Source organism: Xiphophorus maculatus, chromosome 13 (assembly GCF_002775205.1).
Source record: "Xiphophorus maculatus strain JP 163 A chromosome 13, X_maculatus-5.0-male, whole genome shotgun sequence".
Lineage (NCBI taxonomy): Eukaryota > Metazoa > Chordata > Actinopteri > Cyprinodontiformes > Poeciliidae > Xiphophorus > Xiphophorus maculatus.
In genome coordinates, this window is record NC_036455.1 from 27,518,650 (window position 1) to 27,582,440 (window position 63,791).

General features: G+C 41.8%; 1 protein-coding gene across 2 annotated transcripts; it reads right to left on the bottom strand.

The window, feature by feature from the left end:
• Positions 1-28,583: 28,583 nt before the first annotated feature.
• Positions 28,584-60,538, bottom strand: LOC102232329 (putative nucleotidyltransferase FAM46A). 2 transcript variants are annotated; one of them, XR_002753645.1, is made up of 3 exons: positions 60,170-60,538; positions 32,266-33,345; positions 28,584-29,285 (listed from the first exon to the last, which is right to left on the bottom strand). XR_002753645.1 is itself a non-coding variant. In XM_023344493.1 (2 exons), exons 1-2 carry the CDS (start codon positions 60,323-60,325, stop codon positions 32,323-32,325), a joined length of 1,179 nt encoding a protein of 392 aa, XP_023200261.1. In that variant the 5' UTR covers positions 60,326-60,538; the 3' UTR covers positions 31,412-32,322. The 2 variants fall into 2 exon arrangements, 1 of the variants encoding a protein (XP_023200261.1); XM_023344493.1 differs by lacking the exon at positions 28,584-29,285 and having other exon boundaries at positions 31,412-33,345.
• Between the last annotated feature and the right edge of the window lie 3,253 nt (positions 60,539-63,791).

Below are 63,791 nucleotides of genomic sequence, written 5' to 3' on the forward strand. Positions count from 1 at the left end.
CTCTGCTTGAACTATGTGGTTCTCATGTCATTTATCATTCTAAATATTTGTTCTTGGGTTATGCACTGGCAGAATAGTGGACAGAAATGTAGGTGAAAACAGAGAAATGTTGAAGGAAAAACGGTTAGGCTCATCAGGGCCTCATCACTCTTCACTATAATGCCTGACATCTGAGCTGTTAAAACTCTGTTTTCTTTGAAAGGAAAGTGTTTTCCAAATGCAGCTGCTGTAGAGGTGCACCCCCACCACCGCTGGACCAGCAGGGCCAGAGTGACTTCACACAGCTCCCAGAGATCTGCCATGACTGACAAGCCAACTCTCCATTCAAGTCCTAATAAATTATAAATTCAGTCTACCGTGGAAACGCTAGTCGGCTGCCAAAAGTCAGGTTCCCTGACACATCAGAGACATTTGTATTCCATCAACAAAATTAGCATCGAATTTAAGGTATCTATAGACAGTTGTTGTTGAAAGGGGAAGTAATGTGTATTTTCCAGGCATATAGTGGCATTTTATAGCACAATAAAGTAACTGTGTCATCTTCAATTGTTATAAAAGAGCTGTATATGTCAAATATGACTTAAGAGATATTTGCCTTGAAATTGGGCCTCTGTCTTTTTAAAAAGTCCTGTTCTTTCTGAAGCTCCGCCTCCAGGAAGTCATCCCAACATGGCTCCTCTATTAAACTTTTAATGTTTTTAGCAGGGTTGCACTGAGATGTAGATCATATAATGAGCCGTATTTGCTATGTGGTTGATATTGACTAAGGAAAATAATGCTAACTTAATTTATCCATTTATTCATTAATTACAAAAAAGGGAAAAATTAGCTGGACTTATAAACAAGTCACTGAATGCCATGCCTTCAGTGCTTCAAAACATCAAACCAAATTCAAGGTTAATCAAAGGCAACACACGTAAACACGAGATGCAGTTTTTAAATGAAGGTGGGTTTTTTTGTTTGATTTTTTTTTTATTAAAGGTGAAAACAATTCAAACCCACTTGGCCCCATGTGAAAAAAGTGATTATTTCCTAAACTGTCAAGAACAACATTGCCTATCCAGTTGTTGCTGGTTGGGCCAATTTTTGAAGCAACGACCTCAATCAGGTGTTTGCAATAAATTGCAATGAGTTTTTTTTTCCAGCTGAAAGGAATTTAGGCCACTCATCTCTGGAGAAATGTTCTAATTCAGCCACATTGTTGAGTTTTCCAACATGAAGAACCTTTTAAAAATCTTCCCACGATATCTCAGTAGGATTCAGACAGCCGCCATAGAGCAGTCTGACAGGACTTGGTGTGTTTTGGATCATTTTCCTGCAGCAGAACCCAAGTTGGTTTCTTCTTGAGGTCACCAAATGACAGCCGGACGTTCTCCTTCAGGGTGCTTTGGTCGGCCGCACAATTCCTGGTTCCATTTATCACCGCAAGTGTTTTAGGTTTCTGATGCAGCAAAGCAGGCCCACAACGTCACATTTCCACCACCATGTTTTACTCTTGGTGCAATGTTTTGTTTTGTTTTCTGAAATGCAGTGTTTCGTCCGATGTAAAGAGACAAACACCTTACAAAGAGTTCAGCTTTTGTTTCTTCAGTCCACAGAATGTTTTTCATTAATTATGTCTTCCAGTAAAAGGTTCCTGAAGTGGTAACGTAGAAATACGGTAAGGAAGCTGACGCGGGATTCTATTGCCTTTTTGTAGGGCAGGATTTAGAGATTTGATTTTAATCAGCAGTTTGGTCTTTGTAAGTAAAATTTAAAAAATGACAAAACAACAATAGAATAAGCTCTGGTGTTAGGTCAAGAAGCTAAAGAAAGCAAAAGTTACTTTTCAGTGAAAACCTGAAAAATAGACAGACCCCAACAATCCTGAATGGTCTGAAGCTCTTTGTTCGTGCTGGGAAAGCAAGCGCACAGGTCCCAGCATGGAGTTTACCGAAGGGCCCGTCTTAATGAGTAAAACTGTTGCTATTCCACGACTGGCTTTCTCAGTCTTGTTGCAGATTGTAGATTTAATCAGATGTTGTGGCTCAAAAGGCAGATTGTTAGTCTCCAACAAACAAAACTCTCAGAGGGCTCGGATAAAGTTTATGAAAGGTGTAAACATGGTTGCTGTTTCATTTTCAGTGAGTTGGCCAAAATCCCAGAATGCACATCACAACCAGCCGGTCGTAGTAATGGGACACTTCTTCAATTCAGCGTTGGATAAAGTGATTGCTAAACACCCTTACCTGAAGGCATTGGCTGATTGCCACTTTCACTTCCCACTCAGGACAGCTACAGCCTGTCTTCCTCAGGGCCCCTCGCTCTGTAAATACTTTAAAGAGGGAAAAATGAAGACATTCCGTACAGCCGGATCCACAGCTGTCTGTCTCTTCCAAGTGGTGTCCTGCTGCAGTCCTCGGCTTCCCTTGGACCCTTTGAACCCGTCGTCTCCGTCCTCAGTAGTGGCTTTTCTGCGCTGTTGCCAGGGCCTTGTTAAAAAAGCCTCAGACCTGAAGGGGAAAGAGGTATTGCATGTAAAGTTCTTAAATGTGGTAATTATAATATTGCTACCCTGGCGAACGCTGGGAACTTAGGGGAGGCTGCAAGAAAGTGCATACTGACAAAATTCTCTCTTGAATGGTCCTTAACGTTTTGCTCAAACAGGAAGTCGTATCCCACAGTTTACATGAACAGAAGGTTGGATCGAGGTTTTATGAAGCGCCCCCCCCCTTGAACACAGATACCCCTTGCTGCGCATTTCTTGCGCATGTTTCTAACACCTTGTAAAAGTAATCACACCATTTGTTACAGCCACAAACTTCAATGTACCTTATTGTGATAGATCAAAACAAAGAATTGATTGGCTGAGAGCCAGAAGGGAAATCATACAAGGTTTTCAAGGTTTTGTGTATGATTAAAAATCAAACAGTTAAAAAGCTTGGTGTGCTCCGATGACGTCTAGCGCAGAAGTTAGCTTGTAGAGTTCACCTTGATGTCAGGAGGAACTAGCTGTCCTGCGAAGGCCTCAGGGAGGATTGTCAGAGAGCGTTATGTCTTGTCTCCACTGAGTTGAGCCTTATTTTATGGTCCAGCGTATTTAGTCCACCAGTTGGACTTTCACTGGGCAAACGGAGTTAAACCCAAACGTCTGGCGTTGCATCATACAAAACGACACAATAAGACACCACGCCAAATGTTGACGCACTGGTATGTCTCATTTTAGAATTGACATTTTTCTGTCCCCCAATCAGTGGACTGTACTGTTGTCCCATGGACCTACTACTGAAGGGGGCTCGGGTTTGGTACAGTCAGTGGCGGGCCGTGCATTTCACACCCAGGTCTTCAGTACTGCTCCGTCTGAATCAATCCAACCCTCAATAACTATTTTATGGCTATAAAACTTCTACTGCAGGTACAGCTGCGACACACATAAAAAAAGCATCAAAAATAACCTGATAAATTTACAATATTATTTAGGAATATAGCAACATTTTACTCACCAAAAATCTTGATTATTTGTACACAAAATCCATCCTCCTTTCTTTCCTCAAGAAGATTTCAATTACTTTGTTGTGCAGATTATCTGTGAGTTTCAGTTCCATGAAGAAGTCCTTTTCTATCGCCGTTGAAGCTAATGCTGAAAGTCCAGCCTGCCCTGTCCTATTTCTGGCATAAGTTTTAGTTAGTGGACTGAAAGTGGTGGACAAATCCTTTTCCCGGTTGTGACAGGCTCGCTAGCTCCGGAGTTGCCCGACCTTGCTTACCAATGTCCAGCTTTTCTTGAAGAGTCCGTCTTGAAAATGGCTTTGACAGTAAATCTCCAACCAAATCCATTTCTTCTCCTCCTTCACCATTGTGGGTTGACAAACCAGCTATTAAATCAACACAACAATATCTTTGCTTGTGCAGCTCGCTACAGATGCAGTTTGCTAGCTCTGGCTAGTACACTCTTTGACTATCCAATCAGAGCGTGAATACGCTGACGTTTCCGTACGCCTGCTAGAGGGCCTCGGTGTCGCCAACTCAAAATCTGACTGGTTGAAGTAACAGTTTGATCAACATTTATTTTATGCTGCAGAGCTAATTGTGAAGGCCTAAAGGCAGATTACTTTGCCCCTGGCAACAAATAGTGGCTGAAATGTGATTGGTTAAATGCTTAAATATGAAAATACACGTCTGGAAGCATCGCAACCAGGGGGCTAACAATGACAGGAAGCAGACAGACCATTTGGAATTATTTAATACGTATTCATGGACAAAATATAATTAACATCAGTCTGTGATTCAGATATTTTTAGGCCAGCAGAGAAGGCCTTGCAGGCCCTGACGGCCCACCACTGGGTACAGTATAGGTTGGCTGTACCGTGCGCTTTTGCAATGGAAAAAGACAAAATAGGGTAAATCTGTAATTCCATAGTGTTCCGGAAAAAAGAGGAAAGCCACGTTGATATGCATATGAAAAGCACTTCATATCACCAATTTGATAGAACCAACTTGACCAGTGCCAGTGGAAACTAGGTTTTTGTTAACTACTGGCATCATGAACGCCAAGTAACATAGCAGACAGGTCAGGGAGGAAGTTGTGGAAAAGTTGTACAGCAAATCCCAGACTTTCATATCCTAAGTGCTATTCCACATCATTTGAAAATGGAAAGAATGTGCCACAACTGCAAGTGTACCAATACATACCTGTCCAGTTAAAGTGACAAGCCAGAGAAGAAGAACAGCCACTAGGAAACAGTAACTCACAGTAACTCTGAAGGAGCAGCAGGAGCCTACAGCTCAGGTTGGAGAATCTGTCGGCATGACAATGATTTGTGTTTTTGTTCTACTATCCACTAAGTTCCACAACGTAGGGGAACAAATTTGAAATTTTTGGCTTTCATACAAAATGCCCCCACATCACCATAAAAACGCCACCCACGCTGCGAATATTGCAACTTCAACCTCTTCTCCACTCTCACGTCCAGTGTTAGTTCACATGTGTGCTCATAACGCAAATTAAAAAAAAGAGAATAAAAGAGGAGTACAGGAAGAAAAGCTACAAAGGTCTCAATTGTTTATGCAGACTAATTATCTGGTCAAGAAATGCCGTGGTGAAACCCAGAGACGCACGGCTCACCTGTTCTTTCCATCAGAGCCGTCCTCTTGGATCTCCCTCCGCACCGCAGCTGAGTGGGAGTTGGACTTGGGATCGGGAGATGCAGAATGGTTTTCATACTGCTCCATTTAAACTCTTGAATGTTGTCTTTGTAAAAACAAAAAGTAAAACTCTCAAAATGTTCCTCTGACTCCTGTGAATGTTTAAGATGGTGAAGCTCCGTGTCTGATTTAGATTTTACATCTGCCGTTCTACTGCAGAGCTCTGGAAACACGGCTGCTGCCATGGATACCACCAATTTGATAGAAATATGGCTGATTGATTATTCACCTCTGTAAATAAACTTCTTTGTAGAGTTCTTTTTATAAAGCTCAACATAGACCAGGTGAACCTGGTATGAAGGTAAACCAAGGTTTTCAATACTTCTGGTTTGAATAGTAGTTAACAACATTCCAATTGTTCAGTTCTTGAAATGCCAGGTAAAGTGTCAGAATGTTCTAGACTATGAAGCACAGGCTTTGTGCACAGCTGTCACTGACATTCATTCTGAATTCTGTGATCATGTAGAGCTAAATACAGGGAGGAACAATTTTCTTTAGATCACCTTCAGAGTTGTCCTCGGATAATTGTGTTTGCATTAGTCGCCATTCAAAACTGGTATCAACATGGTCTTACCTGGACATACTTAGACCATCAGAGGCGTTTTCCTCAGACGAGTCAAGGATAACACCTGGCATTAAAATTGATCCTCAGTGATCAGATGTTGCCCATTTTGCATGCAACTATACACATAGCCACATAAACTCAACAGATGTTGCTGTGAAAGCAGACATGTTGAATCAGGCCTAAAACAGCTAAGCAAACAGAAACAGTGTGATAGTAGTGATAATGTGCTGAAGCATGTAAGGGATGGACCCTAACCCTCGGCCAATCATCTCCTACTGATAGGGGAAGCACAGGTCTTCCTCCTGTTCCTAATCCCTTTTTCCTCACTTTCTTAAAATGTTACTTGCAGCTGGTAAGTAATAGTGCATTACTGCCTCCAACTGGTATGTCAGTTTACCCTTTAAACTACCACCCTCCTAATGGTTTTCAGTGTTCGGTTTGCTTGGGTTGCTTTGACAAATAATGTGGTCTGCGGATCTGGATCCATTTGCCAAGTGTGATTCAGTCAATAAACAAAAACCTGCTTGAACCAGAAACCTAAAACAGGGCTGGTGTGAAAAGCTTTAATCGAACTTCAGTTAATTTGCTTTAAAAGTCCAGTTCACTTGGAAAAGGTGTGAATGCGCAATCGGACTCTGACGTGGACCAAAAAGCAAACTTTGGTCCACCCAAAAACCAAGGTCTCAGTTCAGGTGAAGTGATCTCTGGTGTGGTTCGAATCTATATATGAATGCCAAGCACTCCAAAAGCAGGAAGTAGACTACAGCACGGAGCATTCTGGGTAAATACAACAAAAACAAATGCACAAGTCTAGTGCTAGAGGGAGAACTGGCTTGTGGTCTTTTGCAAAAGACAAAAGACTATCTTTAATCATACCGAGTCTACCAGAATATCAGGCGTGAAAACACCCTTAGTGTGTGTCTGAGTCATTCCCGAACCCGTAAAGTGAGAAGGTTGTGTGGCAGGAGCCAAACTATGATTCCTGATTCCTAATTTACTGAAACCACAAACTACAGTATATCTGCTCCTTTTGCTCTGCAGCTTTTCCGTTCAGGTCATTAACCATCCTGCCTTCACCTACCTGTTCACTCAACACGCAGTCTTGGACTGGCTCAGGAATCTTGCCATCGGTCTTCACAGAAACAAAATTAACCAATCACCAACACCCTGTTCCACAGCCAATCGCAAATTTTCCCCGGAAATTATAGAAAAAATGAATCTTTCTTCATAAACCTCTCCATCGACGCCTTCTGGAAGAGAAACGGGCCATGATGACCAGACTTGCAGGCTCATAATACCCACTAAATCTTCTCTCTTGTTTTTTGTCATTTCTGCATTTTGACCAAGAACAAAAGCAGAATAACCATTGGAATGTTATTTGCTTGTGGTCATTTTTTAGATATGTACTCATTGGAACTACATTGTTCGCTTACGTGACATGAGTGAAGTGGGCATCTGCCATTCTGTCCGGTGGGTCTGAGGAGAGCATGCAGGATGTTTCCTGGCTTATGTGCCGCGTTCAAAAGTGCGCCACTTTACCAAGTCTTCCATCATCAACCACCTTGGAGAGAGGAAAAGATTTGACATGTAAACCAAGTTTATTTTTCGTCACATTATATATAAAAACAGCTAATGGTAAAGAATGGTAGGGAAGAAATCATTGAAATAGGTGGAACGTCTGATAAACTCTGACATTGATTTCTTTCTGAAGGCATGTTTTCTTGTATGATGGCTACTGTTTTTGTCCCTAATACGTAAAAAATCTTCATAAAAACTTAACTCCCACTCCCACACTCATCTGTGGCTTGCTTAAAAGATTTAATGTTGAAACTTTTTTTAAAGGCTTCCAGAAGGTCCTCCACAGTATAACAGGAGCAGCTGAGACACTGTTGGCTCCTTTTGCTTTATGTGTAGATCAGTGGTGTCAAACCCAATTTCATTTTGGGCCAAATCAAGATTGTGAATGTTCTTAAAGGGCCAGTTGTGCCAGAATCTATTGCTAAAACCGGTTAACAAACTGTTGAAATATAAATAAATTATTAATATTAAAGGATATTGAGCATCTTTTCAGTCCCTGCAGCATTTCGCAACTGTTATTAGGATTTTTTGCAATAAAAATCATGGTGTTTGTGCAACTAATTTTGAAATATTTGCACTTATGTATGATGGGAAAGGTGACTTTTTATTACTTGCCCTATCATTATGGATTATAAATCACATAAGACTGAGGCAGACGGTTTTTAGAAGTAAGAACTACATCCACCTGCAGGTGGGAGTAAACAGTCACTTGGATCCGATAGTTTTCACCATTTTTGCCAAAAATCTGCAACAAACTCACAATTATGTATTGCTGGGAAAAATGCAGGGATTTCTTGATTTTGCGTGAATTTCCACAATGATTTGAAGAGAAGTGAAGGGACTGATTGGTGTAATTTGGCAGTAGATGGATAAAAACTGTTTTGATTGACAAAATAATGTTTAAGCACATACGGTGCTATTCTTTAGAGTCTAGAGGGCCACATAAAAAGCTACAGTGGGCCAGATTTGGCCCCCGGACCTTGAGTTTGCCACATGTGGTGTTAGATGCTTGACTTCACAATAGCTGTGCATCCTTTGAAGTTTCCTGCTGTAGTGCTAGGTGCTAAATACTTTGACACTTCAAACTGGCTTTCTGCTATATTTACAACTTGCCCTCTATGAACTGCCATGGAATGTGCCAGTATCAACCACAACAACAAAAATGCAGCTCAGTAGCCTTTTCACAAGCAAATCCAGCCTTGGCCCTAAATTAAGAGCGCCCTCGTTGGCACAGAGCAGCCGGATGGGTCTCTTGTTATTTTCTAAGCTGGCCTTTTGTAACCGTATCTTTAGACTCACAGTGCCGTACGGGAGTCGCTTTCCCGGTCGTGCTCACTGCTGAGACGTACAACAGAGACGCCTGGGAACCGAAACACAGAAGCCAACCTCTCCTGGAAACCCTAGAGCTGCGATCTGCTACCAAGACACTCCCTTGTTTTTGTCACTACAGTGCCCTATGCTATAGGAGACAGTTTGCTTGAACTGTGCCCATTAAGGTTGAAAGCAGGACAGAACTCTTACGCTCTGCTTCTAGATTTTTTTTTTTTTTGCACAAACATGAAGGATCACTGTAATGATTGACACAACGCAGGTCAAGAAGAAGCTAGCCAAAATGTAGTTCATCTTTTTAATTCTTGTGCCAAAAGCAGAGTGAGTTATAGATGATAGCATCAGCGCTGGAAGTCGTTTAGTCGGTTGCCAGCGTGAAGACTTCTCAGCTAGAGACAACTTCTCGCCATGTGTTTTCATTTACACACAGAATCATGTTCTCTGCTCTGATTCCATCAGCCCAGTAGGTGAACGTATGTAACAACCAGTGATCTAATGTGGGCAATAACGTAATAACTGCCAATACTAATAATAGAATTATTTTGGGTTATTTTAAATGTAACAACATTTCCTGCCAATGACATAAAATGTTTTATTTGCTTCTATAGCATTATTACATTCTTTTAAAAAAATGCAACAACTGCAGCTGGTAATGTGATATTTGTCCTGGATGGTAAAGTCACCAAGGAAACCCAGTCTGCAGAACTTCCTGTAAGAATTATCCATTCAGAATCTTTGTTTAGAATATTGTTTACTTTCTCAGAGATTCCAAATCATAGTTTCATGTATGGAGGAATATCTTTTATTTATGTAGGTTAAAGTGTGTTGGAGAAATGTGTCCCAATTTAGGAAGAGAATCGTGGTCATGAGACACACATGTGTTCTTATTACATGACCAAAATGTTTTTAGTGATACACTAATAATATAATAACCAGCCTATAGCAAAGACAAAATATTATAACACAGAGGTGTGACCAAGTCACTGTGTTGCAAGTCTCAAGTAAGTCTCAAGTCTTTGTCCTCAAGTCCGAGTCAAGTCTCAAGTAAAGACAGGCAAAAGTCGAGTCAAGTCTCAAGTCAGGAACCTTTAATTTCAAGTCATTTCGAGTCGTTTTTATTTGATATTTTTTTAATAATTTGCAATTATACATAAAATTCAAATAATAGACCATTTGTTCGTTTTAAAATATGTATTTATCTCAAATGATAGAACATGTGTAGCTGAACACAAAGTATAAAAAACATTTTTAAATTGGACCACTTTATTGCCCAGTTCTGTTAAACTTGATATTCAATAAAAAAGACGAAAATGCTGACATTTCCACAGCACAATACAAAGAACCATAACAGCAGTTTTTTCCTCTTTTCTCTGACCTGTCAAAACAATATATTGTCAATATAATTTCCCAACGTAGATGTCTTCAAATACACCAACCATCCTTAGATGATACTAGACCCGGCTCATCATCATGATGGGACAGAGAGACTCTGTTCCCTGTGTTCAGGTCCAGAATCTGCTTTCTGTTCCGGAGCCCCGCTCACTATCCACCGGCTTCCTGAGCTAACACGGTGCACATTATTTGTGGAGGCATTTGAAGGACCGGATTTATGGTAAATAATCACCAATTTAACCCGGAGTACACATGCTAACACGAAGTTAGCTAAAGTCAGCTATCTTACAGCAAAAGAAAAGTGCCACCTACCGATCTTTGTGAAGCTTCAAATGCCGGACAAAGTTGGACGTCGTGGCATCTCCATCCGATATTCTCTTCTTGCATGTTTTACAAGTTGCAGTTCGTTTTTTAGTCGAAAGTTCATAACCTACGTAGCCAAAAGAAATTACTCGGGAAGCATATTCGAGCGGTTATTTCGTATTTCGTTCCCTGAGCTCTGTAGCTTTGCCGCGTTTTTTTAAACGTCCAAATCCTGTTAATTTGATTGGTTGTGCTGCAGCTACGTACACATACATACATAAGGAGAGAGGAAAACCATAGTGACGGTCTGCGCATATTGATACGGAATGAGTGAAATTAATTAATGACGCCACTTTATAAATAATGTGTTTTAAATTTTAAGACTTTGAGTAAAAAATATCAAGTCTTTTCAAGTAAACAGCTTCAAGTCGAGTCAAGTCCCAAGTCAATGGCATGAAAGTCAAAGTCAAGTCCGAGTCTTTGAGCATTTTTTCAAGTCAAGTCTCAAGTCGTGATTTTAACGACTCGAGTTTGACTCGAGTCCAAGTCATGTGACTCGAGTCCCCACCTCTGTTATAACATCACCGCATATAAAATGTTACATTATTGGCAAATTATTACATTACATTGATTTAATTGCAACTAAAAAGGTCAGAATTATAAATGGTAAATGGCCCAACAGAAACGGAGCGGGGATCGAACCAGCAACCCGCCAACTACATGACGAACTGCCAACAAAACCCCTGAAAATTATAAAAGAAAGGTCATGAAGATTGCAGAAGTTTTTTTCTGTTTTGTCATTTTACAAGGAAAAATGTATGTTTAAAAAGAGGAAGTGGATCTGTTTGAGAATATCAATACATTTAAAGATGTGATTGAATGCAGCGACTGTGTGCTGCTAAGTGATACCAATTTTTTAAATCATTTTTATTGTTATCAAAGAAGTATCTATCTATCTATCTATCTATCTATCTATCTATCTATCTATCTATCTATCTATCTATCTATCTATCTATCTATCTATCTATCTATCTATCATCCTGGAGAACAGGGCCTGCCTGGTGCTGCTCTGATCCAGCTGCTGAGGAGGAAGAATCCCTCCCTGACTCAGAGGGGCTCATGTGTTAACTTGTGTTTGGCCGTGCAGCCTGCTGTTCCCTCAGGGACTCTGTCATCTGTGATACTGCTTATATTGGCATGAGAAGAAAAAAAAGTGCTGCATACCAGACTTTCTTCCAGTGTGAATTACTCTAACCTTTTGACTCGTCTGAGGATAACAAACTCGAGTACACACACACACACACGAGCACACGCCCACACACGAGAAGCGGTTTGACACACGGTGTGATTAAAGATCGGGCTTTAGAAGGAGGCATTTCCTGAGACTGCGATGGCGGGAGCAGCGGGTTGGGCTGGCAGCTCGCTGTGTGTTTGTGTGTTTGTTGGGGTCTGACTCCTTGATTCCCATCGGGGTATCGATCGCTGGCTGAACGGCAGACAGGAACTTGACTCACACCTCCGGTTTCTGACGCCTTTCCCTTCTGCTACGTCTCTCCCTGTCGCTCATTTGTTCTCGCCGTCCACTCCTTGACGAAGTGGACGCCCGTGACCCCGCCCGACCCCTGTGCTATAAAAAGCCAGCCAGGTTTTTTGGTCCAAACCCATGGAAGTCAGAGGCAGGGCCAGCCACCACCCTCACTTAAACCCTCCAGCCTGCTTCCCCCGCCGGGGGCCTGCCATGGCTGCAGAGGACGTTGTTGTGAAATCCTCATCTTTTTATGATTTCTCAGACCTTGCTGATGTTTCAAGCTGAGGCTAAAGTTCTCGACGACACGCCAACTCGTTTTTATTTTCTCAAAGAGCAAACAGATGGAACTTCTCGCTCAAGTCGGCTCTGCGGTGTCGCGCGAGCAGTCCCAAATAAAATGAGAAAGCAAATTTAAATCCCTCATAATTGTTTTTTTTTTTTTTTACCCCTCCAGGGGGTCTTTTTGTGGGCTCTAGTGTCCCTTATATGACAGTGGACTGACAGGAAACGGGGAAGGAGAGGGAGGAAGACATGCGGCAAATGTCGTCGGGTCCGGGAGTCGAATCCGCGACAGCCGCGTTGAGGACTCAAGGCCTCCAAATACGGGTCGTGCTAACCGCTACGCCACCACGGCACGCCCCTCATAATTGTTTTAATGAACTATTAATTAATACTTTTCCTATTTTAGATTGCACATCATAATGAGTGGAATGCAGTATTACTGCTGGCTCATATTTGATTTGACCACAAGTTTTTATTTTATTGGTACACATTCATCTCCTTAGGGATTTAAGAGGGCCTGAGTGCTGTCAATCATCCTCATGTATGTACTGCTCACTACCTCCCTGTTGTTCTCTGTTACAGTTAATTCCCAAAAATGGAGCCAGTTAGCATGGTGCTGAAGAGGATTAGAGCTGCTGAAAAATAACAATAAAACAATTTGACTTTTTTTTTACACAGAATGCTGAAGTATCTTTCTCAGAGTTCTGACTTTTCATCTCAGAATTGTGAATCAGAACTCTGAGAAAAAAGGTCAGGATTAATAAAACAAAAATAAATGAATAAAACTGAACTGAATTCTTTGTTTATTAGCACAAACCAGACAAAATCACAAAAGTCCAAGGGAAAGAGAAACCGTCGGTGCTTCAGCCTTTCCATGGAAGTCGGTTGTGCGATTTATTAGTTTTTTGTTGTTGTGTTTGGTTTCTTCTCACATGCAGGAGTTTCAAAAATAACAAAAGTGAGTCACGTTGTGAACAGAATGCTTTCCTTCAGGGCAGACCGCAGAGAGAGAGACATAATGTAGCGAAGTGAACAAGTGGCGAACATTGTCACCGTTTCTCACCTCGGGTTCAGCAGAGCCATAAAGCGGTGAAGTGGCTGCAGAGTCGTTGGGTTTCATGGCTGCAGGAGGACGGTTGTTGTTGGCCGGCGTTCCTGGACCTGAGAGAAGTTGGAGGACGTCTCCGACGCAGCGACCTGGTTTGCCCTCTGCGTGGGAAGAGCATGAGGCTAACAGACCAACTGTAGGATTAGCCCTGGGTGTTTTTAAGAGAAAATAAATGTTGTGACTGGCTTAAAGTGGGGTAAAGGGGTTTGGGGCTGTGATGTGGGTGGACAGCAAAAAAAAGTCAGGACTAAAGATATGGGATTCCAGATACTTTTGTTGCTTTTTTAGTCCAACTTGCTGGAACGTTGTCCTTCTTCCTACTGCTGGCATGAAAACGTCTCATCCAGCTTCACAAAGTGTCACGTTTGACTAGATATAATAACAGCATCTGTTTCTGCACAATGTGCATTTATGTCACATTGGAAAGGTTCCACTGTGAGATGCGCTGTTTTTCACTGCTCTGTGACAAGACAGAGAAAAATCTGAAATTCCATTTTTTAGCTGCTGTTGTCATTTAGTAAAATAATGTATAAAAACTACTATAATTATTTTATGGAGATTTCAAAACAAAACAAAAAAGGTATTTGATTATATGTGAGAGTTATGATGGAGTTCTTCTATCTTTGACCTTGGTGACCTTTGCATTAGGAATTAAACTAGATGCCTAATGTTGCACTGGATCACTGTCAAAGTTAGGAATCAGAAGATGTAAATTTCCTGTAAATTACCTGGTAAGCTCCAGATAAGTAACCCGAAAGTTGACCGAAAGTATCTGGTGAGTTCCACACACCATGTGGTAAATTTAGCAAAGTGAGCACCGACCTCGGATTTACACTACATGTGGCTCCGCTCCAGTGCGCACTTCACTGAAATTTGTAGCCTCCCTGATTTTCAAAATGCTGTGAAGCCCAGAGGGGATACAAGAGACATGTAATTATAGTTCTCAACTTCCAAATTAATCGTTCTTTGTCCTTTTTGCTCTCACTTTAACTTGAGAAAGTGGGCTTCTTTTTTTTTTTTTTTTTTTTTTTTAGAATTTCTTTGGCACCACTGGCATTTATTTGATGGTAATCTGACAGGAGGACAGAGAGAAGACATGCCATGTTGACGTCTACATGCTCTGTATCCGGGGCGATCGCTGTAACCATGGTGCCACACAACCCCCCACCAAGGAGAAATGATAATATATCGGAGGAGGTGTGCCACGCCGTGCTGCCACGCACCACTCAGTGTAAACTCTCTTACAGACAGATAATTACTGCAGAGTTGATTCTGCGGTGGATCGGAGTGGAAATGAAAGATTGGGGGAAGGTTTTGTAAATGACTACGCAGGAATAGGCTTGTTTTAAGAGTGTTTTCACACCTGATAGACTCGGTTCAGTTGGGGACAAAAGACACGTGTTAGTTTTGGTTGTATTTACCCAGAATACCCTGCGCCATAGCCCACTTCCTGCTTTTGGAGCGGTCTCTGGTCCGCTTGTTGTTCACAAATAATTTCCCTGCTGGGATGAATAAAGTAATTCTACATATGCATTCAAAGCGCACCAGAGTTCACTTCAGCCAACCCAAGATCGACCAGAGTTTGCGTTTTTGGTCTTCCATTCAGACCTCCCCAAACTAACCAAAGGCAAATCAATCTATTAAAGCAGACCAAAGAGCTCTGGTGTGAATGCATCCTCACATGTCACTTTTATGAGAGCTAATCAAAAAGTTTACGTTTCTTTGACTAAGCCTGTGATGAGTTCACTGAAACGAAAGAGTCAACTGCCAAATACATCTAGCTGGAAACCTTCTCTGAGGACAAGAAAAACATTCCCATCAGAGAGGAAGCAGAGAGACTTCACCCCTGGGATCTCCTTTGGCATGTGTCGATACACAAAGCGCAGAATTTCACAAGTAGCTGTCAGCAGCCCAGGAGTAGTTAGTCAAGTGTTCACCTGCCAGACGCTTGTTTCCTTCGTTATTCACAGAGCTGCATCAAACATTATCATCTCCTCTATGAGTTAAGTCTTTCACACATCAAATAGATAAGAATGCATTACTGATTCCCCCCTACTGACGACTCCAGTTGGTCCCTTGACGCCTGCGTCTCCTGATGCACCTTGCTTGAACCCCTTGAACCAGCTCCTCTAAAGGAAAATGATCCGCTCGAATCTTTCTTGCTGACAATGTCTTGAATTCTCTCGAAGTCTTACCTCTGCTGACTTGTGGAGTGCACTCCATGACCTCCAAGTCGCTACTGCGCTACTGACTTGTGCGGACGTCGCACAGTCACGCCCCTCTCTCTCCGGGAAGCCACATCGGAGTAATCGGATCTGCAGGGACGCCGGGGTCGGTGTGCCTCGGCAGCCACGGTTCTGAGTATTCAGCCATGAAAGACGACTGACGCTCTGGAGGTTATCAAGGTTTCACAGTCTGCAGGGTTAAATGTGGAGATGGTATTTGTGCATCTCTATTTAGATACCTGTATTTATGAACTTGAATGAGCCACCAGGGGTGTGGGACGAGGCCAGGAAATACCAATGTGGCTCTCCATAGGATTGCTCTGGCTGAGAGCCCCCATCTGCAGGAAACAGGTCGGCTCATGCGCCTCCTCATCTCTCCTGTAAGAGAGCGAGAGAGACTAACTAGAACATATCGTGTGTGTGTATGTGTATGCATACCCATAAATTACACATTTTGACAGCATGTACGTATAAATATACTTATATACTGCTTGGCACCGACATGCCAAGCAATCCATACTGTATCTCGTGTGTCAATGGGTCATAGTGTGCAATATGTGAAGCTCCCAGAGCCGGTCTGGCTCCTAAGGGAGCGCAGTCAGTTCTCTGAGCCGGTGGAAGACGGTCCAGCGTCTGTCCCCAGCTGCTAAACCAAACAGTCGGATGTCTGAGAGTCCAGTGTTGAGCCTCCACACAGGCCCATCCGCAGCTGAAAACGCACTCCAGAAAATAAACAGGCCGGGGGCCATGCAGAGCAAATATTTGATTGGTCTGGGACAGATGTGTGTGTGCGGGTGTGTGTGTGTGTATGGGTGGGGGTGGGAGGGAGGAATATTCCTCCAGGGTTAGAAGGAGGGAGAGGAGGAGAGGCTGGCTGGACATGAAAGGAGCAACTACTGTATAAATCACACGTCTTGGTTTGGCAAAGAGGCAACAGTTAAAGTATGAGGATCTTTCCATTGAGTTGATTAGAACCTAATGCTGCTTATAATAAGAGAAACACAAAAAGTAGTTTGTGTTGAACAAAGTCATCTGAAATGTATCAGACTTTCCACCTGCCGACATTTTCAGCCGCCACATGTTTATTTGCATTCTTTCTAAGGTTATGCTTACACAGGACCGCCGTCTGGACATGGCCGGTATTTTAAGATATTGATCGGGGGAAAAAGTTCCTCGTTTATACGAGATCGTAAAAAAGAAAACCTTGAGTCCGCTGCAGTTGCCATGCCAGGCCACTGTGTGGGCGCTGAGAGTTTAGCACGTACAGATTCATGATAGCTATGAGTCGACTGATGTGACGGCAAACTTTAAAATAATGATGTAATCAGTCATTGAAGTAAATGTTTCACTTTTTATGATGTCTGTTCGTTTGGTCAGCAGAGGCTATGGCTTTAGAAAGCCTCCCTGGAGCCCATTCCACTTATGCCCAGTCCTTTTCCTACTGTCGAATTACAACCTGGATGAGTTGTTGATGCTCTCTTGGAGTCATTCTTGTGGGTCGACCGCTCCAGTGAAGCTTCACCACTGTTGGATGTTTCCACCATGTTTGTTCTCATTGTGGTCTGCTAGATTTCCAAACCCTTAGAAAAGACTTTCTAACTATTTCTGACATGCAAGTTACTTTGTTTCTTCTAGGTTCTTAAGTTTCCTTTCACTGTAGCATGATGTGTTGCTTTTGAATTCTTTTAGCCTGCTTCAGTTTGTCAGACAGTTACAACCTGATTCAACAGGTCTTCCTGTACCATGTGTTTTCTAGGCACATAGTATCATTTTTCAGCACATGCAAGTAACTATGTTACCTTCAGTTCTTATGAAAATGTTGCATATATCAAATATGACTTAAAAGGAGTTTGACTTTGTAATTTAACTTCTTGAAATTGGGCCTCTACCTCATCACAACATGGCTCCTGAGCTTCTCCTCAGGGTATTGCTTCTTTATCAGAGTTGCACTGAGAAGTAGTTCCTATAATGAGCTCAGTCCCACCAGGTGTGTTGCTAATTGATGTTGGCTAGTCTGAAGGAGCTGAATGGGGTGTGGTGAGAGAGGGCTGCTCTGTGAGGGGGAAACCTGGAAGGTGTGAAACCTCAGCTCTGAGGAGGAGCTGTGTCCTTGAAGGCGGGGCTAGGTCCACCCAGGCGTTATGCACAGCTGAACGGTTGCCACAGGAGATTCAAGGATTTCTCAAACATGCACATAACAGTCCAGGTGTGTTTGTGATGAGGGAATGACATCAAAAACACTTGTTTCACTTGTTTTATGTGAATCAAAAAAGTGGATTTCACATATTACTGCCCTCCTTAAATACTTATTATTTGAAAACTTCTTCTTTTTATGGACTCAGACGATCTGATTCAGAATTCTTTTGGTGACAAACAGAGGAAATCTCTGAGAGATAAATCCTCTGAATGAGAAAGCTCCCAGTTTTCCGTTTTCTCCGACACTGCCCAGCGAAGCACAAAAAAAACAAGTCAGGAAAAACAAAAGCTGCTCCTGGATCCTGGCAGCTGTCCGTGTTTGGCTCTGGCTGACATCAGCGGTCAACCAGATGTGCGCTCCTCTGAGGAGGATTGGAGATCATATTGTGCGAGCCTCATATGGAGCCACGGTCCGCCATAGTCTGTGTTATTATACAGAGCTGTTACATAAGAGGTCTGGCACGAGCCCGTAAAAAAAAGTCTTACTGTAAAGCCCCATAGGCTTCACTGTCCTCCATCGTTTGAGGAGAATTTATCGAGTCCGGGGCAAGCTGACGTGTTCGGCCGTCAAACTGCCTGCTGGAATCAGAGTTGCAGTTTATTGGCTTTTCAGCCAAGAAGGTATCAGACAACCCGACATCATACGCCTCGTATTCCTGTGGCTTCGCTCCAGAGGGGGCTGCATAAAGGAGCACTCCGCATTCACATCCTCCACAGCCTCTTGTTCACTGTCAGGGGCCTCGTTTGCCACACGCACCATTAATGTTGATGAGGGGAGAGCTTCTCTTAGGGGCCCATGGATAACAAACAGCGGGCCCTTATAGAGGGCCAGAGTTTGCCCCTGCTGTTTTGAGCAGCCACACCCATCTTTAACCTGCTGTGGGCCTGAGCAGCGACTTGCAAAAGTATTTACAGCCATGGAGTGTCTCAGGTTTATTTTTATAGCAGCTTTCCCAACAAGGCAAGGTGCTTTAATGCACTAACCAATTAAGAAACAAGCAATAAACATTGCGATATGTTATGTTTATTGCTACACATCAAATATACAAAAATACACATCAAATGTTCCAGTTATGAATCAAAGGCAGTTCTAACCAGGTGAGGTTTTACTGTTACGGCTGTTTTGCGGTTTTCTGGAAGTTTTCTTTGCCAGATTTGTGGAGCGTAGAAACTGAATGCTACTTCTTCACATTATGCTCCAAACCCAGCCCTGGCCTCCGCGATTCTCATCTCCTTTCAACGCTCCGTCTGGAATTTCTCCCATTGAGCTCGATTTCTAGAATTTCAACTAGTAGACGAACCGAAGGCGATTTTCGGAGCTGAGGAAGTCGTTCAGGCTTCGATTCCAAATATCAAGTTGACAGTAACAGTCGTCTGGTTCACTTCTCTCCTCACAGTGGTTGCTTACAGAGCAGGCTTCACAGCATCAAACTGCCTCTGCACGTTAGCGGTTGAGTGAAATGTTAAACTTCCAACAGAGGCCACGCCTCCAGGAAGCAATCGTTTCTCGATTGAGAAGCTGTCCAAACACTGTGGACGATGTGAACTGTAGGGCAAGAGGCTTTTAAAAAAATTTTTACCATAGCTCCAGCTACAAAAATGAAATCATTTTATAAAGTAGACCAACACAAACTAGTGTGTCATTTTAAAGAACAAAGAAAGTGAACTGTTGTTTTCTTTTTTCTTTCATTTTTATTTTACAAGCACAAGTCTAAAAACCTGCGCATGTTTTCAGCCCCTCAACAGCAGCTTCTTGTCTTGTTGCCAGGTCAGGTTTGTAGATGTTAAATCAGCAGATTTAATCTACTTTATTACTTTTCTCTGGCTCACTCAGAGGTCTGACCGGTCTGCTGTTGTCCTTGGTCCTCGTGATGCTGTTTGTTCAGTAATGTCCTCTAACAAACCTCTGAAGCCAGAAACTGGTTTATACCGACATTAAATTACCCACCAGGGCACTGTATTTACTAAGTTGACTTTTGAAAGCTATTGTATCCACTGGATTTTATGTAGGGGTATCAAAGTAAAAGGGGTTGGATACAAATCTACACTCACCTTTATATGGAATTGTTCCAGCTCCAGCTCTTCCAGAAATCACAGCTTTATGTTTGTCTGTCGCACAAAATCCAACTAAAACCTATTCAAGTTTGTTGCTATGATACAAAGAGAATAAAATCAAAGCGCTTTTTTTTTTTGCGGCGCTAGTGGCTCGTATTTTTTCAACAGTAGGCAGACAGGAAGGAGGGTGAGGAGAAGACATGCAGTAAAGGTCGTCGGGACCGGAAGTCGAACCCGCAACGTCTGCGTTGAAGACTAAGGCCTCCAAACGTGGGGCGTGCTAACCCACTGCGCCACCACAGCACGCCCCAAAATCAAAGCGCTTTTAACACCTTGTAGTGACTTAATGTGCCGTACTGGCAGTTTTACCTTCATATTAGCAAGTGTGTGATGGACCGTGAAGACTCTTCATGTCATAAAAATAGAAGAACCCCCCTCCGCCTCTCCCCCCAAAAAAACCTCTGAGCTATTCCAAGAGGTGACATTTACTGTGAGCAAGCCTTTCCTGGAGTGGCAGGATCCACTCATTCTGTGACTCTCTTTGTTTAAAGTCTGCTCGCACAATGATGCTGCTCTGTCCTAAAAATACTGCTCATTATTTGGGAGAGTCACTCCACAGCATCCAGAGCTCAGCCTGTCTCTGTTCCAGCTCTTATTTTGTCTTAAAACAGAGACGGCGGTCCTCCCTGCCCTGAACGCCGATGAGCGTTCTCATTCACCAAGCGGACAGTAAGGTGGTTGTGTTTAAGAAAACAGATCTGGAGGGATTTCGCGTGTTGACTATTAACTATTAACTCTTTAACATTTTTGGATAATTGCTGCATATGGAAGCACGTGCTGCATCTCTGCAGGGTCATGAGTTGTTTCCATTTTCTCAAACACAAATGAGATTTCATTACTGTCAGCCTGTCGTCGTTAACCGCAGAACGATGCCGTGACCTCATATCCTCACAGGAAAGCTTTGGCTGTTGTTCTGGAATTCGGTTTAGGCTCATTAGCAGCTAGTATGTTACCTGTTTTTATGAAAACACCTTTATTTGTTTTTAGATCTGGTATATTGTCCCCTGAGTTTAAGTTTGACAAATGAAGAAGTTAAGATAATGATAGCAGTTTGTGTTATTTTTTTCTTTAGCTTTAAACTCCAGACTTGTACAGTATACCTACAGCATACAGCTCTCTAAATTGCATCCAAAATACCTGTTTTTATGTAAGACATTAATCTTTTGTGATCAATTACAAAAATATTCAACAGAAAATGTTACATTTAACCTTTACAATTCAGCTCTAAAACAAATAGATATGTGAAATCACAAAATGAGCAAAGAAACTCAAGTAACCAGAGACCGTTTTCCCAAAGAATCCCAAGAGTAAAAGTGACAACAGGAAAATTCTTAGAATTTCTAGAACTCCACGATTTTCCCCAAGAATTTTACCTCGATAAGATAAAAGTTATTCACAAAACCGTAGATAATACTGGCCCCTTTAAAGACTTTGTGTGCATTACAAGATAAATAGTGACTCAAAAACTGATCTGTTTGTCTCTGAACAGATAAACAGTCTTATTAGCCAATAAGCCGTCTCAGCTTTACAATTAAGCAACCAGAGTTGCCAGAGTTGCTTCCAGGTTGAGTAAAAACAAAACACAGCTGGTCTCCACGCTGGTCTCCACGCTGGTCTCCACGCTGAGCTCCAGCTCAGCGTGAAGCGTCACATTTTTTAATGCCCCAGGGCCCGGCTTGTTGTGCAGTGATTGCATTCGCAGCGTCCTGTGCTATTCTGACGCAGGAAAATCCCCAGCAACTATTCTGGAGCCTGAAGCCGAGGTTGGAAGCATTGTTGTCGTTTTACTGCCTTATTGTCCGCCGCTTTTGCATTTCAGGACGGCAAATAAACATCACCGTGGCGAGGCCGCTCCGAATATCCACGGGCGCCACGAATAGACATTTCATTTAGTTCCTGGGAATGGCCTGCTAAGTGCATGATGATGGCAGGAGCCGCGCCACTCACTCCAGTAAAAACGGCTTTATGAGGAAAGTTGCCTCACCACTTCCTCCGTCCTCGCGCCGTAAAGACCGAAATTAGTATGAATTTGATTCCATCATTGTTGACTGGACCAATTTTATTTGTTTCGAGTTTATCTCGACACGGGACGCTTTTGTGCATGCGGTGATCCCGTGGAGCCTAATTTGGACGAGAATCAGTGGAACTGGGAAAGCGCAGTTCCTGCTGCTATCTTTGATATAAAAAAAAAAAATCGGTTGCTGTGCCCTCCTCCCTGTAATTTTCCCCAACCGCCTCCGCCGCTGCTCCGATGACAAACACTCATCGGACCGCCGCTTTTCGAGGCTGTTGGCCCCCATGTTTGTTTGAGACGACTTAGCCGTCCATGTAGAATCTTGTTTTGCGTTCACAGAGTCTCCAGGCGGCCCATGTCCACAGCTGGAGGATTTCACAACAGTGAGCCATGTGTACACCGGGGACGGCTCCTGACCGCCTGCCTGTGCTGACCCTTCCTGTCATCCTCCCTCCCCGGGGTGGAATCTGTCACCGCTAAAGGAGACATTCCGAGCCGCCATGCGAACCTACCGCATGTCGAGCAACATTTTCTCTCTGCAGTCATTAGATAAAGATTCATCTTCACAGAAAGGCTGACAGACGGAAGGAAAGAATGATAACCAGGATCTTACAAGCCACGGTTGCCATGGTGGGAGCTCGGCCCACTGGGGCCCACCCACGATGCCTGGACAAAATGGGTGCTGTGGAACAGACTGGAGGAAAATTTAAGCATGCAGTGGAGGATGTAGCTAAGAAATCTCTATTTTTCCTACTGCTTTAAAGGGGCTTAGTTATTATTATTACTTTCCAGGCACATAGTTCCATTTTATAGCACAACCAAGTAACTATGCTAACCTCTGTGTTCTGCTATAAATGCTATATACATCAAAAATAAAATAAAAGGGGTTGTTCTGTGGTGGCACAGGAGTTAAGCACAACCACCATATGGAGGCCTTAGTCCTCGACGCGGTTGTAGCAGGTTCGATTCCCGGCCTCAGGGGCGCAACTACATACTTTCTGAGGTGTATGTCATCGCCCCCCAGCCCCAACGACATAAACTTGTACAACTCATTTTTAATTAAGTATCAATAATAATAAATGTACATATATGTGAATAAATTGCTGCCTAAAGGGCAATTAAAAAAGAATGAAACAAAAAACAAGGCAATATTTAATAATTTAATATATATTTGAGCCAAAGAGTCGCTTCTGTTAGCCTGTGTCTAGAACCGCCTGTGGGCTGCAGGTCTGAGGCTTTTTGTTAGCATGTTTTCTATCATTCTTATAGCTTAATAGGAAGCCTGATCCAAACTGGCAACCCACATTAATAAAATGGTGAAATAATATTGACCACAAAACACTGTATTTATAAAAAATGTAAAACAAATTCCTACACAATGCTAACAAACGTTTTTAATGTTGAAAAAATAAACTGTTTCTCATCACAATATTAATTTATTTTTTTAATCTATTTGTATGAATTGTTCTTTAAATTGCAATTTATATTATTTTTTGGTCTCAGGAAATGACTGAGGGGTGAAGAGACTGATGTCTGGTTCTGTAGGTTCTTTAGGTTCTGACGGGTCTGCGGTTCCTCTCCTGATCCATTCTGTCTGATATCAAACCCACTGAATGTCACCGACACATTTATTTAATGCCCCTATTAAACTTCACTGTGATTGTTTAGCCTGTCTTCCTGTAACCAAAGAATAGAACTTAGTCGGGTTCAGATAGCAGTTTACTATCAACCAGTTTTGTTTATTACAAATTTCTGGACTGAAATACATCCAACTTCATCTCAACTCAAATCTTAGAGTGAACAACATTCACTATAACAGAGTCCTTGGTAAAGGAAAAAAAAAACAAAAGAAGCTGGCCAGCAAAAAAAAAAAATAAGTTCATATAGAGCTCTATATTTGTATGTGTGTGTCTGGTGCATACAAATGAAAAAGGTTGTCTTGACTGGGATAGGGACCCAAAATGATGATGGCAGCCGGTGTCCACAAACACGAAAAATTCAGCAGCCTCTCCTTCCTCCTCTGCAGGCACACGAAGGCCCAACGTTCCTCTCACAACAATGCAGACATTACAAATCTCCAGTAATGCTCACCTAGCAGGGAAACATCATATGGGCATCATAGTTAGGCAATATGCAGAAGCCAGGCTGAGACTAGCATGTCTCTGCTCTGCAGCAGCTCTGAACTCTAAAGCCCGGGAATAGACCCTTTTCACATGACGTCACACAACTTCCGTTTTGGCTCGAAGCTGTGTATCCTTAGTTCCGGTGTACATAGTAAGTAATGATAAAGTTGTCTATTTCATATATATATATATATATATATATATATATATATATATATATATATATATATATATATATAGAGAGAGAGAGAGAGAGAGAGAGAGAGAGAGAGAGAGAGAGAGAGAGAGAGAGAGAGAGAGAGAGAGAGAGAGAGAGAGAGAGAGAGATGTATAAATCTGACAGCATATGTTGATCAGACAGATCACCGGAGCATGGAGTTTACACAGTCTCTAAAACATTTGCCTAAAATAAGATTTGAAGATATATCACGATTTGCAAACCAGTTCTCTCTGACAAAAAAATCTAAATTAGACAAAGGCTACAAATTCTTCACCGAACAATACCTGTTTGACTATGAAGGTAGGTATTTTTGTTTTGCGTAACCGTTAGCTTAGCATTAGTGAATTTTGTTAGCTAGCTAACTACGTGACATAACTGTTCCTTAACCAGACCTTTTTACTGTTTTTGAACTATAACGTTTTAGGCTCTAATCTTGATCAGATTATTAAATTATAGACTGGAGTTGCCACTCATCCCATAAAATAGGGATTTGTTTGTTATAAGCAGAGATGTCCGGTGCCGCCGCTGCTTTGTAATGTCTTTAATCGGACCACTTTTTCGGTAACGAATAATCTAACGAGTTCGTATTTCAAATCCAGTAATCAGATTAAAGTTATTTATCCAAATCATTGCACATTAATATTTTCTTGTGTATTTATTTTTATTCCTTCTTTGCGTCTTTGGGAGAGACTCTGTGACAGTTAGCAGTGACAGAAACATGAACAGTGCATGGAGATGCGCATTTTGTTGCTGGAAAAACAGAAATATCGTCAAGCCCAACTGTTATTTGTGGCTTTTGTCTTGTTTTCATTTTCCATTAATACAGAAAACGAACCTCTAAACGTTACATCACTGACAGGCGGCGGTGTATATGTTTCCTAACTGTGGCTAAAGCTGCTGCTAGCTGGTTTACTCATGATCGGAAGCTGGTTCCTTTGAATACAGTTGGAGAATGGTAAATTGACAATGACTGATAACGGTTATCTAACACGTAAACACCGTTTTATAAAACACAGAAAGTGAACCTCTAAACGTTACAGCGCTGACAGAGAGTATATTTTTCCTAAATGTGGCTAAAGCTGCTGCTAGGTGGTTTACTCTCCGATCGGAGGCTGTTTATTTTATACACAGATAGAGAATGGTGAATTTACAATGATTAGTAACAGCTATCTAACACTTAAATGCTGTTATTATTAAACTTACCTTTTATTATATCCTTAAGATTATGAGAATGCGGGAAGTTTTCAGCTTGGTTCCCAAGGCAAAATCACACCGGAAGTAAAGATACCCAGTTTTGAGTTATGGCGGCCATTGTCTGACGTCACTGTGAAAAGGGTCTATTCCCCTAGCAACTGCAGTCGGAATGCTGCCGTAAAGTAATGTCGTTCCGTTCTCTTAAAGGGACACTACCCATAAAGTAAAAGAATACAGAAAAGCAAAATAACACAGTACAAATACAGCAGGGTTACATTCCCACTACCATCTGTATTTTTGCCAGAGGTTTTGCTTCTGAGGACGGTGTTTTATCGGGTGGACATTTTAAAAAGACGCGGGTTGATAGCAGCTCACTGCGGCTGCGTAGAGTCCGTCTCTAAGCAACCGTGAAGTCCTATTTAGGTCGCGCAACGACAATTTAGTTGACCTTAATATTTCCCGTGTTTTGTTTTGGTCATTATTGTTGAGATGTGTGAGACAGTGGCACCTTTTGCGCCACTGCCCGGCCTGGCATCAGACATTTATAGCAATACAGAATAAATCGAGTCCCGTATTGGTTCAATATGGGACGGAGACAATAACAACCACCTGTTATTTTAGCCTAGCTTAAGCTAACCTGAATATTTAACTCTCTTGTTGATACACTGACATTTCTTACCTTCTGTCTTTCAGCCACTTTGAAAAGCTCTTCTTCGTCTCTCCAACATCTTTATCTTTCCCCCTCTTCCGTTTTCTGTTTTGTGCCCCGAAGTTTTATCTGCCGCCCCATCTTTAGCTCCTTGTTCCTCCTGAAGTCTTGTGATGACTTCCTGAAGGCGGAGTTTTAGAAAGAACAGAGGTTTTTAAAGAGACAGAGACCCAATTTCAAGGCTTTAAATGAGAAAGTCAAATTTCTTTTATGTCATTTAAAAAATATATTTGATCAGCTCTAGTGGCCTTTTTTTGATAGTTAATTGGAAAGACATGGGGCAAAGGGTGCCAGGCCGGGCAGTGGCGCAAAAGGTGGCTATGCAGTGAATGCAACGCATAGGGGCGCTGCACTAGAGGGGCGCAAAAACGATGTGGGTCATTTTTTTTTCTAGTCAGCATTGTATGTACTTAACAGCTGTTTGTGTATGAAATGATCAATAACAGAGGAACAGCACTGATTAGGCGTCTCTCCCCTCCTGTACAGGCAGCTTGGGCAGCGGCCCTTTGAGAACAAGCTCAGACGCGTTTTTTTTTCCTTTTAAACTATAAAAATAAAAGGTGAGTTTTGCAGACTTCTATTTAATTTTAGACTTAATTGCAGCATTTTTATTTATTTACATTTTTTTAAATTTTCATGTATCATCAGTTCTTTTGTCCAACGTGCCGTTTTAACTTAAATACAGTCGTTTACACCCGGATCCACAGCGGCACTTTGATCGACGCGGTTTTATGGCGTCTATTACAGTTTACAGTATTACAGTTTAAGACCACCTGCTCATAAGAGAAAATTATTCATCAGAAAATGAATCAAGATATTGTTTGTGTAAAAGACTTTGACTAGACATCTGTACTTTAAGACCCTGCTGTTTGTTTTTTTTGGCTGGTGAACATTTGTGAGATAAAAAAAGAAACGACAACAACTACACCACTGGGTAGTGTCTGAAAATGTGGGCCACATGACTCAGCAACCTTTTAGCTGCTTGTGGAGAAAGCAGTTGTTTGTGCAAGTGAAATAAAACTGTTTTGTCAAACAACTTACTTAAGGACTGTTAAAATGTTGCACAAACCACACGCCTTTAAAATGCTTAACAAAGTCTCCAATAAACGAGCTATAGGGCTGCACTTCAACTGGCAGATGTAACAAAAGAGAGCGTTAGGGCTTGTCACAGAAAATCATTAACTCTCTCCAAGTGCAAATTTTATTTTGGCTTTATGAGCATTTAACAGCAGTCTGGTTAAAGCGTATGGTTAGTATTTAATATACAAAGACTTATAATTGCTCTTTTGTTGCTGCATAGCAACTGAACATAAGGACTGAAGGTTTTCTAATTTCATTTTAGGACATTTTTTAAGTTCCTTGATTGACTTTTGGACATATTCAAATAAACCAGATTTCACAAAACCTGGGTGTTTTGTCCTTTCATACGAACCAAGTGCCAAATAAGTACCAAAAATCAATATTTAGATATAATTTAAAAAAACCACATCTGATTCATTAAACTTGCCAGAGGAGACGGAGGTCTGTTCAGAGCAGAGCGAGTTCCTTTGCGGCTGCATGTTGTCAGTTCATGTTTGCTTCAGAGCGATTCTCCAGGGCTGGTTCTGTTCACCGGATGTCACGGCTGCAGGTCCGATTGACAGTTACTCCACAGAGGCGAGTCTCTCTTGTCAGATTCATAAATTGCTCCTCAATCCCTCTGAAATCTGCTTTTCTAAAATGAGGCGACATTCAGATGCAAGAGTTCCTGCGGTCCAGAGCTTCTCTGCATCTTGTTTGGAAAGCTACTGTGAGTCTTCAGGAGCAAAAAGTTCACGTTAAGCCAACAAGAAACTGGTCAAGTAAGGAAGGAAAAGTCCTTTATTATGCATCAAACATAATGAACAAAAGTAAACTTGTGTTTTGAACCCCATGGTTTTTTTTCTGCATTCGCAAAGGTAAACTTGTGGCGTTAACTACCACCGTGTGCTTTAACTAAACCCTCAGATGGATTCATTAAAGTAATGACAACTCTGCACATCATCTCCATCATCACTGTTATACAACAGACCGTGTCTTCAGTCAGAGGTTTTTCCCAGATTCACTGCGGTACAGACTGCTACTAGAGATCTGTTTGAAAAAACAAATTGTCTATAATATGAATCAGATAACAAAGGAAATGAAAATGGATTGAAATTAGCTGTGATGCCGTGGGCCTTGTTGCTCTTTACGCATGGTAACCCTGTTAGTGAGGCATTTTTAACCATCTGTAAAAAATATATATGCATATTACAGAACACTGAGTGCTGTCTCATATGGAAGAGATGTCTGGACACAGTGTACTTTTGTCTTCCCCCACCTCTCAGTTTACAAATACGCTCACATTGTGTTGGATTTTTTAAACATTTTTTGTGAAATATGTCACTGGTGCAATAAAATCACTTTTACAGATTAATATGAGTTCATTTACTTTTGGGTCAGTTGGTGTGAGAGTGAATGAAAAGAAAGACCAAAACACACTCATCTTCTAGCTGTTGACGTGTTTTAATGAAAAAACTCAAAGAAAAAAAAAACTGAAACAAAAGGTTAAAACATAAATCTTACATAGCAACTAATTAAAAGAAGATAATATTTAGGCACTTGGAACCATTTACAGTCTTTATTTCTGGTGCTACAGAAGACAGTTTGTGGTTTTCCTCTTCACTCCTCCCAGTCAGGTCAGCTGAAACCACAGACAGAACAACACGCACCAAACGGCTTCCAGATTCACTTCCAACTATTTACATTTCCGCCAAGCCTCTAATCAGAAAACAAACCGACGTAGCAAAGTTCCTCTCACATATGAAGCCTTTGTATTTTCACCCAGCACTTCCACGAGGGTTAAAGGCCGTCAATAGAGCAAAAAACACATTGATTATAGGTTTCAATTTACCCACACCCTCGTCTTTTTATACAGCAGTTTAATCAAAATAACTTAGGTTTTTGGACATACAAAACAATTTGGCATTAAAAATGAAAACAAAAGCAAGATTTTTGTCCAAACCGGGTCTTGAGATGAGAATTTTTAAAAAAAGCCAAATTGCTGCAGAGGTACTGTATACACAAATGTCTGAAGACTCCAGAGTGTCACGTTCCCACCTCCAGCACAGGGCGGACTGCATTCTCCCTTGCCCAGGGCTCTGGACCCGGACCAGCAAGTCGACTAGATGGACCCAAGCAATTACTTCCCACGTCCTGTTTGCTGGCAGAATAAGAATAACGAATAAATGACATGTACGCTGCGTTCAGGAGGAATGCTTCGTAAATGACGTGGGGTGGAATCATTGCTACATAGCTTTCATGTTCCATCTGTACATCCACCGTCTTTGGTTCACCCGAGATCGGGTCTAAAGGACAAAATATCCAGGAAGGGTCAGCCAGACATCCCTCTCTGACTTCCTCCAGCTCATTCTGGAGGTTCCCAAGGCATTCCCAAAACAGACTGAGATATTCCAGTGAGTTCTGGGTCTTCCTGAGCTGTCCTTCCAATGGGTCATACCCAGAAAGCCCCCAAAGGGAGATGCCCTGGGGGAATACTTATCACAATACTAATAATGCATTTTATTTGAAGGTGTCTTTCAAGTCACTCAAGGTCATCGAACAAGAAATACGGAACAGTAAAAGAGGAAATATCAGATGGCTGAACCACCTCAGCTCTACTTTGAGCTCCTCCTGGACGTCAGATCTGGAAGCTCATTTCAGCTGCCTCTGTTGTCCCTTTGCAAATACTCATGTTGAGGCACTACTGTATGATGGACAACAGAAATGACGGACCGGAGTATTGGACGGAGCGACTGCGATTGTTTTCCCCAAGTTGTTTTTGCCTGTATAGCCATGGCTTCTACTTGTTGAAGTCAGGCATACTCAGCCTCTAGATCAGGGGTGGGCAGTCCTGGTCCTCTAGGGCCGGTGTCCTGCAACTCTTAGATGTCTCCCTGGTCCAACACACTTGAATCCAACAGCTGAATCACCTCCTAAGAACAGTCAGGTTCAACACAGTCCTGCTAATGACCTCATTATTTGACTCAGGTGTGTGGAAGTAGAGATGTATCAAAAAGTTGCAGAAGACCAGCCCTCGAGGCTTGGAGTTGCCCACCCCTAGGCCTGTTGCGATAAACGGTAAATCAATTAATCTTATGGTAAATTAAAAGTATCGACGCCATTTTAATTATCGGCATTATCGTCTCTTCCAGCCTTTTTCTCTTTCTGTTGATGACACTGAATGAAAAAAGGCTCAACTCCGGTGCTCTCCACTGACCCTCCCTTCCTGATTTTCCTCAGTGTAAAGCCCAGCGCACACTACACGATCTTAGAGCTGTCGGCTGATTGTCGGCCCATTTTCAAACCCTGACAGACCACAAATTAGCCGACAGAAATCCTAGCTATAACGGTTCGATCGGTTCGGTCCTGCCATGTGGTGTCCAACAATGGGCACAAAATAATGGCTACAAGTTCAGTGAACTAATTTTAAAACCAAGTATTAATCAATACTTTACTACAATCTACCTGCAATGCATGTGGCTAGTGTCAGCGTAAAGTCCTGACTGAATGAAAATCATTATAACTTATTTACATCACGTTAACGAAGAACAGCTGAAAAGTTACTGGGTTTATCAACTGCGGTAGCAATTTCGCTCCAACTCCTCCCCTTGTCATTTCTATATTCTTTGCATGTTGAATAAACATTAATGTTGTTTCCACATATCTCCTGGACTTCGGGTTGCTCCGTGTCAGCTGTTTGGGATTCCCCTCCGTAATTTCCCCTCAGAAGCTGAGGAGAATCCACGCTTTCTGATTGGCTGCCTGTCACATTCAACAGGCTGCTTTAAGATCCCAGTCGGGGAAAAACCCCTGATTTAGATCAGAGCGGCAACGACGATCTACCGTAACACACCACACAATCTTAGAAAGACCAATGTTTTAAGATTGTCAACAGGGGAAAAATAGGAGCAAAAAATCATGTAGTGTGAACTGTTGCATCAGGTAGTCGATGTGCCCATCTTCTCTATTTAAATCTAATTATTACTGAAGGGCAACATAGTATACAGACTTCATAATCTGCACTCTTTTGGTTGAATGCAGTATTTATTTCCACTTTGGCTTTATGTTGTTTAGTTTTTTTTTCAAGTGTGTTTTTTGTTAATGGAGACTGAGAATCCATTTTATTTTTGTTTTTGGTTGTTTTGTTTATTTTGTTTACCAGTTCCAGTGTTTAGTGTTCTTTTGAAAATAAAGTGTATCTATCTTTGGCAAGAAATCGCATTACCCTTTACATCATTTTCAGTGTAAAAAGGTCTTCAAACAATATTATCGTTTATCGCAATAATTTTTGAGACAATTAATCGTTGAGCAAAATTTGCTATCGTGACAGGCCTAGTGCTTCTGAAACAATCCTAGGTACGTGTTAAATACACATCAACAGGCAGCTCAGCTCTGTAGAAGGGTCCTACAGGATCCCAACATGTACTAGGAAGGCCAATCTGGCTGTTTGTTTTTTGTCACAAATGTAATGAAAACAAAGAAGCGCAACCCATCACTCTTATTAAGACGATGGTATTATGTAACTAGTCCTGAGATGGACTGGCGTTCTGTCTAGGCTGTACCCAGTCTGTCACTCAAAGGTCACTGGACATAGACACCAGATCCCTCACCACCCTGCTATGGCAAACAGACGGATGGATGGTGGTATGGATGGGCCTGACCAGCGAATATCAGTTTAATACAATATCAGAGTAGCAGAAAGATACAGGATTTATTTCCAATAACCATATTTGCCCTTAAACTCGTACTAAATGTTTTGGGAGTTTATTTCATATATTTCCTTAAGTCTCTGAATCAAAATAAAAACATGAGTTATAGATAACGCTATAACGGATGGCATTACTAATATGCTATCTGGTAGTCTAAGCAATTTAATCACTTCAGATTGTTTGTTTTATTTCTGTATAAATAGCCTTACATTACGCCACATGTTATACTGTAAGAACATCAGGCTGGCCCAAGCCTCAGCCTGACTCATCAGTTTAGTACTAGTTGGTGATATTTTACATCCACTGGGTCTGTAAGCTGTGCGACCCGTACCACCCAGAATCTCAGCTGATCCAGGAGAACCAGAGCCAGAATGCAACACCGACACTTGTTAGGGAGGCAGCGGGGAAAACAAAACAATAACACATGCTCACCTTATAACAACTTAAAGGTCAAACAAAAAGATGTTCACATATTCCTAATGATGCTCCTCAGCTGCAAGGCAGCCATGTCTGGTAAGAGTTATTGCGCACGGACATGGACTGAACCTGTGCCACGTAGTAGTTGCTGAAGTTGACGTCTCTGACGTAGGGAGCAGGCTGGTAGTAGCAGGTGATGTTAGACAGGGCAGGGATGGCGTTGTGTTCGGCCATGACACGCAGTGCCAGAGCGGATATCAGAGCCAGCGTCTGGCGCCGCTCATGGCCCATCAGACACACAGTGCTTTCGTCCACCACCTGCCTCAGCGTCAGCAGGTACTCGTAGCGCTTGTGCTCGATTCCCACAAAGTGGTTTTGGAGATACGCCTCTAGCTTCCGCTGCTGCTCGCATATGTCGGGAAAATCGATGAAGAAGCGCGAGCACATGTAGCGCTGCATCTGCTTCATGTGGCTCTCCGAAGACGGACGGAAGCTGCGCACCAGCAGGTGGCAGTACTTGAGCAGGCCGCCGCCCCGGATCTCTTCGGGGCTTCGGGTGGCGATAGTTCTGGAGCAGAGGTGTTCCAGGGCTTCCTCAAAGTCTCCGTACATGCTCTCACCCTGCACGCTAGGGTGGAAGGTCTCGGACATTGCCGTCTCCGAGCAACGGTCGAAGAGCAGCAACGAGTCCAGCGAGATCTGAAAGGAGTCCACGCTGAACTCGAACTGCCTCCTCAGGGAGTCGACGAACTTTAGCTCCACGTTCTTGCCAGTGTTGTTGGACAGCGAGATGAGGCTCCAGCGATCTGTGTCGTTGCAAACTTTCACGAGTTTTTGCACGTACGCCTCCTTCAGGGCCAGGGCCGTGATTCTCTCCCTGCACACGCCTTCAGGCAGGAAGTCCACCAGGCAGTCCAGCACCACGTCCTTCACCAGGCGAAATGTTTTATCGTCAGAAAGACGGAGGCCAAATATTAGGTCCAGGTCTTTGTAGCCGAGGCCGTTGTCCTGGTGAAGCACGTGGCTGGCTGCAGAGCCGTTCAGCTTCACATCACGCACAGCCACGCCCTTCTCCTCCAGTCGAGCTCTGACCACCTGAAACACACAGAGAAGGAGACAGAAAATTGAGGGATATGATCATAAGAAGGTACAAGTCAAGGTAAGCCTTCAGGGTCTATACATCCAAAAAGATGAATGCCTTATCATTCCTGATTCAGTTAACGGCTTAATCCAACCTGCTGTTAGGAAATGAAAAGCAGAGTTGGGTGAATCAGTTCAATATGTTGAAAATATCGACTCCAAGTCAGTAACAGTATCAGTTTGACACAAGTGTGGCGAGATGGACACTTTGGTTTTTGACTCCCTCTTGAATTTTTGTTTCTCTACTCTAGTTTTTCAACTCTTAAAAATATTTCACTTCGATTTGCCCTTAAATTATATATTTTCCACTTTGAAAAAAAAGCACATGTATTTGTGTTGACTCTATTGTTTCTGCTTATCATATAAGCATGCTATTAGTGTATTTTAGACACATGAACTTTAGCTAAATTCTGTCCAACATTTTAAACAAAAATAATTCAAAAGGGAAAGCAGAGAAATGCAAAGAGGTCAGAAGTTTGATGATACTTAAATAATCATAATGATCAGTATCAGGCCCTGTATTTATCTTATTCATAATAAAACTGCAGAACCGCACACCTCTAATGTTCCACTAAAAATAATGTTTCACAGAAAGGCCAAACTGTTTTATTTTGTTCTTATTTGACTAACTACACATCTTGCTTGTGGCAAATAGGACTTCTTCTGGGTTTTATCCAATAAGAGCCTACAAGGACTTTTTTAACTCTCCCGTACAGGTAAGATTTATAGAGTGTATGACTAACACAGATTTTTTTACACTGAAAAAAGAAAAGAGGTGATCCAACTTGAATATATTGGTTGTTAATTGGTCACAAGTCATCAAATTAGGTTTATCGAAGAGAATTTATGTTGTCAAGTTAAGGAAACATAAAGTAAGTTTGTTAAACATCATTAAATTATTTGTAAAAAAAAAAAATAATTTTAAATTGCAGATCCATTCTCTCTTTTTTAGCATGTAAGTCTAACAATGACACCAGTGGTAGCCATTTGTTGCTTAAGATCTTCACAAAACACTTGTATTTTTTTTTGCAATTAAATGATACAAACATAGACTACTTACTAACTCTGAGGGGAAATGGCTAAACTTTTTATTTCAAGCTAAAATAAAACACACCTTTCCACATATTTGGTAAGATAAAAATTTCATTCTGCCCCAAACTTATGCTCTACTTTGTGTTGCTCTAGTTGATCAAATCTATCCATGAAATAAAATATATTAATTTTATCTGTCTATAGTACATATACAGTATCCAAGTATATAAGTAAAATATCGTTATCTATCCATATAAAAAATAAATGTAACAACTGACAAACGTAACTTGACATTTTGTGAAGTTACATTTTGTAACAACACAAAATGTAAAAAAAAAAAAAAAAAAAAAAAAAAAAACATCAAGAAATTTGAAAACTTTTGCTTCATTTTTTGTAGGATTCCGGTCCAATCAAGTGGTACAAAGTCCATGAATCGGATTCTGTTTCAGAAAACTGCTCCAGAGCACCAACAGTAAGACGGTTGCCTAGAAAAATGTGATACATCACCCAAAATAATGACACCAGAGATAGCCAGCTGTTGCCTGCGGGTAACACTGTTCCACATACTGCAAAGCAGATCTCTAGGAAAGCAAAAACCTGCTTTAGCAGACTGATCTGATCAGCTGCACAGGAAAGCAACAGCAGACACAAACCACTGCTGACTGAGAAGATGGCTTATTTGAAGACTGGAGCCCACGCCGCTCTGCTGGGAGAGTTGGGAACATTTGTGAACAGTGCAGACACATTCATGTTTCCTGTCAGTTTGACTAAATCACTGAAGCTCAAGAACTCAAAACACAGCTGTCCATTTAAAAACTTTCACTGAGCCTTAGGGATCCATCATCGCTGTCATGTAGTTATGGATTTCAGCACTAACAGATGTCAAAGTGCATAAAAATACTGCTGGGGTATTTCTTAAACCCCAACACTTGGTCGAGCTACAATGCTAGGTTCTAGTGAAACACAACCATAAGTGAACAATCTAAGAGTACTGGACTTTAGATGAATACCCTGCATAAGACGTTTTCTCGTCTTAATATCAGTGGCTTTTACTTTTTCCTTTGGTTGTATTCATATTCCTGTCGTTCATCTGAGGAGTGGGAGGGCGAAGGATTGTTTTTAACCATCTGGCTGTCTTCCCAGGACCTGCTTTCCTCTTCATAGGTACTTCATAGGGTCTTAGATAATTCCTTAAAGCCTCATCAAGGTTTCTGATTGCCTGTGGGATCCCAACGGCATCTCTAGCTGTCTTCACTATCTGCATAGTTGAAGGCAACATTGCGGATGTTGAAGCCTTTCAAACCCCTCAGCAGCCATCACCGTGCTCCTCTTGGATGTCATTTGGCCACATTTACTGAATGAATTACATTCCAAGGTTCTTGTTGTACATCCTGTTTAGATGTATCGCTGATGGACAAAGGACGGACATGGTGATTGTCATAATTTGTTGCTAGTTTTGATTTTAAAACAGTCACAAAGGAATCAAGAGGCACTCCACTTTGTTGCATCAGAAGGTGAATAAACATGTAAAAATTCAGGGGCTTTTCCTTTGTCCAGCTGATACCAGACACCAGCTTGTATCTAGTAGTGTCAAGAAAAAACAATCTCCACATTTGATGGGTTTTTTTGTCTTAGACAGAAACTTAACATCTGAAGGATGGTAAGTTGTTTATACAGTGCTATTTATGCTTAAAAATCTAAAATATATATATATATATATATATATATATATATATATATATATATATATATATATATATATATATATATACTCAGTCCAACTAATTTAAAAAATATATTGGATACTTTGTGGGAAGAAATTACTCATGGTTTCACAAAATCTCTGACCTTAGTTTTAAAAGTGGGTCTGAGTTAACAGCACGTCCCAATCCGTCTGTGTGTCCTGTGAGGAGCGTACCCTCGGGGCCCGACTCTGCCCCTGGCATTACGTTCATAACAAGTCATGAAACAGACTAGTGCACTTCCCACATGACGCTCCAGCACCTGGTATGCGCAGCAAGGGGAGACACTTCCGCCAATGCTGGAGCAAAGAAACCTTGTAAAACAGAGCCGCAAACACACCAGACTGTCTGGTGTTGACAACGCCTTGGCAACAAATAACAGTCTCTCCACTCCAGTTCTGCTGTCTCAATAGTTTCCTCAGCTATTTCATTAAAAGTTGAGGCCTGGATCTGTTTTTATTATGGAAGTTTGAAATTACACAACTATTTACCAGCCCCCAGTTTCATGGACACCCACGAAAAGCTCTGGGCAGTGAGTCAGACGATCTTGCCAAGCGAATGGCAGCTGAGATCGAGCAGCACCCTGACCTTCAATTCCCTCCACAGCAGTCAGTCACACAGTAGCCTGGCAAGCAGCGGGGAATGATGACGATGATGATGGTTTTTCTTCTGGTCAGAAAACCTTCCCAGAAATGTCTTCGCATGGGTGGTCGTTCCACCTGTGTGCTGGTAGCAGTTGAGAGTTTTTGTTTTGGGTCAATGAAGTATTTGTTCCATCGCTTCGAGGACTCACAGAATGTCTCGGGTCCCTCTGGCTTTATTTGACTAAATTATATCCAAGAGACAAATTTAGGGAGATTCCAGGCGCAGCAGAGTTTTGAGTGGCCTGCATAAAGTTAATGTTGTGAGAACAACTCGACACAACTGGGGGATTGATTTAATTTGCTCAATTTGCCTCCAATCTTGCGGCACCAACATGTGTTTAATTACTTTACCATTTGAAATGAATCTCAAAAACGTGTCTAGTGAACCACCAACTGCCATTTTAGTACAACCAGCATACTAAATCTGACGCCGCTAAATGAGATTATAATTTAAATTGGACCAAGTCTTTTTACTATACATGTGTGGAAGAAAAACATATATAGTAATAAATCAATGTTCACTGTTATACTTACTCAGCTATGCAGTGGGTCAAAAAGTTAACATATTTCTAGAGGTGATATTGACATGAAATGTTCATTAGACGTTAAGTGTAACTTAATTCTCTGGTAACTTAATTAAGTTAACTTCTTCTTAATTCTTAACTTATTAGTTGTGGTTTCTTTTTATGTATGGATTAGTTGGGTTGCTACCAACACCTGGTTATGAGAAATAAAGTCATATTATGACCATAAACTCATAATATTATTAGAATAATGCCATAGTATTAGGAGAACAAAGTCCTATGAGAATGAAGTCAAAATAATGTGAGAATAAAGTTGTAATATTTTACTTTTTATCCTCATAGTAGTACAAATTTACTCCAGTACTATCTTATTTATATGATATTATGACTTTATTTTCATAATTTGATCACTTTATTATATTTGATGGCATTACTAAATAATTTTTTTAATTCATTTTCTTAGCAATCTATTGTTTGAGCTAAGTTTTTCGCTACATTGATGAAAGAAGATAAAAGAACTGTTTAAGTATTTAAATGCTTTTACAAGGCACCATGTTCTATCATCACAATGAAAAAAAAAGTGGATTTGAAGGCTATATTTCCCTAGCGCCCTCCTCTGGGAGCCATTGGTGTCTTCATTTTCCTCAGCCTCAACAAAAAGCAGAGTGGCTGGTTGGTCCACAGCCTGGCGAGTCGGACGCTGACGACCGTAGCATCTGGTCTTTGCTTATCTAACGGGCCTGTTGTGCAGCATTAGAACGGTCAGTAATCCATTCCTCACGGTCTGATTCATATCCAGGCACTACTGTCCATGACAGAGCAGCTCCAGAGTCTCCCCACCGCCTTCCCCTCCAGCTACGAAACCCTTTTTGGTCGAGCGTCTGCGTTTGCCATTGTGTCGTGTGACGCAACACGGAGGCTGGGGAGCAGCCTGCCGGACGGAGCAACATGAGCCTCCGTCGTGGGTTCCGGCTGTGGTTTGATGACTGCTGATGTTAAATAAGTCTGAGAGTGCAGAGGTGTCATTAACAGTAGAAGTTTTTCCTCCACTGCTCCCAGCGCTCACTCCTAGCCTGACCTCAAACAGATGGTATTCAAATGTGGGCCGCGGACGAATCTGCTGCTGAAGGAACGTGGGTTAAGGGTGGAGGTGGGGGGTAGGGGGTTGAGGGTGAGGAGGGTCAACTACTAATGCTGTCATCCACTATGGTATGGTAAGGATTGATGACTAAACCGCTTCCAACTGCCTCATGTGGATGTCTCCTTCTGGTGACATAACAAGCTTAAAGGGGCAGTATCATGTAAAAATAAACTTTTTCGTGCTTTACATCATGTTGTGATGTTATTCCCTCGTTAAAAACATACGCGGAGTGTTGCTTTGATTCTTTCATGCATGTTTGAGAAATAATAATAATAATAATTTTTACTTTATTCATCCCAGCAGGGAAATTATTTCACAGTTACAGCACACGACAGGAGCTGTGTCTGCAGGCAGCCAGCTGAGCCGACGCCATTTTTTGAAGGAGGACATGCGGCAGAGGTCGTCGAGACCGGGAGTCGAACCCGCGACGTCCGCGGGTCTAAGGCCTCCAAACGTGGGGCGTGCTAACCCGCTGCACCACCTCAGCACGCCCCCTAACATTCATGCAGCTCGCCATGGTTCCTGAGTGCCTCAAGTCTTCCACCATCATCCCTGTACCGAAGAAGAGGTCCATCACCAGCCTGAACGATTACCGGCCCGTCGCTCTGACCCCGGTGATCATGAAGTGCTTTGAGAGGATTCTTCTGAGGTACATCAGAGACTTTATCCCCGCAAACCTGGACAGCCTTCAGTTCGCCTACAGAGCGAACCGGTCAACAGAGGATGCTGTCTCCATCACTCTGCACACAGCCCTGACCCATCTGCAGCATCCCAACACCTACGTCAGGATGCTATTTGTAGACTTCAGCTCAGCATTTAATACCGTCATCCCAGACAAGCTGGTGCTGAAGCTACTCGAGGTGGGGCTGCCCGCTTCACTGTGCCACTGGATCAGAGACTTCCTCACCAACAGGCCTCAGGTGGTGAGAATAAGTGGCTCAACATCGTCCCCACTGGTCCTCAACACAGGCACGCCGCAGGGCTGTGTGCTCAGCCCAGCTCTCTTCACCCTGTTTACACACGACTGCGTGGCCATCCACCCCACCAACACAGTCGTGAAGTACGCGGACGACACAACAGTAGTGGGTCTCATTTCAGACAACAACGAGACCCACTACAGAGAGGAGATTCTGCAGCTCACTCAGTGGTGTTCAGCCAACAACTTGGTGCTGAACACAGGGAAGACCAAGGAGGTCATTGTGGATTACAGAAGGTCCAGGAGGACGGATCACACTCCCCTTCTCCTAGATGGAGAAGTGGTGGAACGTGTGGACAACATCAAGTTCCTGGGCCTCCACATCACTTCTGACCTCTCCTGGAACACAAACACCTCCCACCTGGTGAAGAAAGCACAACAAAGGCTCTTCTTCCTCAGGAAACTGAGACGGGCTGGACTTTCCTCACGGCTGCTCGTGAACTTTTACAGGGCGATGATCGAGAGCATCCTCTGCCTCAACATGACTGTGTGGTATGGTAGCTGCACAGCACTGGAGAGGAAACAACTGACACGGGTGGTGAGAACAGCACAAGGCATTGTGGGATGCCCCCTCCCAGACCTGGACTCCATTTACACAGACCGGGTCAAGAAGAGAGCTGGATCCATAGCCATGGATTCCAGCCACCCGGGCCACAGACTGTTTGTGCCGCTGCCATCAGGCAAGCGGTACAGGAATATACGGACTACAACAAATAGACTGAGAAACAGTTTCTTCCCCACAGCCGTCAGAGCCATTACTCCCTGCCGCCCCCCCCTCCCACACATATCATAACCTCGCAGTCACACATACATATCCCCCACCCCCACACAGCCATATTGTTCTGCACTTTGCACTGTCACATTATCTGTACTTTGCCATAATTGGACCTGCTGCTACTTCTTTGGTGTGGTTGAGTGCCTTTAGTTAATTTAGTTGTATATATTGTTATTATTATTATTGTGTGTTTGCTTATTTATACTGTATATATTTGACCTTTTGCACGGGAGCTGCAATGGAAATTTCGTTGAATTCTGTTCAATGACAATAAATGCTATCTATCTCTATCTATCTATCTATCTATCTAAAAGATAAATCTTTTAATCTCTAGTGGTAACCATACAGCTGAGCAAAACATCTGGGTGGACCTAGCTCTGCCTTCAAGGGCGAAGCTCCTCCTCCAAGCTGCAGTTGATAAATTTTCAGCTCCCTTAGACCCTTGCAACTCCTCCACTCAGCTCCTTCAGACTAGCCAGCAGCAATTAGCAATCACCCAGTGGATATGAGCGTCAGCTGAGCTCATTATAGGAGCTGCTTCTCAGAGCAACATTGGTAAAAATGTTGTTCAAGGGATAATACAGGAGCCATGTTGTGATGACTTTCTGAAAGATTTTCAGAAAGAGGAGTTTTTAAAGAGACAGAGCCCCAATTTCAAGGAGTTCAATTACAAAGTAAAAAGATTTTTAAGTCATTTTTGATGTATAAAAATATTTTATACAACTGAAGGTAACATAGTTACTTGACTATGCTACAAAATACCACTATGTGCCTGGAAAACATAATACTGCCCCCAGTGTTGTAGTCAGGACCACCTAACCTGAGACCAAGACAAGACCAAGACCAGAGTGTATCGAGACCGAGACAAAACTAAGACTTATAGGGTCCGAGACCAAGACAAGACCGAGTCAAGACCAAGACCAGCGCCCCGTGCTACATGACGCAATAAAATGTGAAATATGATCAAAATTGCTAATCAAATTGATCTGAAAGATTCACATTCCCATAAAAACACTTAAGATATTAAATACTTAGAGCTGAAATAAATTGAACCAATATTAAAAGATCTAAAAGGATAATACCCTGGGCTTTTGCCCATATCGTTCATGACAGAAATCACCACTGTCTGCACCATTAAACATAGCAATTGAGGCAATGCCCTGACGTAAACAACGCTTAACTATGAACACTGACCAAAGAGCAACAAGCAAGAAGTAACCAAGCACAAGGCACTCACCATGGTAATGTCTACCATCATGGCAGACATTACAGCTGCCACTTTGAACAAAAACAATGAATGAGCAATGCGCATGCTCTGCGTGCTCTTTCGTTATTGTATTTCTTTTATTTGCTAATTAAATAAATATCAATGTATATGATTAAATAAAATAATGATAGCTACTGCAGTGTACGCAGAGCATTTCAAGAACAAAGAACGGATCTCAGTGAGGATCCAGTCCTAAATTCTTAATAAAGAGAAGTTCAAAAGACTCGGATCGTTCGTGAATGTTACACAGTGACCTGCGATGAGTTTCAAAGCTGTTGAGGCATTGACTTAATCATAATCATATCTACATATATAGACCCCCTGCATGTTATTGTTTACACACGGAAATTTTGTGCATGCGGACAAAGCTGGAGGGAAAAAAGACAATTCTTTAACATGTCATCATAGCCGCGCTGCGGCCGTAGAATAATTCTGTTAACTCAATCAAACCTGGACATGTAGATGTTATTAATTTCGTGCTGTGCTCCACAGCAAAGGGAAAAACTGTTAAAGTACAACTCAAAACCACTTCTGTCTTTCTCTGTATCAGGACAGCTACGCGCAGACTCGTTGCCATAGCAACTGACAACAACGCCACAAAAGAAACACTGAAATATTTCCCACTCAAAGAGCAGAACATTCAGTCTGTTGCAGTAGTATGGTTTTAGGCTTAATGTTTATTTTGGCATTATTAATAAGTGATTGCTGTGGTAAGAGGAGAAAACTATAAATATATCGCTGTACTTGACTTTACTGTATGGCCAGCTCCATGTTACTGTCTCTTACTCTGCAGTCACAATGTCTGGGATCATGAGCGCCCCCGGCCATGAGGCAAGAGAACCTCCTGCCTCACCTCCAATCTGTTCGCTGCCGTTTCTGATCGCTCCTCAGCACACGAAACATGTTACACACACATTTGGTGACAAAAATCACTGTACATTATATTATATAAGCTAAATTACAGAAAATCAGTTCATATATTAAATGTTTTTAACCATTTTATTGGCGACGTTCAGACAGGAGGAACATGCTACCATAGAATGACAGTCAGTGCAGTTAGAGAGAGGTTGATCAATCCCAGGCTCAGCTCGCTGCTGCCTCACCTGCTGCTCTTCCGAGTATTTGAATGGGAAAATGCAAAAATTCAGCTTTTTTGAAGAAAAAATCATCAGAATTGGTTAAGCTATATGAAAAATAGGTACTTTATAGTACAAACCTCAGGGTGAAAATAGCAATATAAATTATTTTATCATTATATAATATAGTTCCACACATCACTGATGTCACATCACTATATTGCAGACTTTTGGACACAGTGTTGTCCCATATTCCTCAGCGCCCGAGACCAAGATAAGACCGAGACCAAATGCGGTCGAGTCCGAGACGAGACGGAGACCATCAAAAAATGGTCTCGAGACCAAGACCGGTCTCGAGTACTACGACACTGACTGCCCCTTCAAGGTGGAAGAAATTGTGGCCTAACATGTGTGACTTAATTAAATATTTGTATCTCTTACTTATCCACTGGTTTAAATGGTGAGAAATACATTTCATTTAGTGCCATTGTGACATTTTCTCAAGTCATGTTGCTGTATCCCATAAAATACTCCTTCCCATGGCTACAAGTTCTGCTATCTACCCTAAGTATTTGTTGAGTCATATTGTATTTAAGTGCTTTAGCTGGACCCGCAAAGATCATTTCATAATTGCTAGAAAAAGTAAACTTGTGCCATCCATTTGGAGCAGGAAGGGAGGGGGGGGTCAACAGATTCAAAGCCAGAAAGCACTTATTTAAAAGGCAAGAAAGCAAACTCTGACAGCAAAGTCCATCTCACAGTGAACTATGGCAGACCCCAGCAGCAGAGGTCAACAGACCCAGACAACAAGGTGGAGAGAATGAGCCGATTTATTCCCCTTCGGAGACTGAAGACTAAACCCAAACGTTTTTCACACATGCTCATCTCAGTGGCAAGTGGAGACAGTTCATATGACACATAAAACATGTTTTTATACACAAATACAAAATCTGCTGTCACCAGAATACAGCATGGTCTGATCTACAGTGGTGTGAAAAAGTGTTTGCCCCCTTCTTGAGTTTCTATTTTTTTTTCTTTTTTGGCATTTTTGACTTACTTTGGTGTTTCAGAACATCAAAGCAATTTAAATATTAGTGAAAGACACAACAAGTAAACACAAAAATGCAGTTTTAAAATGAGAAAAAAATCAAAACCTAAAGTGATTTCTTCCTTCCACATAACTTAACTTTGGTTTATCAGGCCCAGACTTGATTACTGCTACACCTGTTTTCAATCAGCTGTCACTTAAACAGCACCTGCATGTCGAAGTGAAGGACACCAAAAGATCCTCAAAAGCCAGACATCATGTCGAGATTCCAAAAAGATTCAGAAACACGCCAACAATTCCACCTCTGGACGGCTGCAGAACAACAAAATGAAGACTTTGGAGTGGCCTTGTCAAAGTCCTGACTTGAAACCCATTGAGATGCTGTGACCTTAAAAAGTTGTTCATGCTGGGAAAACCCTCCAATGTGGCTGAATTACAACAATTCTACATAGACAAGTGACCAAAATGTCCTAGAAAAGCCTCACTGCAAGTTCTAACAAACAGTTCATTGAAGGGTGACCCAGGCAGTTAGTAGGTTTAGCGGGCAATCGCTTTCTACACACATACCTATGTGGGTTTGGATTTTTTTTCTCTCTTATTCATTTATTTGTGTTTACTTGTGTTCTTTTTGACTAATATTTAAATTAGTTTAATGTTCTGAAACACTCAAGTACGACAAACATGAAAAAAAAAGGAAATCATGAAGAGAGCTAACAATTTTTCACACCACTGTACAAACCAATTGTGTGACCTTGCACATTTATTGACCTGCTGTCCCACTGTCTTGTATTTTGTAATGTGGGCTGGCATTTTGAAAAAAAAAAACAATGTGAGGAAGTGCAGGGTTTCCAGGTAACGATTTTCATTTGCTCCCACTCCGTAATGAAATTAATGGTGTTGAGTTTCATTACAGCATCCATCCATCCATCCATCCATCTTCTTCCGCTTATCCGGGGTCGGGTCGCAGGGGTAGCAGCTTCAGAAGGGAGGCCCAGACTTCCCTCTCCCCAGCCACTTCTTCCAGCTCTTCCGGGGGAATCCCAAGGCGTTCCCAGGTCAGCCGAGAGACATAGTCCCTCCAGCGTGTCCTGGGTCTTCCCCGGGGCCTCCTCCCGGTGGGACGTGCCCGGAACACCTCACCAGGGAGGCGTCCAGGAGGCATCCTGACCAGATGCCCGAGCCACCTCAACTGGCTCCTCTCGATGTGAAGGAGCAGCGGCTCTAGTCCGAGTCCCTCCTGGATGACTGAGCTTCTCATCCTATCTCTAAGGGAGAGCCCCGCCACCCTACGGAGAAAACCCATTTCGGCCGCTTGTATCCGCGATCTCGTTCTTTCGGTCATGACCCAAAGCTCATGACCATAGATGAGGGTGGGAACGTAGATCGACCGGTAAATCGAGAGCTTCGCTTTTTGGCTCAGCTCTCTCTTCACCACGACGGACCGGTACAACGCCCGCTTGACGACAGACGCTGCACCAATCTGCCCGTCGATCTCCCGCTCCCTTCTTCCCCCATTCGTGAGCAAGATCCCGAGATACTTGAACTCCTCCACTTGGGGCAGGACACCCGACCCAGAGAAGTCACTCTACCCTTTTCCGGCTCAAGACCATGACCTTGGATTTGGAGGCACTGATTCTCATCCCGGCTGCTTCACACTCGGCTGCAAACCGCTCCAGCGAGAGTCGGAATAGTTTCATTACACATTTTATTTTATTAATTTTTGGTATCAAAGTAGATGTACTGGGGTATGGGGAAAAAAACGAGGTATGAAGCTACGATGCTGAATAAATGCCACCAGGTGGTGACATAACGACTAGCTGAATTAACCAGAAAGGAAGTGACGACACAGGTTTCAAGCAAACAGCATCCTCAGGTGAGTGAAGCGTCCAGATAACATTAAATAGGACTAAATGTTGTTGTCTTTGGATCATTGGTGCAAAATATGAGCTGCACTGACTGTAGCAGTAGGGCTGGGCGATACAGTTTCTAAATAAAATCTCTAATTTTTTTCATACCAAATCCGATTTTAATCTTTTTTTTCGCTAAAAATTGACAGAAACTATTTTCAAAAACTTGTTTTTATTTTAGTCATCCCTTTTAGGATTTGACCTGAATTCAAAGACCAACTGAAGAAAAGGGTGCAGGTTTTCCAAAAATTAAATCTTCATAGACAGAAAGTTCGATTAATTGATCAAACAGATTTATCCCCAGTGCTTTTGTACCAGAGGGTACAATCAAATAAATCTTATCTTATACATGTGACATTCACAATGGGATTTATTTTTTCCTATACTAACATGACTCTCATCACTATTGAAACAAAAAGGGTGAAGGACATAAGAAAGACAGATTGATATGGATTTGATGTTTCCAGGAAACAAATAGATCATTGCTTATGGCAAAATGCATTCTGTTTTATTTTTAAAACAGAATGCTTAGTTAAAATGCATAGTTGTGGTGTTAGAATGTCTTACTTTGTCTTGAAGTGAAAATGGACCAGTTTGAAACTCTCACAATATGATAGCCATGGCTAAAAATACAGAGCGACATCTTTAGCCTTCAATAATTTTGATTTATACATACAAATTTAGTAAAAAAAAAAAAAAATAACACTAGCCTGAGGTTGAGTGCTTCACAAACAGGTCGCTCTTATCTTGAGAACTTCAGTTTCTGTTACTTTCGAGAGTTGAAATATTTCCAAAATCTGAATTTCTCCAGCAGTTGAAGACAGAATTAAAAACAGGAGAAACAGTAAAGTGTTTTACCAGCCCTGTAAAAAAAAAAAAAAAATCCATGTATGAAAGATTAAACAACAGAAGCCTAAAAGGTGCTGAAAAGTCAAGAGTCGGCCAAGATGTTCAATCATCTCAGGAGTCTGAACCGTGAAATTAATTTTCATTCATTCTCCATTCTTCCATTTCGATTAAGTATCGATTCTTTGAAACAGCAGAGACGGGTTGGGCAACATCAGGCCAAAATCTAAAAAGAACAGATTTTGGGGATTACTTTATGATTTGAGATTGTGTTTTTAATTTAGAAATATGAGGGTGTCCATGAAACTGGGGTTCAGAACTTGCAATGAATTTTTTCCACACATTTTTGCACACATGTGGCTTTGTTGAACTTTCTGATGGTTTTGAGCCGTTCCGAACTTTGTGTTCTTTCCGTTTTTATCAATCCGGGGCAATTCATTTGGAGTAGTGAGCACCTGCTCCCGCTATTTAAAAAAGAGAAGGTGCAGTCCATCTTCGTAAGTGGTTCCGGATGAAATTTCCACGCCAGAGGCAAAAGGCGGGAGGACTTTTATTTGTTTTCTCTTTTTGTCCTGAAAACGACTGCCAACTTCTCAAAAAGTCAGCAGCAAGTCGCTACAAACAAACAGAGTTCCTCACTGAGATCCACACGAGCTAATTTTGTTAGCGGATTTTAACAAAGGACAAAAACGGTCGGAAATGTTACGACGCCAGACTGTGAAGGCTTCTGATTGGAGGGATCGATGTTGTTGGCAACCTGTGGCCATATGTTGTTGGCTGCCGTGTCAGAGCAATGTGCTGCACTGTTTAATACCACCAAACACTTGGTCCACAGTTCCACAGTGATTCATACATTTTACAAGGGATTTCAAATTGAATTCCATCTGCTGCCGATTAAACCAAACTTTGTTTACATGGCTTAAGTTAATCAAAGCCCAAATTATCCTTGGTTTGCTTTGTAACTTGACATCATATCCAGCCAACACTTGTCTAAAAAACACACATTACTCCATCGGTTGTTTTTTTACCAACAGATATCAAGAACACAAGATGTGCAATGTGCATTTGATCAGTAGAAGATATTCCTCTTAATGTCTTCATTTAGTAGAAATCCAGTCTAGTTACTCCCTGAGTGTGCTGCCATTTAAACACGAGGCAAAGATTATTTGCACTGGAAGCGGACGTTGGGTGTTTCCTGAAACATATGCTGAGAAAATGTACAGCATTTAAAGTCAGATTGACTATCCAATGTCTAATCAGCTTATTTAAATTGAGTCACGTTTCTTAATTACTTGTGTTGTTGCTGTTTGTATTTATTTTAAAATTATTATTATTATTTCTTTTGGTGTTTTATCAAAACTCTCTCAACTGTAAATGAGATCTTGGATCTCAAGGAGACAACCTGTATATATATATATAGGCCTGTCACGATAGCAAATTTTGCTGAACGATTGTCTCAAAAATTATTGCAATAAACGATAATATTGTTTGAAGACCTTTTTACACTGAAAATAATGTAATAATGCATGCGATTTCTTGCCAAAGTTAGATACACTTTATTTTCAAAAGAACACTAAACACTGGAACTGGTAAACAAAACAAAACAACCAAAAACAAAAATAAAATAGATTCTCAGTCTCCATTAACAAAAAATGTACTGGAAAAAAAACTAAACAACATAAAGCCAAAGTGGAAATAAAAACTGCATTCAACCAAAAGAGTGCAGATTATGAAGTATATATTATGTTGCCCTTCAGTAATAATTAGATTTAAATAGAGAAGATGGGCACATCGACTACCTGATGCAATAATTCACACTACATGATTTTTTGCTCCTATTTTTCCCCTTACAACAATCTTAAACCGTTGGTCTTTCTAAGATTGTGTGGTGTGTTATGGTAGATCGTCGTTGCCGCTCTGATCTAAATCAGGGGTTTTTCCCCCACTGGGATCTTAACTCAGCCTGTTGAATGTGACAGGCAGCCAATCAGAAAGCTGGATTCTCCTCTATGCTTTCTGAGGGGAAATTAGGAGGGGAATCCCAAACAGCTGACACGGAGCAACTCTAAGTCCAGCGGACATTGGAGATAATATGTGGAAACAACATTAATGTTTATTCAACATGCAAAGAATATAGAAATGACAAGAGGAGGAGTTGGAGCGAAATTGCTACCGCAGTTGATAAACCCGGTAACTTTTCAGCTGTTCTTCGTTAACGTGACGTAAATAGGTTCTAATGATTTTCATTCAGTCAGGACTTTACGCTGACACTAGCTACATGCATTGCAGGTAGATTGTAGTAAAGCATTGATTAATGCCTGGTTTTAAAATGAGTTCACTGAACTTGTAGCCATTATTTTGTGCCCATTGTTGGACACCACACGGCAGGACCGAACCCGATCGAACCGTTATACCTAGGATTTCTGTCGGCTAATGTGTGATCTGTCAGGGTTTGAAAATGGGCCGACAATCAGCCGACAGCTCTAAGATCGTGTCGTGTGTGCTGGGCTTTACACTGAGGAAAATCAGGAAGGGAGGGTCAGTGGAGAGCACCGGAGTTTTTTCATTCAGTGTCATCAACAGAAAGAGAAAAAGGCCGGAAGAGACGATAATGCCGATAATTAAAATGAGGTTGATAGTTTTAATTTATGTACGATTAATTGATTTATCATTTATCGCGACAGGCCTAATAATAAGGAAATTAAGAAGAAGTGGGAACTGGAGTCTGATATAATAATAACAGATGAAGAGTGGGAAGAAACATTTAGATCTGGACACAAATTAACTAACAGCCCGACATGGAGGGAATTTGACCGGAAGGTTAAGATGCGTTACTTTAACACCCCGGTTATCACATCTAATTATGGTAAAACATCTAGGCTTCGTTGGAGAAATTGTGGAAAGGTTTGGGACTGTCCGAAGGTGCTCGAGTTTTGGAAGGAGGTGCAAACGGATATAAAAAATATTTTAGGTATTTATTTGGATTTGGATGCATCCGTTTATATTTTAGGAATAATTACCTCGGATATGATTGACAAAAACAATAAATACTTGATTAGAGTTTTGCTTATGATTGCGAAGAAATGTATAACATATGCTTGGTTGAGGCCACGGCCTCCCAATATTACAGAGTGGAGAGATAGAATTAGAAAAGTCTACACTATGGAAAAAACAACCTCAAAACTACAACTCAAGATGGAGACCTTTGAAACAAAATGGAGACCTATAACTAATTTCATATTGTAACCTTGACACCTCTATTTGTTTGTTTGTCTACCGTTCAAATTTATTTTGTATTATTATCTTTGTATACTTTTATTGCTTTCATTTGTGTTCTCATTATGTCTACTGTTGTCCCTATCACTGTAATTATTGTAATGTATATATCCATGGATGTTGATGACTATAAGTGTCTCTTAACAGTTCTGATGTCTATCAGAAGGAATTGTATTTCGGTTGGACTGTTTCCTCCATCAACATTCACTGGAAGACTTTTGGCAGAGCTGGAACTGTACGACCAGTTTGCTTGGTGTGGGTTAAATGTCTGGAATAATCTGCGTAAATAAGATGTAAACTGTGAGTTGTGTCAGGGGTGGACATGTGTATGTGTTGATATAAAACAGTTTTTGAAAATTAAAAGTTCAAAAAAAAGGTGGGTCCTTGTAATTCTGTTTTGAAAAGTCACAAACCAGACAATCCTGAAAGAGAAGACAACACCAATGAATACCCGACATGTGCATTGTGTTTCTGTGTTTGATATGATGTAAAGCACTTTGAAACGCCTTGCTCCTGAAATGTGCTATACAAATAAAATTTGATTGATTGATTGATAACATTCATGGAAAAACCTCACATAACCTTATATTAAAGCAGAAAATACGGCGGCTACCGTAAGCAATACTTACAGTATTCAATTATGCTGCATAACTGACCAGTACAGTAATGCGAGGGAACGCAAATGTTTTGCGAGGGAACGCAAATATTTTTGCGAGGGAACGCAAAAGAAAAAAGTTTTCCCATGTCCCCTAGAGGGCTCCGTATAGACTAGGTATATAATTGTAAGACAAATTAAATTTTATCTAACTTTTTTTTTTTTTTCAAGATGGCGCCGGTACAGTTGGCTGCTTGCAGACGCAGCTCCCGTCGTGTGTGTTAATCTGTGTATATTTGCTGTAACCGATTAAGGATCCGTGCTTAAAGAACCCATGGATCGTGCTTAAAGAACCCATGGATCGTGCTTAAAGAACCCATGGATTGTCAGTTGGGCTTTCCGCGGTGGCTGGATGTGGTTCTGTCGCTGTTCTCCGCGTTCTTCTGCTGCTTTTTCTGCTCTTTGTTGCGGAGAGCCTCGCCGAACGGAGTGGTGGCATTGTTTGCTCGCGTGAACGGCTGATTGCGCTGTGTGGGCCTCTGCTGCTGCCCGGGGGCAGGCCTGTGGTCCCAGAGGGGTTGCGGAGGAGACGACGGGGCTGCGGGTCTGGAGTTAAACGGAGGGAGAAGAGGAGACGGCACAAACCAGCGTGTAGGACCCAGAAGGAGTACATGGAGTGCAGTATCTTCTGCTTCACGGAAACCTGGCTGCACTCGCTTATTCCGGACTGCAGCGTGGAGGTCCCTGGATTTTCCTTTCCAAGAGTCGGAAGAAGAGGGGCGGCGGGATTGCACTTTATGTGAGTGAGAGGTGGTGTAATCCCGGTCATGTTAACGTGAAGGAACAGATTTGTAGCCCGGACATTGAACTTCTGGCTGTGGGAATGCGGCCGTATTATTTGCCGAGGGAGTTTACATCCGCCATTTTGATCGCTGTTTGCATTCCCCCATCGGCTGATGCAGCGGTGGCCTGTGACGTCATCAGCTCTACCGCAGCCAAACTCCAGACTCAACACCCGGACGTTGTTATTGTGTCTTGTCTCTTGTCTTGTCTCTATAAAACAGATGGTTAGTCCACATGTCTCATTTGAAACCCTTTTAATGACTCCCAGCTGAGTTCTTCCCAGAACAAAGTGGTGAGAACTGGGAGACCACTCCTCCAATGTTAGCATAACATTAGCATAATTTAGGATCATCTAATATGCAGTATTGACCACATTTGTGGTGTATGACACTAGATTACCATTGCCACAGCCTCCCATTCCTGTTTGAAATAACCTTAGAACCAACTAAAGCTACATGTACCTTATCTAGTAAACTTTTTTGTTTTTGAAAAATAAAAATTAGAAAGTGTGCATTTAATGCTTAATGCTTTTGTTGAAGATGCCAAAACGTTTGAAGTCAACTGCTGAAGACTTGCAGAAATGCAAGAAATAGGCACCAGACGCACCAGAACAAATTATAATCCTGCAAAGTGCCTAAATGGGATTTTTTGCCAGTTTATAAGGTAAAATTATATAAAAGGCTAAAAGTAGCTAAAAAGCTAGTGGTTGCATTTAGGCTTCCACTTGCATGTTCACTTACAGTAATATATTCTATGCAATGTAAAAAAAAAAAACTCATGTAAAACCTAAAATTTGAAAAAGACAGAAACGTTCCCCTATTCCCTCTGATAAAAACGGTGGGTGAATGAAATCCAAAACTTTTATGGTTCCTGAGATATCAACATTTGTTTGGAGGCATCGGTTAGCACGGTGACTACAAAAAGCATACCACATGCAGCACGAAGAACCCAACGTCAAAAGCTCAAATTATTTCCAGGTATTAAACAGCACAAAAGCTGTTAAACTGCCCAACTTCAAAATGGCCACTGCCTTGTGTCCTCCTTCAGCCCTGAAACTGGATGATTGATTGCCATTAATAGGTAGGACCTAAAACATCAACTGTTAAACACGACAGACATTTTATATTGTAATTCTCAATTCTGCCACAGGATGGAGCGGTTTCCCCCATGAGGTGAAAAATTCATAAAAACCTGAATATTATAAAAAGTATGAAGGTTATGACTACCAAGAGATATAGCCGGCATTAGGAGAGCAAGCTGAGTAGTATAAAAGTTGAATGGTGAAAATAGCACAAAGTATGCAGGAGAAGCAGCGTGGCGAAATTTACGGAGCAACCAGGAAAGTGGAACTCAATAGTGTGAATGAATGCCTACAGCATTCACACTAATAACAATGTGTAGGGCGGTAAAGTGAAGGGACCAATGGTTCCCTGGCCCAACCTGTTCTGGCCAAGCTGCGCAGGTCACTTCCAGTTCAGACTTGTGGGAATAATGTATTTAGTGCCCACAGATTATTTTTTTCATAGCGCATGCTCACTGTGAGCTATTAGTACCCCAGCAACAGTTGCCATGCTGCTGACAATGATGTCATCAGCCTGATTTCAAATGATGTCAGTGATGCCCAAATGATGCCCTTCTAAGGATGCCTCTCTGATGTCATAGTCCATGACATCACCAACTGATCAATTGAGTCTCCGCTGACCACAAAATTCATTTGGACACTTTAGCTGACTGAATAAAGATGAGTAACGAAAGTGAAGTTTATGTGAGACCCAAGGTCTCCTTTTGGAACAAAGTAAGAAAGACTTGTTCTAACAGAGTTCATCCTGGGCAAACCACCCCAGATTATCGGAAGAGGAAATTTCTTGCCGAATTTCTTTGGAAAGTAATAGAAAAAGTGGCAGACGGCCCCACGATGCATCTCGTCAGAGAAATCTTTTCTGAACAACACAAAAAACTTTTGGCCTTACTGCTGAGGAAAACAGGGGAAGTAAACGTGGACGTTCTTTCAGACGTATCAGAGGAACTCAGCGAAAGGATTTTCCAGAGCATTGCGAGGGACGCGTTCCACTTTGCTTTGGGACTTAATTTGATTGCACTTCTCGACTACCCGGAAGGACATATATTGTGAGAAAATTCAAACGCCACTTGGAGAATCCTGTTCCTAAAAGGAAAATGTTTACAACTACGAAAATAAAGATCAGAAGGACATTTTTTCCAAATGAGGATTTGTATTCTGATGAAAATTGCCTGAGTGAGGCTTACACTCAGGCAGACGTGGATCCAGAACAGTTTTTGAAGGATGCAAATGAGATGGGATTCAAACGGGGAACTGAAGCTGAAAGGAGAAATATGGTGGAAAGAATTTTTTGGAGACTGATTTACACGTCTAGTTACAGATCTAGCTATGGTGCTTATAAAATGAAGGACACTGACCCTGTCCACAAAAAGCTTGCTCCAAAACTCTGGGAAGCAGTAAAGGACATAGATTTTGTATTTTTTGAGGAGATGGAGACAAAACTCGGCCAAGACATCTTTCAACTTCTCAGCGGCAATGATGACGTAGTTAAAGAATTATTGTTTAAGATGATAAAAAGTGAAAACCCGCTAGTCATTTACAAACTCACCGAATGTTTCAGAAGAACCCTGGCACGTCCAAGGAAAATTCATCTTAAGAAAAATTATCTTAGAAAGGCGTGGAAGTGGATTGAACAGGCTGTCTGCTGTGGAGAGGATTCAGAAGAGAGTCAAGACGTTTTTAACAATAGACCAAATGTTGAGCCTCGCCCTGCCTCTGACTCGGGACCGGCTTCTGGCTCGGAACCGGCCTCTGAGTCGGAACCGGCCCCTGGCTCGGAGCCTGCCACTAACTCGGATCCGGCCTCTGACTCGGGACCGGCCTCTGACTTGGGTCCGGCCTCTGACTTGGGTCCGGCCTCTGACTCGGGTCCGGCTCCTGGCTCGGGACCGGCATCTGAGTCGGGACCTGCTCCTGGCTCGGGACCTGCCTCTGACTTGGGACCGGCCTCTGAGTCCGGTCCGGCCTCTGAGTCGGGACCGGCCCCTGGCTCGGGACCGGCCCCTGGCTCGGGACCTGCCTCTTACTCTGGTCCAGCCTCTGAGTCCTGTCCGACCTCTGACTCGGGACTGGCCCCTGGCTCGAGACCGGCTTCTGACTCGGGACCGGCCTCTGAGTCCTGTCCGGCCTCTGACTCGGGACCGGCCTCTGAGTCCGATCCGGCCTCTGAGTCGGGGTTGGCCTCTGAGTCGGGGCTGGCCCCTGGCTCGGGACCGGCCTCTGAGTCCGGTCTGGCCCCTGGCTCGGGACCGGCCTCTGAGTCTGGGCCGGCCTCTGACTCGGGACCGGCCTCTGACTCGGGATCGGCCTCTGACTCGGGATCGGCCTCTGAGTCCTGTCCGGCCTCTGAGTCCTGTCCGGCCTCTGAGTCGGGACCGGCCCCTGGCTCGGGACCGGCTCCTGGCTCGGGACCTGCCTCTTACTCTGGTCCAGCCTCTGACTCGGGTCCGGCCCCTGGCTCGGGACCGGCCCCTGACTCGGGTCCGGCCCCTGACTCGGGACCGGCCCCTGACTCGGGGCCGGCCACTGAGTCGGGGCCGGCCTCCGAGTCAGGACTGACCTCTGAGTCGGGCAATAGGGCGAGTCGCCTTTTGGCATTTCAACTTAGGAAAGCCCAAATAAATAGACATGTCCCCAAAATAAAACACCCCTCAACTATGCAGACTAAAACACAACCCAAAGAAATAGCTGAAGCATTCGCAGAATACTATAAAAAACTATATGATAATACGGCCAAAAACACTCAGGAAGATGTAACATCCTCTTTTTTCAAAAAGATTAATCTCCCAACTTTGTCAGAAGAAGAGTCGCTGGAAATGACCCGACCTATAACTTCACAGGAAATTATGAATGTTATTAAAAACCTCAAAAACAACAAATCCCCGGGGACAGATGGACTGCCAGGGGAATTCTACAAAACATTTAGCCAAGAACTAACGCCAGCATTATGTAAAGTATTCAACTATGCACTAACGGAGGGGGACCCCCCTAAATCATGGTCTGAAGCCATTGTATCGGACCTGAGTGAAGTTGGCCCCCCCACCTTCTTCAAATTAGACAAAATTGGTGTCAATCAACTCGGCTACGTTTGTGCTGGTTTGTGCAGCAAAAATTTTCGTTTGTGCCGCTATCATTTTAAAGATATAAAGAAATGTTTTTAGAGGTCATCAAAGGTCAACCAGCCCCCCACCTTCTTCAAATCAGACGAAATGGGTGTCAATCAACTCGGCTACGTTTGTGCTGGTTTGTGCAGAAAAGATTTTTGTTTGTGCTGCTTCGGTTTTGAAGATATTAAGAAATGTTTTAGAGGTCATCAAAGGTCAACCAGCCCTCTTAATATCTTTAAAATGATAGCTGCACAAATGAAAATCTTTGCTGCACAAACCAGCACAAATGTAGCCGAGTTGATTGACACCCATTTCGTCTGATTTGAAGAAGGTGGGGGGGCTGGTTGACCTTTTGACCTTTAACCTTTCCTTAATATCTTCAAAACCGAAGCAGCACAAACAAAAATCTTTGCTGCACAAACGAGCACAAACGTAGCCGAGTTGATTGACACCCATTTCGTCTGATTTGAAGAAGGTGGGGGGCTGGTTGACCTTTGATGACCTCTAAAAACATTTCTTTATATCTTTAAAATGATAACGGCACAAACGAAAATTTTTGCTGCACAAACCAGCACAAATGTAGCCGAGTTGATTGACACCAATTTTGTCTAATTTGAAGAAGGTGGGGGGGCCAACTTCACTCAGGTTTATATCGGTAATCTATAAAGAAGGTAAAGACCCAACTATGTGTGAAGGCTATAGACCTGTGAGCTTATTATGCAACGATTTAAAAATACTAACAAGTATAATGGCAAAAAGAATGCAAAAATATATAGCTAAATTGATTAAACCAGACCAAACGGGATTTATTCTGGGGAGGCAGGGAGCAAACAATATTAGAAGAATACTAAATGTAATGTCATTTACAAAATTTAAATCATTATCCTCCCTTTTAATTAGTTTAGATGCCCAAAAGGCTTTTGACAGGGTAAAATGGAGTTTTTTATACCAGACATTATTGAGATTTGGATTTTCATAGCAATTTGTTGAATGGGTGAAAGTAATCTATAAAAATCCAAAATCCTGAATTCGAATTAATGGGTACTGTTCAGAATTTTTTGATCTCAAGAAAGGAGTTAGACAGGGGGACTGTCTAAGCATGGTTGTTTAAGAAATGAGGAGTTACTCATTGCATCAGCTGGGGTTAAATAACTTGTTGCCAGCTGAAAGATAACAGTTGCACATTTTTTGCTCAAGTCCCTCTTGAAAATGAGATCTAGATCTCAACGGGGTTTACCTGATTAAATAAAGGAATATATATATAATATATAATCGCCTATGCAGTACTTATCTAATAGGAGGCTTGTACCTATTTGCTTAGTTAAATCCAGGTGGCGACTTTTTTTTTGGCCAGGCAGTGTATATATATATATATATATATATATATATATATAAGGTCCAGCAAATAAAGAAAGAAATACAAATATAAAAAGTGAATCATGTGTTAGGCGTTCTGTGTTCAGTGTGTGTTCCACATAGGAAGATCATTGGTGGTGCACCACCTCCACCCTCCATTAACTGTGTAAATAATTATTGGTTTGCGGATAAATAGACACTGCTTATGTAATGACAGTTTAAAGGCTCATAAAACTCCCATAAACCCCTATGACGTTTTCCACCAGCTAATCTGAATTTCCACTAATTAAAGACACCAAGAGAGAAATCTACTGCAGGTGAGAAATTTACTGCTTCTAATCTTTTATTAAAACCTTGCTTCAAATAATTCTGAGCTGTCCCTTTAAAGAGATCTCAACACCTGTAGAGCAACAAATGATGATGAGTGTGGAAGAACAACTAAAGTTCCAAATCACAAATCAGCTTCCTGAACTTTGATGTCTGTATAACGGCAGAACGTGTTTCAAATGAAGTTTTAATGAATCAAATATCTGACTTTTGTTGTAATCAAAACGAATAAACCTTAATCTGCGGCTGTTACACCAAAGACCGTTTCAAGCTGCATTAAACCAGATTTTCAGATTGTTTTGTCTGGAGCATTTCTTCTGTGACCTGGCAACCTTTAAAACACATCATTATGTATTTTATTCACCCTTTCTCAAAACAAAAACAAAAAACAACTCATACACCTTCCCAAAAAAAAAAAAAGCTGCGCCAGAAACGCAACAAAAAATCCATTGGGCTTTTCAGCAGCAACAGATTGCCTCTGTGGAACACGTGAGGGAAGCGGTGGGTGAATTTTCCGAAAGCCGCTCCCTCTGAGAGGTCCATAAACAAAAGAAGAAAAAATGCAGCGGTTCATGCAAACAGAACTGCTTGGAGTCTCCGTTGCCTACAGGACTGTATAATGAAGGAAATAGATTAGCGGGGGGCTGCTGGGAGCAGATGCTGCCTTGATGGTAGAGCCCTTTAAAGCACATGTGTGTTTGCACAGGAGTTTCCCTCTCCCCCTCCATAACCTCCTGACAGGATGACTTCTGAAAATATAAATTTTCTAAAGTGAAATATTCCACGGATTAAAGCACCACCTGAAGGACATCCATTAACAACGGCAGCGCAGGCTTTTCCTTATCCAGTAAATCAAATTATGTGAAAAGAACTATAGAGGAAAAGTGAGCTAGTGGAAAACCGCAGTCACAGTGTTAGCTCATCCCCACTAACATGTCTGTGTTACTAGTGTGAGCAGTTAAATGTGTCATACACTCCAAAAACACAAAGGCTTACCCAGGATTTTGGGTCTAGTTTCTAGAGCAAATACCTTAGTACACCTGAAATAAGACTAAACTAACTTAGAAGTCACTTTTCAGCAAGATTTAGGAGCTTGTTTTAAGGTAATAATCCCTTAATATTAATGAAAATGTTTTAGTTCCACTGGCAGATTATTTCACTTATATAACATTTGGAAAAACATCTCATTATAGATGATATAATCTAGTACGTTTTCATCAATATTAAGGAATTATGAATTGTTCCTATATCTTGCTGAAAAGTTACTTATACTTTAGTTTTGTCTTATTTCATGCGTACTAAGATATTTGCATGACAAATTACATTACACCATTTTGTACTTTTGCAGTGAAAGAGAAAAGAACAGATGATTAACAAAGAAGTGTCATACAAACAGCACTTCCAAATAAGAATTAATATGCATGGAATGGATGGACATAATACACAAACTCTATGCAATAGAGCAACTGACTAAATTAATTTTAATGAGTGTTGTACTTGATATAAAGTGGACATGCGTTAATTTTCAGGAGGTAAATAAAATGTGTTGCATACACTGAAGCTTTAATTTGCAAGTTCGACTATGTCAAAGTCGTACGCATTATCAGAGTCGGCCCCAGGCATAATCAAATTGAGCTGTCGCTGAGGCCACCTCTCCTCCAGGCCAGCAGGCGGCGCCAACAACACTTGACCTCTCAGACAGAAAGTAGGTCTCTGGACTTCACATTTAACAGTTTCGAATTATTTATGTGGAATCAAAATACTCCACTGGGTAAGGTAAGCCAGGAACAACATTGTCGGAGATGTGAGCGAACCTGACAGAGGAGTGATCATAATGCCAAGCAACTGTAACTCTAGACATCAAGCTGCTTTATTTTTACACAAATGCTGCGTTATGCAGAGGTAGGTGGAGCGAGTCACTTTATGACCCTTTTAATCATAGAGTACACGATTAAAAGATACATTTAACTGGATACTCTACCGATTAAATTGGCATCCATCTCTTTAAGAACCTTTCTGACACTCCCCCTTCAGCATGTCATCACAACAATTATGACGTTTCCAGCCATTCTTAGGAGCATTGTACTCTGTATGATAAGCCTCCAGGAGTTTGCCAATTCTTGCTGCCACTAGTCTGAAGGAGCTGAGAGGGAGAGTTTAGCTCTGTGAGGCGGAAGCTCAGCTGGAAACTGAAGCTCCGGGGTGGAGCTTTGTGGAAATAGGCAGAGCTTTGTGAGAGCAAAGACACCCCAGAATGGTTGCCATGGGAGATTGAAGGATTTCTCAAACATACGTGAAAGAAAATCACAGCAACACTCCAGAATGGTTTGATTTAAAAAGAACATTTAAATGGATAAGACTGCCAGCAATTGTCTCTAAATTATCCCTTGATGTGAGTGTGTGTGTGTGTATGGTTGTGTGTCCTGTCTGTTTCTGTGTTGCCCTGCGACAGACTGGCGACTTGTCCAGGGTGACCCCGCCTCTCGCCCGGAACGTAGCTGGAGATGGACACCAGCACCTCCTGACCCCACTAAGGACAAGGATGTTAGAAAATGGATGGATGGATGGATGGATGGATGGATGGATGGATGGATGGATGGATGGATGGATGGATGGATGGATGGATGGATGGAAGACTGCCATCACCTGTTCCATAACATAACATGATATAAAGTCCATTTGGCATAACGCCTCCCTCCACTTTTAAGTATTTTGTAGATGCCCATAAACTTGGTCCACATTCTGTCATAGGTCTTCACAAAATCATAAAATAATCATCAAACTCACCTAGCAGTGAGATTGATGATATGTCAAACTTAAATAACCAGAAGTATTGGCTCTATACAAAAATATGCAGCATGACACCCCTAGTGTTAACTGTTGATCCCCTGAAGTCAGGTATTGTGATCCGTAATAGTAATCACAGAACATACTTTTAGTTCAATAGTTATGATGTTATCACTTATTGTCACTGTCTGAATCGTTCTTGTTGGAACTAACGATAACTAGTTGATTTATGTTCGGACTGTCTGAATTCTGCAGTGCTTTAGATGACCAAATGAGCACTTTAGTCATTTTTATTGAATAAATAATCCGAACTGGAAATGGGGGGTAGAATCAGGGCTCTGCTGAATCACGGGCCGGCTCTGTACATTTTCTTTTCTCAAGTTTATCATAAAAAAAGAAGAAGGGAAGAAAAAAAAACAAGCACAAACTCACCTGAATGATCTGTCGGGGCTTCACGGAGAGCGTAGGGAAGTTTCCGCGGCCGTGGATGGGAACGCTCTCCCCGAGGATGGAGTCCAAGCGGCGCACCTGATCCCAAGACAGGACGCTGAGCCGCCGACTCTGCTCCGGGGCATCACCGGACGACATGACGACCGGGGGTCGATGGACACTGCTGCGGGGCACGAGCACTCCTCTCGCGCGCTGGGATGGTGGCGGGAGAGTTAAAACGACAGCGGCTCGAGCGTCGCTTCCCTTCACAGAAAGATCCAGAACCGCCTCGGTGTTTTGGAAAGTTTACTCAAAAGCCAGCGGACATCTCCTACAAGCAGCCGCCGCTCTTCGTGACCGTCTCCCCTCACCGTCTCCTCTCCGCAGATTAAAGATCCTCGGAACTCGCGACCGGGTCTTTTCTCACCCGGCTGGGATTACCACGAGCCTCCCCATTGGCTGGACGCAGATTTATGAAGGCTCTGACACACAGAAGGGGCGGCACCGATTTAACACACCTACCTCAGGCGTCAGGCGGAGGTTCTGTCACAGGAGGAAATTTGAGAGCGCTCCATAGGACTTAAAAAAAATCTTCTGCGACATGGTATCGTAAAAAAACAGAAAGAAAAGAAATCAGGTTATTCAGACACACTTGTTCCTGTAACCGCAGAAATGTTCTCAATCGGGGAAAAACTCCCAGCACTCTCTCCAAACTATTCACTCCAGTCTGTCGCACGGTTTTAAATTAACATTCACTTTTAATTTTCACTTATATCATGAAAAACTGTTATTACAAGTGAAAAAAAACAGCCAGTGGAACTAGTACTTTTATTTTATATTTAAGAATATAGACATAAAATAATCCCATATATGGCTGTAAAGTTATTAGAAAGCAACCTTGGTTTTATTTCAAGAATACTAAGATATTTGAACTAGAAACTGGACCAGGGATCTGCAACCTGTGGCTCTCTGGACCTTTCACAGAGGCTCTTAATGCTTAGGTCAGAATGAACAAATGTCTATGAACATACATATAATTAATAAAAATGTAGTTTAGCAGTTTATGTATTTTTATTGCATTTCCACAACAGATTGAGACAAAAAAGTCTCTTTTTTCCCCCTCTCTCTTTCAAAATGTAAACATAGAAATAAAATGGTGGATCAGCAAAAGTATTTACAGTATTTTGATGAATACTATAAATATTCATCAAAATATTCATCAAGATTATGAGTCGCTGTTTTCGAAAATATCACGTAACATTCGTGCCTCTAAAGAAGTTGTATTAAGCTGGCCTAAGGGCATAAAATGGTTGTTAAAAGCTTTTGAATGTTTGACAAAAAACCTGCTTAAATGTTGTGTTTTTACAGTGTGTGTCTCATCTATACACCATCTAACACCTATAAATTGACAACAATTTGAGAGAATGAGCAGAAATGTCACAACTTCATTTGACAATTAGAAAAAAAGTATTTTAATCACTAAATACAAGTTTCTTATCACTAATTTCTGTAAAATGTTTTTGTCAGCCATAGAGTACTGATATTTATTTACAGTGCCTTGCAGAAGTCATGCTCCTTGAACTTTATCACACTGTCACATCACAGCCACAAACTTTTTCTGGATTTTGTTTGAGATTTTAAAAGATAGACCAACACAAAGTGGCATAATTGGTCAAATTAAATGAAAGCGGTGCATGGTTTCTAAAGAAAAAGCCTTCATAAACAAAAAGTATTGTGTCCACATTCAACCCTCTGAACATGACACCCCCAAAATCAAGTCTTCGTTTACTCTTTTGATTTAGTATTCATTAGTCAACAACAACCTTTGAATTTAGGCAAAATTAAAACAAATTCCAAGAGTAAAACAAAAAAGAATTGGATGCCCTGTGAATGCCATAGAGGTTTATTAGGAAACATTAGTGAACAAACATCATGATGTCCATGGAACATAACAGCCAGCTTGACACACACTTCAAACTTACACGGTCATCACTGGGAATCGACTACTAGGCATTCCTAAAAACAAATGCCTGCAACACATTTTAGATTTTTATTGTGAAAGATATGAAAACCTTTCTTGTAAGTCATTTCCTACTTGGCGTCGGTCTTACACTAACCCTGTAAATCACCCAATATCCACAAAGTTCTGAAAACAATGTGAAAAAGTTAAAGGTTTAGGACGTCTTCTGTAAAGCTTTACCTGTTAAATTCAGTTTTATCACTGGTATGTATAACGCTACAAGCACCAAGGAGCTGGTAGGTGCATTTAAGCCTAAATGTTGACTAACATGTTTTATTCAACATTTCTAACAACGTATTAAAAACTAACTAAAAAACAACCAGTGCAATAAGCAACAAATATATATCAAAATATGCTCAGTGGTAGCATTGAGGCCACAAGCATTTCCTTAGATAGAAGCTACATTTTAGCACATCCATCCATCCATCCATCCATTCATTCATTCATCTAGAGTTTTGACCAAACATAGTTGTCCTGTGACTGTTTCGGAGAACCAGAGTCCCCATGCTAACACAGGAAGAAAATGCTACATTAATAGATTTTACATAAAGCATTTTTCATCATAATGTTGAATATATCTGACTTTGTTTTTGGTATAAAAATGTGCAGTTCTGCTTAGTTAATCCTCCAAGGTGATTTTCTGTATTTACAGTGACAAAAGACCCACTGAAGGCTATTAGTTGAAGGCTACCTCAAGATTATTTACCATCAAAGGTTGAGTAACCCTTGACCCTTAACATTTGAACTTGATAAAATCTTCATTGCACAAACCTGCTTGGTGAGAAAATCCAACACAAACAATGACTTCCAGTAAATGTGTGTTTTGGGGCTATCTCGGAAAACCGGATTTACCTGAGGAAACACGCAGAGGGATGGAGTTCACCTCATCTACTCTTGCATAAGTTATTGAAGACGGACTTATTTACCAGTAGTCCTTCTTGATCATTTTTATAGTAGTAAGATAATAAAAAGGTGCAGAGTTATTTGCTGGAGGGCAACTTTTTGTATGGAAGTGTGTTAAGAATCAGATTCAGCTTCACTAGCCAAGACTGTTTGCACAAACAAGAACTGGTCTTCGGTTCATAGAGCTAAACGCATACAGACATTAAAGGTGCATTCTCACCAGCCATTTGGTCAACTTAAATTGAGTTCATTTGTATAAAAAGCTTTGTTTGTTTGGCGAGATGTGAGTGAATATTCAAACTCTAATGCGGACCCAAAAAAAAGCAAACACTTGTTCGCCTTCAGACCTAGATCTTGGTTCAGTTGAGATGAACCCTGATGTGGTTCAAATGAATTTGTGAACGCCAAGCGGACTGGAGGCTGCTCCAAAAGCAGGAAGCGGACTATTGTGCAGGGATTTCTGGGTAAATATGACAAAACAAACCCATGTTTTCAGAGGAGGTGAACAAGTTCTTCAAAGGGTTTGATTTCTTTGGCAGTGCAGTGTGCAAGAGAACCGCACCAGCTGAAAATGGAACAAATGTTGCAACTTTAGTCTTCAATCGAACTGAGTGTACCAGATTACCAGATGTGAAAACACCCAAAGCATACATAGATGCACTTTAGAGAAAACAAAATAAAGAATGAATAAAACAAGATGTA

Bases quoted from the DNA above. Each gene is read 5' to 3' on its own strand.
- LOC102232329 (XM_023344493.1), bottom strand. From the start codon at position 60,325: ATGTCGTCCGGTGATGCCCCGGAGCAGAGTCGGCGGCTCAGCGTCCTG. The intron at 33,346-60,169 runs GTGAGTTTGTGC...TGTGTGTTTCAG, and splicing joins AGCCCCGACAGATCATTCAG to GTGGTCAGAGCTCGACTGGA.